This window comes from Drosophila elegans, unplaced genomic scaffold, assembly GCF_018152505.1.
Source record: "Drosophila elegans isolate 14027-0461.03 unplaced genomic scaffold, ASM1815250v1 contig_299, whole genome shotgun sequence".
Lineage (NCBI taxonomy): Eukaryota > Metazoa > Arthropoda > Insecta > Diptera > Drosophilidae > Drosophila > Drosophila elegans.
In genome coordinates, this window is record NW_024545676.1 from 100,825 (window position 1) to 172,913 (window position 72,089).

General features: G+C 37.4%; 2 protein-coding genes and 2 long non-coding RNA genes across 6 annotated transcripts; 2 read left to right on the forward strand and 2 right to left on the reverse strand.

Moving 5' to 3' along the window:
* The first annotated feature begins 22,203 nt into the window (after window positions 1–22,203).
* Window positions 22,204–22,694, forward strand: LOC121467275. The gene is made up of 3 exons (XR_005977394.1): window positions 22,204–22,317; window positions 22,371–22,455; window positions 22,581–22,694. It is a non-coding gene; the product is annotated as an uncharacterized LOC121467275 (long non-coding RNA).
* LOC108135010 (thyrostimulin alpha-2 subunit-like) lies at window positions 22,312–23,149 on the reverse strand. 2 transcript variants are annotated; one of them, XM_041708588.1, is made up of 2 exons: window positions 22,552–23,149; window positions 22,312–22,447 (listed from the first exon to the last, which is right to left on the reverse strand). In XM_041708588.1, exons 1-2 carry the CDS (start codon window positions 22,810–22,812, stop codon window positions 22,355–22,357), a joined length of 354 nt encoding a protein of 117 aa, XP_041564522.1. In that variant the 5' UTR covers window positions 22,813–23,149; the 3' UTR covers window positions 22,312–22,354. The 2 variants fall into 2 exon arrangements, with proteins under 2 accessions (XP_041564522.1, XP_017111033.2); XM_017255544.2 differs by having other exon boundaries at window positions 22,510–23,146.
* A 4,532-nt stretch (window positions 23,150–27,681) lies between these two features.
* On the forward strand, window positions 27,682–28,172 carry LOC121467274. Its single transcript, XR_005977393.1, has 3 exons — window positions 27,682–27,795; window positions 27,849–27,933; window positions 28,059–28,172. It is a non-coding gene; the product is annotated as an uncharacterized LOC121467274 (long non-coding RNA).
* On the reverse strand, window positions 27,789–28,567 carry LOC108135009 (thyrostimulin alpha-2 subunit-like). Of its 2 annotated transcripts, none has more exons than XM_041708586.1 (2): window positions 27,988–28,562; window positions 27,789–27,925 (listed from the first exon to the last, which is right to left on the reverse strand). In XM_041708586.1, exons 1-2 carry the CDS (start codon window positions 28,288–28,290, stop codon window positions 27,833–27,835), a joined length of 396 nt encoding a protein of 131 aa, XP_041564520.1. In that variant the 5' UTR covers window positions 28,291–28,562; the 3' UTR covers window positions 27,789–27,832. The 2 variants fall into 2 exon arrangements, with proteins under 2 accessions (XP_041564520.1, XP_041564521.1); XM_041708587.1 differs by having other exon boundaries at window positions 27,790–27,925; window positions 28,030–28,567.
* Between the last annotated feature and the right edge of the window lie 43,522 nt (window positions 28,568–72,089).

The following is a 72,089-nucleotide window of genomic DNA, read 5'->3' on the forward strand; positions in this document are numbered from 1 at the left end:
TCGTAGTATTTGTGACCTGTACGTGGACACCCGTCCCGTCTGGTCTAGTATCTTAGTTTTTCTCCTCGTAGCGCATGTGACCGGTACGCGGACACCCGTCTGGTCTAGTACTCTAGCTTTCCTCCCCGTAGTGCATGTGACCTGAGCGCGGACATCATTCCCGACTGGTCAATCACACCGCCATCCTTTTCCTTTAATCTCCCCCACGTCCGACAAATTCTACCCGGCTTGGCCTCGCCCGAAGGTCCAGCCCGGTGGATTTTTGGCCTCCGATACGTGGAAAACGACTTACGCGTGACGTCACCCACCGGTCCCACTCTCGCGAAATAGTGTCCCGGCTTGGCCTCGCCCGAAGATCCAGCTCGGTGGATTTTTGGCCTCCGACACGCGGAAAACGACTTATGCGCCCTAATCGCGGAAGTGACCAGTAAGATCACCCGGCGTTCCCACCCTCGAGAAATCGTTCAAGATACGACGCGATCAACTCCGACATCACTCTCTCTTCCGGCGTCCAAACTCTCTAGTCCGGTGTTTCGGTGATTTACAAATTTCTTGAACGGACTCCTGGATCTGACTGAGATCTGTACTCCGGCCAGAGAGCATCCTTACACCACAAAAGCAGGCTCATCGCAGGGTGCGATAGGCCCTGGGCTAGAACTCCACGCGATGTGGAGCTTTCCAACGTGAAGCCGGGACAGACGCAGTCAGACGTAGACAGACTGCTGGACGAAATGGATGAGGAATATCACTGGTCCGAAAAAAGGATATGTAGGAAGCTGAGTTTGCGTGCAGAGCGTTTCCATTCGACTCGTATGGTCGCCTGACGGGATACTAGGTTCCAATTATAAGAAGCAACCCGCGCTCACTTACAGAGGCTCTCGATGTGGCTACCCGGAATGAAGACCAAGGCCGACCACGTCCAGCATACACAGTGATGACCGTCAGCACTGGATCCACGGATAACCCTGTAAACGCAAACAGAAAAGGGAGCCGAGGTTCGCGCAGAAGCGAAACGACCTCTCCGGAAACCAATTACGCGAAGCATACGGAAAACTAACCTCTTCAGCCTTTCGGGGTGGAGGTTAACAACGAACTCTGCTCACCCCCTTACTTCCCCAACAGCGTTACGAATCCGACGCAAGTTTCATTTTGACGCGAGATCGCCGCCTTTTGAGCAACACAGAGTTTTCAGACGTTTTCCGCCCGTCCACTAGACCGTGGGCATTGCCGGTCTTCCTAGTTCGGTTCTGCGAAGACTTGAAGGCGTCTCGGCCCCAAATGCTACTTGTTGCCTACGCAAACAATAGTGCGAAAAGTGAAACCGGTGAAGCTTCTCGAAGCCGACTCGAACCTGGACACGGAAGAGAACGCGACAACCAGTGCGTCATATATCGCTAGCCAGGAGTTCCGAGATGGAACAGTAGGATGCCAATATAGATCTCAAAGGCGTTATTCGCCCGTCCACTAGACCGTGGGCATTGCCGGTCTTCCTAGTTCGGTTCTGCGAAGACTATCACCGTCAATGATTCATATCCCCTCCCATGGATGGACGATGCACTCTGCTCTTTGGTTCTCCTACCTTGAATTTTCAGAGCAGCTATTGGCAAGTGTAAATGGACTAGAAATCCAGCCCCAAGACTGCTTTTAATCTTCGAATTTAACGTGATACCGTTTCGCCTAAAAAATGACCTCGCCACCTTTGAGCGGTGGATGGGCGGCTTGTTCTCCGGCCCTACTTGGGAATCCACGCTGGCTTACCAGTGACATCATCGTGCACCATCGTACCCCGAAGTCTTATTTGGTCCACTTGCAGAGCGTATTTGAGGCATTGCCAGACGCGCTTAAGTGTCATTTCATCCGGACCAAAGTAAATTACCTCGGTTATATCGTGAGCCACAAAGGACTAATGCCCGAAAAGATGCGGAAAGTCATTGAATGTCGGACGCCTAACAGCAAAAACACAGCGATCGTTTATTGGACTTTGTTCTTACTATCGCAAGTTCGTTCCGGAGTGGGCTCGGCTGCTGCATGGGCTAACGGCTCAGGATGCCTTCAATGAGATAAAACTCACAACGCCGCGTGTTCCAACGTTCCCCGATCCCAAGGGTTTGTTTGTCCTGGATACAGACGCTTCGAACCATGTCGCTCGTGCGGTACTAAGTCAACCGAAAGATGGACAGGACCGTTCGTGTAAACCGCCTAGCCCAGAAGTACTTGGCCAACAGACTCGAGACTAAGAAAGAGGTAATGTAATGAAAGTTATCAGATCTACGGAAACCTTTTGTTGTAATGTAATTTTTCTTAATTCGCTTTCTTCGGTGGGCAGACGTCGACTTCCCGACCGCGTGCTGACCTTCAAAGTTTATAGCTACTGGTGTTTGCATATTGGAGTTGACGCGGGAGATTGGCGGTAGCAAGGGCTATCATACCTAATAAAAAAAGTATCCGCTTGGCTCTTCCGTAACGATAGCAGCCACGCGCGGCAGAAATTCGTTACAATATTTAAAATGTGTACATCTTTCCAAGGCCAGAATCCAGAGTGTCAAGATCTCATCGCCGAACAATCATGCATGATCCCATTTTTAATTATGTTTATATGTTTAGTGTGTGAACAGAAGTAAAACCCCGGAAGCCTAGCCAAAGTAAAAATAGAAGACTTTTTTTTATTTTTTTATTAAATAGTTTTTAATAATGCATTATATATTATCCTTTTCGTTATAACTATATCTAGTTTCATTTTACTTTTTCAAAATAACTTACCTTTTTTTCAGCGGTCGGTATCAGTTAACCTTTTTGTATGTTCACATACGATAGGCCTCAGAGCGACTTTTGTTGTCGGGAATAAGTCAGCCTAGTTTTTGCTGATGGTCACACCTTTCAGGTGATTTATTCGATACCTTCCGCTTCTATACGGTTGTAAAAAATTTTTAAATATTTTATAATTACAATATATATTTTGACGAATGTTATTTCTAATTCAAATATTAGCCCTTATTTAATATTAACTATTTTTGAATGTAATACCTTACATATGTTATAACTTTTAAGTAAAAATGTATAATGTAACCCAAATTTAAACATGTCTTGGTAGAAACCAATTCAAACCAAATCAGCGGTGCTGACGCAACAGTGTAGCAGTTCAAGAAAATTACATAACTACCGAAGACAGCCTGGACAATAGCGGATCGTATTGCGCGGCCCGCTACGATCCATTGGCACACCAGCAATGTGACGGGAAGAGTATGTGGCCGAAACACAGCCCGATCGTATTACGATCGTGCGACAGCTAAGCTTGCTGACCGACTAACTTTTACATTCATTAAGTCTTAGCAGGCACGTTCAATATTTGTTCTTTTTATGTTGGAGATGGACGAAGTTACCAAGAACCACTACCAAATCCGGGGGATTCACGCGGGGCAAACAGGTGCCTGACCATCGGACGCTATTACCTCGGCCATAGTCCTTTCAGAACTAGGGCACTAATATGCGCATGAACCATCTTGATTAGAATCAATAGCCGACTCAATCTAGCCATGTCCCTCGGTATGAACATCGAGATCTTGAAAACTATAAAAGCTAGCGATTTGCCATTTGGCATTCTTTAATAAATAGATAAATAAATAAGCTGAGATCATCATATTTATTTAATGTTTTAAAACATATACGTATAAAAATCGAATTTTATATGTTTTAAAGAGTATTTAATTTTTGCAATATCTCTAAGGGTATATCTTGTTTTGAGAATGATTATCCCGTTAGTTCCGGCAACCTTTATTTCTGGCTTTTTCAGACAGCATACCAATAGGAAGTATTAATATCTTATGGAGAGAAGATGGCATGTAATAACAAGGATATAAGTCGGCAAATATTTTACCTGTTTTTATGGTATATGAACTGAATGCATCAATGTCAATATCAATATCAATATCAATATTGATTTCATGTTCACAAGTTAATGTACGTAAAATGACACTAAACTCGTAAATAAGTGCCTCGCTAACTCCCAGTGCGAACTACCAAATCAGGTCTGGCAGTTTTACCATTGTTGGTATTTCCACTACCAGCCATTGGTATGTCCACTAATATACCTATTTCCTTCCTAAGCTGGTTTTTCTAGCTTTCACCTCTGGTTTATCTACACCACGAACTTGACATTTCTTAATTGAAAGTCAGTAGTATGTAAAACACGCTCAAACAATCGTTTTTACGCATGAATATTAGATAAGCCGTATTTCAAAAGATCTATCAGTAAACCGGGTAACGTTTTACCAGATCCAAATTGTTCATATCTTTTGGTAGTGCTCTACAAACACTAACGCCAATTGATATTCCATCCAGCAACGTCATTTGCAATTTATGGAGCATGGTAAATGAACTAGTAATTGTTGGCTTGATGGACAATATTTGTCTCTTTACGTAGTCAGTTTGCAATATTTTTTAATTCACTTGATCTTTTTGTCAAATCAGTTTTATAGACCGACAAAAGCGGACTGATGAAGGTTGCATGTTTTTCCACAAAATTGTAGAACCAAGCTGAACTTGTAAGGGAAAGAGACAAACAGTAAATAAATGTTGGTCGACCTTACTTGTCTCCCCATCTTGAAACTTTTGCGATAAATTGCGTGGCCACGGCTAAAATCACAGCCCCATTTATATATTGCAGTCAAAGTTCTCTTATTTTTGTACCCAAACGCGACAAAAACCGGCGTCTCGCACTTGCTCTTTGCAGCTTTAGATAGTTTGTGTATATATCTACTTTCTTCTCCTTGGCACTTATCCTCGTTAGCTTGTATGAATGTTTTGTGTGTCCAACATCTGCAAGTGCAAGCACTAATTTCACTGGTGTGTCCAACGACCTTTTAATTTTTTGCCAGCAGTCACGTGTGTATGCATTGTAGAAACAATTTTCGAAGCGATTCGCATTCTAGATTCATACAAGTTGGAGCTAGTTGTCACCAGTAGCTGCGCCGTTGGAAACAAATGAGAACAATCCTTCTTAGGTAGACCAATATTTGGCGTTGACGTGCAATTATCACTATGGGCGACAGTAAATGCAGTGACGATGCGCACCAAGGGCGTGTGCATAGGAGACAACTATTATAAAGCCGTATAATTGAAAATCTGCTGTGATGGTCCGATTAATACTCCAATCGAAAGGTATCGCTAAATGAATAAGGATTGTGTAAAAACTCAATATATCGGGTTAAATCGTATTTTATAAATGTCCTTTATTTACACTCTCCTCTCGCGGCGAGTGTCAAAGTCAAAGTCAAACTAAAACTCATTCTATTGAGAACGGTGATCCAATGTGTAGGAAAGGGGGCGAGCATCGATCTCCTGCAGCCATTTTCGTTCACCTAGCTCCTTGGTGCCGGTTCCCACATCCCTTCCTTCCTCACCAGCATCAGCTGCAATCCATCCTGGTTATGTTGGTCCTTCTCTTCAGGGTCTTGCTACTCGGATTGGGTTGCTGAATCCGAAACTTGACCTAAGCCAGGATCTTGAAGGGACTCCATTTTGGTATCATCAGGCGACAATTCTCATAAGCATTCTGTCTACCCCTTCTACTTGAACTGTATCACCTGTCCTTTCTACAACTTCATATTCAGTGGTGTCAAAGTTCGTTGTTAGTTTGTGGGGAAAAACTATATTTTTAAGGACAACCTTATTTCCTACGCTAATTTTAGCTTCTTTTGCTCCTCTTCTTTTGTCAGCAATTTCCTTTCCTTTTTGCTTATTTATACAGTCTCTATCCTTTTCTACTGAATCTGTAAACTCTCCCACCAAATCTTGTATCCCCGGAATCTTATCTCGAATAACTCTATTAAACATTAGTTCTGTTGGAGCCGTGCCTGTAGTGCCATGAGGGGTAACATTGTACATGAGTGTAAAAGTTCTGATTTCATCTTTAAAATTTTTCTTGTGTAGATGGGCTATCTTTAGACGCTTTAGTAAAGCTCTTTTCATGTTTTCCACCTCGCCATTGGCCTGTGGCCAATAAGGTGGTGTCGTTATTTGCTCAATTCCGCACGATTTGCAAAAGTTTCGAAACTCAACTCTAACATACTGACGACCATTATCAGTCCGCAACTGCCTTGGGTATCCTAACCTGCTAAAAATTTCCTCACACGCTTCAATTAACGATTCAGATGTGATTGAGCGCAAAAACTTAAACTCCATATACCTCGAGTAATAATCGGGAGTGGCCCTAGAAGGTCTGTAGCAACTTAAAGCCACGGCCCGTTCGGAAACTCGATTCCCTTCATTGGAGGTGGATGTGCCGTCTGGGATACCAAAATACAATCTCGACAGTCCTTGACCAATTTTTCGGTATCTCTGTCGATTTGGGGCCGCCATACCTTAGAGCGCAGTCGCCGCTTCATTGCCGATTCGCCACGGTGGCCTTCGTTTGTCAGTACCAACACCGGTCGTTTTAGGCTTGACGGAATGACTTTGCGAACTCCTCTACTGCCCAGAGTAAAGCCAACTATACTGCGCCTAGTATCTGATATCAATCTATTTTTCTTTTTGGGGTCAAAGTATCAGAGACTCGGGATTTTATATAATGCTGACCTTAGCTTTCGGAATCCATTTTCTTTAATTTGTCCCCAGTTGAATTTCTGGTCCTTCTTAAACAACTCACGTAACGGTTCAGTTAAGTCAGCAAGGTCTGGAATGAATTCTTCTACTTCAACTCCTTTATCAGTCAACACAGAAACTTTATTCTGTTAGTTTCCAAATGCACTTTTTATGGATTAAGAGAACATTATTTTTTTAGAAAACATCACGAACCTTATTAATAGCTTCATCATGCTCTTTCTCGTTACATCCAAAAATTATAATGTCGTCGATATAATTCATCACATTGTTGCACGAAGCAAGAAGTTCTTCAAGTCGTCGCTGAAAGATTTCAGGAGCCGCATTTATGCGAAACATCAGCCCTTTATATCTGAACAACCCTCGGGGCGTAATGAAAGTTGTGATCTGTCGACTTGATTCCTCTAACTCCAATTGATGGTACGCGTCCTTGAGATGCAAACGTAAAAATAATTTAGCGTTTCTCAACCTAGTCATAAAAGACTCAAACGTAGGCAAAGGGTAATTTTCTCTAAGACTCGCTCGGTTGGCTTGCCTTATATCCAAACACAGTCGAATGTCCCCGTTTTCTTTAAAAGCAACACTTATCGGTGAGATCCAAGAAGTGGGACCAGTTATATCCAGCTTGTGCGCTTCTTCCAACTTAGCATGGACCTTACCTTCCAACACGACAGGAATACGTCTCATGGGCTGTTTCACCGGGTCAACATAAGGACCTATTGACAGTTTCACGCTAACATATTTCCACTTAGGGAACGGTGTTACAATGTGATTTACTGGTAAGCCCATCCGCAGAACATTCAATTTAGTTGCTGTTTCCTGTCCAAGTAGCGATTGTCGTCCTTTCTCAATTACGAAAAAGGATGCAATCAACTCCGAGCTTGGCTTGACCGCTATTGGTGCCTTAAAAACACAAATGACATTTGAAATTGTGACAGAATCGTATTCTTTAAATTGGTTGTGTGCATCTGTACGCACATTGAAAACTGTCGCCTTTCTCGCCTGGTTTCAATTGTGCTGAGAAATAAGATTTAAACGGGATCCGGAATCGATTATCAAGGCAACATCTTCACCACGAACTACATTTAATCCATTCTTCTAAATCCTCGTCACTGTTTATTTTAAAACAGTTTTCTCGATTAATTTCTTTTCCCTCGTGATTACCGTCTTTAACCCTCTGTACGTTCTTCTTTTGAAACTTTCCACGTTCTTTCCATCATACGACTGTAGCTATGCACATTTTAAAAGAGTTCGGCATTTCCGGCAAAATGGCCCTGTCGGGAACATCGATTACATTTAGCCTTCCGCGCTGGGCATTTAGGACTATCCTCCTTATGACCTGACAGCCCTCATCTTCTACAATCAATTTAACTGGTTGGCAGCGATTTCCAATTAGAAACTTTATAAATTGTGTCAGAAAACGGCTTCGATATCATAAACTTTGATTGCTTATTAATTTCTTCGTCGACCTGGCACGCTTCAATGATTTCGCCTAAGGTGTGTTCCTTCTCAAGAAGTTTCTTTTTTAGTTCCGGCCTAGCCCACGTATCAATAATTTTGTCCTTTAAACATATTTCTTCCACCTCAGTTTTCGAAGAACCAAAACTACTTTTTTCGATCTGCTGTCGAAGTCGTAAAATGAATTTCCCAAAAGCTTCGAGCTCTTCAGGAGATATTTTCCTGAAAAGGTGTCCTTCAAATGTCAAATTTTGTTATATTAACAATGCTTCTGTCGAGCAATTTCCCTTCCAAACTTGGTCAACCTCTTTGATTGATGCTACAATTTAGCTTTTTTTTACATACATTTATTCGGCATTCCGCCCCTGACCACTGTCTCATTTATTATCTAAATTTCAAATTTTCATCGGCACTCTGCCTCTGTTTCATTTATTATTTAAATTAAAATTTTTTTTATCGGCCCTCAGCCTCTGACCTTTCTCAGAATTTGTTTTTTTTTTTTTAATTACAAGTTTACTTCAGCCTTTTTGTTTGTTTTCTTTTTTTTTTTGAGTAGCTCTTTGTTATCTGATCACAACATCTCGTACTCTAAAATGCAATTAATCTTAAAGTTTCCTCTCTTCTTCTTTTTCGGCTTCCTTCTATATCCTGAACATACCGTTTACTCGCACTCGAACGAATGACAACGACAAACGAGTTGAATGAAAGAGAAATACAAAAATAACTAAACTGCGATATAAATGGTTCACTTTTTACAAATACGACTTTTTGCAATTTACTTTACCTTAATGATTTTAGCTTTGCTTTCCATCAGTTTTACCTAGACGCCAATGTAGCTCCTCAATATATCGGGTTAAATCGTATTTTATAAATGCCCTTTATTTTCACTAATTATATTGAGAATAGTGATCCAAGGTGTAGGAAAGGAGCGAGCCTCGCTCTTTTGCAGCCGTCATCGCTCGCCTAGCTCCTTGGTGCCGGTTCCCTCAGATTGCATACCAAGACTTTGGGAAAATTAATTGGTTTAGGAGAAAGGGCGGTGAAAGTGACATACTAAAAATTTTTTTAAGTGGAGTTCTTGAGTTTTGGGTTGGTAAAAGATTCCACTAATTTTAAAAACATTTTAAATTTTATTCCTATGACACAAAATTTGCTTTCTCCGTTTAAAAGTTGTTCCAAAAAAATGCTTTTTTTTGGTACATTTAAAAAATACAAATACTCTCGTCGCGCGCGGACGTCTCTTATCTCCAAACAGCGGTTCCCGTACGGTCACTGTTTTTATTGGACCCACGTGGTTCTTATCTTTCACACCTTTTCATCGCGTATTTCGCAATAATCTTCTAACCACCGTTTATAAAAAATCAATTAACGTATAAAGTCAAGAAGCCCCAGCATGGGCCCAGGGCCTCCAAACCTGGGCGACAATCGGTTTGCGCCGCTTGCCATCAGCCCACCATCAAAAAAAGAAGACGACCCCAAAAACTAGACATAGCATTCCCCGAACTTCCACCTACCTCAGTTGTCAATCCAAGATATATTACATCAATACCGAAAAGACAATTTCTCAATTCTCATGCTTCGCCGTCCACCGTGCCTTAAAAATGATCTCCAAAAACATTGTGACGATTTCGAACCGCAGAGACAGCAATTTACTCATGCTTATAAATTCTCAGGCCGATGCTGAAAAGTTTCTAAACACTACCGAGCTAACCGGTATAAGCAAAGTACAGTGTAAGCACCACGAGGCCCTCAATTTTGTGAAAGGGACAGTTTATGCCCCGTACCTATGTGACATTCCCGAGAAAGAAATCGTCGATGATCTTAAATCACAAAAAGTTACGGAAGTTCACAAATTTATGAAATCATACGATGGAGTGTCTAAACCCAGCGGAGTCATCCTAATAACTTTCGAACTCTATAACCTCCCATCTAAAATCGAAATTTCCTGGCACTCGGTAAAACTTCGCGAGTACATACCAAACCCCATGAGATGTAAGTCTTGCCAACTCCTCGGTCACACAACCAAAAAATGCGGAAACACCCCGCTCTGCTCCGAATGTGCCCAGCCCTCCCATTCCCCAAACAAATGCACAAAAATCTGCTGTGCCAATTGCGCTGGTGAGCATTCGGCCTCTTCTCGACAATGCCCCAAGTACCAAGAACAAAGTGAAATACTCAGAATAAAAACAGTCAGAAAATGCACTATGCGTGAAGCCAAAACAATATACAAAACAACGTCACATAATACGGTTAACACCGCCTCTTACTCTTCAGTAGCCAAAACAAACGAATACGCAAACCAAAACAAAAATGACAAAATTAAAATCGCTTCCACCGAAGAAGCCCCGAAAAAAACCCATTCCCCTTCCCCCTTTCTCCATTCTCCACCCCCCATTCCCCAGCCCTCTTCCCCCATTCAACAGTCCCCTCTCCCCGTAACTCCTAATCAGCCAAAGCGATCCGCTCTACTTGCTCATAACAAGTATAACCTATCTCCTGCATCATACGAATATTTACAAGAGATCCATGCTGAACACGAAAGTAGCAACCAAGCAAACTCTTAAAATCATAAAAAATCAACTTCCCACAACAATAATCTTAATACCCATGATTCTGACGATACTATGAGTGATTCATAGTTTCGTCAATCCAAAACCACCTTAAGTTCCAAACCAAATACCATCAATCCTCTCTTCCACTTATGTCTGTTACAATAGTACAATGGAACATGAATGGTTACTTTAACAATTATGATGAACTACAACTATTGATAAACGATACAAACCCTGATGTTATTTGCCTTCAGGAAACCCATATAAATGTCAACTTAACGAATATTGCTTATCCCAAGCAATTTACTGGATATTTCTATAATATTAGCTCTAATACCTATGCCAAACAAGGTGTTGGCATACTTGTTCGTAAATGTATTCCCCACAAGCCCATACCAATCAACAGCAATACATGCTCTTTAGGTATTGAAATCCTAGCCCACCCCAATATCTGTATTTTTAATACATATATACCTCCTTCTCAGTTAGTAGTAGCCAACGAAATTCTTAAAATAGTAGATCTTACTACCAGACTAATCCTATATGTGGGAGATTTTAATGTTTGGAGTCCATTGTGGGGGTCATCCTCGCAAAACTCTAGAGGTCTCCAAATAGAAGAAGTCATTTACAAATCAACTTTAACTATCCGCAATGACGGCTCCGCTACCCATCATTCCACTCACAACTCTTTCACGGCTATTGATCTAACTTTAGCATTCGCATTACTGTTCCCCTTTTGTATGTGGTCTTTAAAAGACTCTCTATACGGAAGCGATCATTATCCTGTAAAGACACATATTCAGTTTCAAACTAATCCCAAAAACTTACCACCATCTCCAAAATATAAAATAGATAAAGCCAATTGGGATCTGTATCGCAGCAAATGCAAAGTTCACTTTGATTTCCCTGCCACAAACGACTTAAACCTGTTTGCCGCCAAAATAATTAAAGGAATCAAAGCCTCAGCTAATGTAGCAATACCACAAACCAAACCCTCTCTACATCCGCGAAATGTTTCTTGGTGGAGCAAAACTCTGCAAGATCTAAGGCAACACAAGCAATCCCTCTGGCATGCCTACAAACAAACTCAGAGCACCGCTGCCTTGATTTCCTAATGCTCTATTCAAATACAATTCCAAAAAAGCAAAGCGGGAATCCTTCGAAAGATTTACATCTAATATAAGTCCTCAATCATCTACCAACAAAACTTGGTCTGACCTAAATCGTTTAATAGGAAATTTCCCAAATAACCTCAGAGCAATAAAATATAACAACGTAGTTCTCCAGCACTCTGGAGATATAAGCGATGCCTTTGCGAACTTTTGGCCGGACTACTCCAAGGACGACAGCTTCTCACACCAATACAAGGCTCGTAAAGAAGAAATTCTTTCTCAGGAATACACACCCACCAAACTGTCCACCGCCCCCACAGACCTTGACTCCAATTTCACTCTTAGTGAGCTCGAATATGCACTTAAGTATGCGAAAGGAAAAACACCCGGTATAGACCGAATTTCATATCCAATGCGTAAACAGTTACCCTCCGAAGCTAAATACCGACTATTAAAAATGTTTAAAGCAATGCTAGCTAAAGGTACCTACCCCCATGTGTGGAAATCTGCCATCATTATCCCTATCTTAAATCCTAACAAACCAACACACGAATTAACATCCTTTAGACCCATTTCTTTACTCCCTTGCTTAAGCAAAACGCTAGAAAAAATGTTAGCCAAAAGGTTAATGTGGTTCATTACGAAACAGAAACTTATCAGCCCCCACCAAACAGCTTTTAAATAACAAAAATCTACCAAAAATCATGTTACCATTTTGGCAACTGATTTTGAAAGGGCCTTCGATCGCGTAGGGGTGCATACAGTATTGGATCAACTTTCCCGGTGGGGGGTAAGTCAAAAGACCTTTAACTTAGCGAAGGCTTTCATGATCAACCGTACTATCCGAGTAAGAGCTAACAACACTCTATCAAAATTCTATACTCTCAACAATGGCATCCCACAAGGATCGCCACTCTCTGTGGTATTGTTCATGATCGCCTTCCAATCCTTGATTAACATAATATTAAGACATAATTAAACTGTCAATTTATGCAGACGATGCCATAATTTTTAGCAAATGTAAGAATACCACTACACTAAATAATAAGTTTAAAGAAATCCTTGAAGAAATCCAAATCTGGGGAAACACCTCCGGTGCGACCCTTGCTGTAAATAAATGTAAACTTTTTCATATTTGTAAAAAACAACGCTGTACATACCCACCATTATCGTAAAAATAACTTAGTTATAGAGCAAGTTCCTTTTCTTAAAATTCTTGGCCTGACAATTGATAAACGACTCACGTTTAAACAACACTGTAACGAACTTAGGATCAATCTTATCAATAGACTAAACATTATTAAATTCCTAACATCTAAGCGTTCTTTCATTCATCGGACAACACTTATACAAGCGCCTAGAGCTTTGTTGCTGTCCAAAATTGATTATGGCCTCGCCATTTATGGGTGGTGCGCGCCATCGAACTTAAAAAAGTGTTTACCTCCTTATCATGCTGCCGTCAGACCTAGCATTGGCGCATTTCCAACGACCCCAACCAAATGCATCCTAGCCGAAGCAGGATTACCGGACATTAAAACCAAAGTCGCGCAAACTACTTTCAAATTAATACCAAAACTCCTTGGTCCTCAAGAACTAGTGGGATGGTTCGAAGGGAGGCTTAGCTGAGGCCACCAGGCGGGTCGCAGGTTGTGGATAGCGAACGACCTTGTGGGAAGGTTAGTTGCGAATAAGCGTAAGCAAATAAGCAACCCCGGACAAACAGCGGGTATACCGATGGAGGTATACCGACAAGACGCTTGTTTGGCCGTCTTAACACTGTAGCCTTACACAATCCCTCCCTCCCAACTACCTACCTCCATCCTATCCCCCACATCTCACCTCGGTGCCGGACTAAGGTGTCATTCGACCCGTGCCGATAGTCAGCCTGGCTGGGGGCCCGAGTTAACAAATAGCCCAGTCGCAAACGGAGGGTTCAGGCAAGTGGCGACCGTCTGTCCTAAGTACGCCTTACCCGGGTACGGCGGATCTCTGCCCGGGCGGACCACATACTTCTCCGCAACTCGTGGGACCCCATGAAGAAAAATAAAACAATAAAAACCCCGCAGGATATCCCTGCAACCGGTGTCGCAAGACACTTCGAGAAAAGATCTCTCGAAGGCGACAGACCCCAGGCGGCAGCGCACCCGCTTAGGACTACACCAGCAGCCCAGACATTCCCAGCCAGGGAGCGTGGGGTGCCGGCAGGAGCTACCCTGCCAGCACGCCCACCTCTCGCATCTGATAGGCCAACCTCTATCAGACAGCTGAAGAAGCAGGACGCCCTTCCAGCCCTGGGACAGCCCGGAGGACTGGACGACCCCAACAGGCGTGGCCTGCCAGGGTCAAAGGTAAAGTGGTACCTGAGGTACCTCATGCAGGGCATGACACCGGAGGAGGCCTTGAAGAAGGCAAAGGAGCCGAGGAAGCAGCCGGCATTGGGGACAGCACCGGCTGGCAAACGGCTGAACACCAGCCGCACACCACCAACGGACACCCCCAAAAGGTCTAGGCACGGCCCAGGGGCTAGTGAGACGTCCTCACGGGTCCCTGAGCAAGAGGGGCCTAGCAAATCAGCAGCAGCGGCAGAAAAGGCAAAAGTGCAGGCCAGGAAGATACCTTCCCAGCCCCACCAAAACCAGAAGCCGACAACCGCTGGAGGAAGACCCTCTAGCTCGGCACCGCCGGTCATCGGACCCCGTCCGACTTACGCGGAGGCTGCCAAGAAAGCCACCCTCATCAGGGTGGCTATACTCCCGGAGGGTTTCCCGGCGGCCAGCCTGACCGCAGAGGAACTATCCGGGCTCCAGGAGTCGGTCATGGACGAGATGCTCACGTCAGCGTGGAGCGGTCCCGTCGTGTTCAGGGGAATCCACTTCAGGGTGGGTTACCTGATTATCGACTGCCTGGATGAAGGCTCAGCTGAGTGGCTCAAGATTGCCGTACCTCAGCTGCGGACGTGGCAGGGAGTACCCCTAGAAACCCGCACGGGAGCAGACATCCCGGCAGCATACAACGCCACGTTGTTCTGCCCGAGGAGCTCCGACCGGACCAATGAGGAAATATTGGCCTTCATTGGTTTCCAAAACCGGGTCGAGACGGGCGCCTGGAAGGTCATCTCCAGGAAGAACGACGGAGCTGGTGCACTCCTGGTCGTAGGGATGGACCAGACCGGAAGGGATGAGATAGTGGAGCGTGACCACAAACTCAACTTTCGGTTTGGCCACGTCACCGTGAGCGGTCTGAAAAAGACCAAGAGAGCTCCGGAAGAGACGCCCAATGACGGCACATGCAAGGCTGTCGAGGATACCCTCGAACCACCGAATGTGGAGCCGAAGTCACAGAGTGGTGAACAGGATGAACAATCCATCACCAGCATGGACATTGGGGACGACCAAGGGGATGGACACCCTATGTCATCCCAAGAGCTGGCCCAGGAGCTCCTCCTGGACGAAAGCTGCGAAGAAGCCGAGGTTACCGTGATAGACGGTGGTGGAGAGACTTGCTCTCTCTCTTCACCAGACCTCACGGAGCATCAAACCTCGGAGTGATGGCTGCAACAAGCAGCACTCGGCTAGCCCAGGTAAACATCCATCGGGCCAAAGCAGCATCTGCTGTCTTGGCGAGGATGTTCACCTCCCAACACCTCGGGCTAGCCCTTGTACAGGAGCCATGGTGGCACCATGGCATAAAAGGCCTGTACACGAAGGACACTAAGGTAATATGCGATCCAGGAGGATCACCTCCCAGATCATGCATCGTTATAAGGAAAGATATCAATTATAGTATCTTTTCAGAGTTCATGAGCAGAGACTGCGTCGCCGTAACCATCAACGGCACAGACGCTGCACCGAAGCTAGCAGTGGCCTCCGCCTACTTTGCCGGGGAGGAGGCCTGTCCACCGCCAGGAATACCCGGGCTAGTAGACCACCGCCGGACGACCAAGATCCCCCTCATCATAGGATGTGATGCCAACGCACATCACGTGATCTGGGGTAGCACGGATGTCAACAACAGAGGTGAGCAATTACTAGAATTTATTTTAAACAATAACCTAGAGATCTGTAATGTCGGCGCCAGGCCGACATTTGTTACTAGGGTACGAGAAGAGGTGCCACATTAAGAACTGGCATGTGTCACCAGAAGAATCAATGTCAGACCACAGGACAATTTTGTTTGAAGTAGCCCTCAAAACAAAAAGATGTAACCCTAAAAGAAACCCCAGAAAAACAAACTGGGACAAATTCAGGTCAACTCTAGAGCTCAATCTTTCCAACGAACCGTCAGGATACCCTAGACATCCCTTGGAATTAGACAGAGCGGTAGACAACCTGGGCCACAAGATAGTAAATGCCTTTGAAGACAGTTGTCCTCTAGGTAGACAGAGGCGGGAAACAGACGCACCATGGTGGAATGCTAGTCTTGAACGACTACGAGTAACCACTCGGAAGCTTTTCAACAAACCAAAAACTGATAGAAACTGGGAACTATACAGGCAAAGCCTGACGCTCTACAACAAAGAGATCAGGAAGGCCAAACGGAAAAACTATAGGAACTTCTGTGAGGCAATAAGTAACGTCAACGATGGCGCAAGACTGCAAAAAGCAATGGCTAAAAGTGCAGCGGATAGTAATTTAGCCCTGAGGAAAGGGAATAACACCTTCACCTCCACGGATCGGGAGAAATTAGAGTTGCTATTTGACACGCATTTCCCGGGGAATACTCCCACTATGGGAAACGCAAGGCGTGATCAATATAGAACCCCTAGGACAGTAGCCAGTGACTGGGCAGCAGCCAAATCTATAGTTACGCCCGAGAAACTCAAATGGGCTATTGGAACCTTCCAACCATTTAAATCACCGGGATTAGACATGATCTCTCCAGCTTTCTTACAGCAGGGGCAGGAACTACTCCTAACCCGCCTAAGAAGACTAATGGTGAGCAGCCTAGCCCTTGGGTATATCCCAAGTGCATGGTGCAGCGGTAGGGTGGTCTTCATCCCCAAGATCGGGAAGAAAGACATCAACAGCCCAAAGTCCTTCAGACCTATCAGCATAACTTCGTTTTGTCTTAAAACGCTGGAAAAACTGGTAGACCACAACATCAGAAGAACAGCTTTCAGAGACTGTCCGCTGCAAAACACACAGCATGCATATAGAGCAGGCCGTTCAACAGACACTGCACTTTATCAACTATGTCGCACCCTAGAAGGGGCAATTGACAACAAAGACATAGCTATCTGTGCCTTTCTAGACATAGAGGGAGCCTTCGACAACACATCACATGATGCAGTTCGAGCTGCCCTGTCCAGAAGGAACATAGACACTACTACGAGCAAATGGATTGGCAACCTACTTGAATCCAGGCAAGCAACATGTACACTGGGTTCGGAAAGAGTGACAATTGCTACCAGCAAAGGCTGCCGGCAAGGAGGAGTACTGTCCCCTCTGCTATGGAGTCTGCTAGTGGATGACCTTCTCAGCAAACTTGCTGGAAAAGGAATTCAATGTCAGGGATACGCCGATGACATCGTGATAATCGCCAGAGGCAAATTTGAAGCGACACTCTGCGACATCGTCCAACTCGGACTAAGGACAACGCTGGACTGGTGCAGGGAGGTTGGACTCAACTTAAATCCTGCTAAGACAGTCATCGTTCCTTTCACAAGGAAACAAACTACAGAGAATGAGACAAATCTCACTGCTAGGAACTCCTATAGAAACTAGCCGAGAGGTTAAATATCTGGGAATCACTTTAGATAGTAAACTGACTTTCGCTTCCCATGTCCAAAAGATATTGGAAAAGTGTTACAGAGCCCTCTATACCTGTCGGAAAATTGCTGGGAAATCCTGGGGAACCAGGCCTCAGATAATACGATGGCTATACTTAATGATCGTGAGACCAATCCTCACTTACGGATCACTTGCATGGGGCAAACGAGCTAAGCTCATCAGCATGCAAAACCAGCTAGGAAAACTACAAAGACTTGCCTGCGTATGCATGACAGGGGCAATGAGGACCTGTCCTATAACTGCCTTAGAAGTTTTGATGGAGCTAACACCACTCCACTATGTGATTGATATCCAACGCAAAGCTACACTCCTGAGAATAAGCACTGAGGGCACAGGTAGTGGTTGCATTCTAAATAACAGGGATGCGACTAATCTGTTAGGTGAGGTGCCCCTAATACTCCACCCTAGGGATGAAATGACAGCCGAACTAATCTTCGAGCAGAACTTCGCAGCACACCTAGGCAATAAGAATGATTGGACCACACTGTCTGAAGTGCACCCGATGGCTAAACACACCATTGCATGGTACACAGATGGATCCCTGACACAACAAGGCACGGGCCTTGGAGTGGTAGGGCCTCGCATAAAATACCACGAATCCCTTGGCCAATACACCAGCATATTCCAGGCTGAGGTATGTGCCATTGGACGTTGTGCAAAGCTCAACATACAGCGTGGATACAAGGAAAAGGACATATCGATCCTTTCGGACAGCCGAGCAGCAATTACTGCTTTACATAGCAACAAAATCACCTCGAAGCTAGTCCTAGAGGTGAAGAGTAAGCTAAATATACTGGGCAGCCGAAACAGGCTGGCCCTCAGATGGATTCCGGTCCATAAGGATATATCCGGAAATGAACTTGCCGATAAAATGGCAAAACTAGGAGCCGAACAGCCCCTGGTAGGCCCAGAGCCCTACTGTGGCATAGGGAGGCACACTATAAAAGAATACCTTAGGAAAGTGGAAGGCGCCATGAGACAAGAACACTGGAGAAATACCCCAGGCCTAAGGCAAGCCAAAACTCAAATAAATAACTATAACAAGAAGAGGTTCAAGGAACTTATTCAACTGGGGAAAAATTCACTTAGGATCGTTACCGGATTACTAACCGGACACTGTAGACTGAAAAGTCACCTAGGTAAGATGGGAATAACCAGCAGTAGAACTTGCAGATTCTGCGACATAGAGGACGAAACCTCTAGACACATCATTAGCAAGTATAAGATGTAAAATCTTAGGAACCAGAACTCTTACACCTGAGCTCCTAGGAAGAATCAACCCACTAAAACTCCTCGACTTTATGAATGGGGGTACAATAGATCTTACAGGTCGCGGTACACTGGACACCCCGATATTAATAATAATAATAATACCAAAACTCATGTGCTCATCCAACTCTATTCTGCTGAAGGACTTTGAAGTAGCCTTGAAGCATCAAAGGAAAGTTAAAATCCAATCCACGATACGAAGATGTATATCCTTTATCAAGAGACACAAAATAGAAACGCCTTATCGCTGGAATAAAGTCATTCCGTCCCCTCCGTGGAAATTACGCGCCACCGCCACAGACACTACACTGCCCGATTTCCAAAAATCAAGGACATCAATCACAACGTCTAAGCAGCTGTTTAAAGAAGTTACCCACAAATACTCCGATAGGAAATGGCTTTACACCGATGGTTCAAGGTCCAACGCCACAACCAGTTTTGCAGTGGTAGACCAACACGGATTAATTGTTTCATGGGGTCAGCTACCTCACCACTTCTCCGTTTTTACTGCGGAAGCACTAGCTATTATTCAGGCAATTAAACTTGCTCTCGAACTTAAGGGAAGATATGTCATCTGCAGTGATAGTCTGTCCACCCTACAAGGAGTCCAAAACTTTTGCAATAACAACAACCTGTTATCAGAAATTCGTCACCTCTGTATCAAAAACAACAGCAAAATAAAACTATTATGGGTCCCGGCTCATATAGGAATAGATGGGAAAGAGTTAGCTGACAAAGCTGCAAAACTAGCTGGACGAGCTCCGTGCCACACAATCATCCCTGGAGTACAACAGGACATCTGGAAAAACATCAAAAACATATTGCTGAACATCGAACTGGAGGACTGGTCGTAGTTTAACCACTGGTATAAACAGTTTAATCCTGGCAAAAAGGACATCAAATTTCCTACTTCGATCAACAGAAGGGAATGCGCCATTCTCAGTCAGTTAAGAACTGGACACACAAATCTCACGCATAAACACATCCTCAACGGCGAAAGGCAGCTAAACTGCCCTAACTACGGAGCTGAACTATCAGTCAAACATCTACTTGATACCTGTGGACACTACCAAAACATCAGAATAAACCTTACAGCTTCTAACTCCAACCGAGTATTATCTTTCCTACGCATATGTAAAATTATACACCAGCTTTAAATATTAATTCTCAAATACAAACAAAAGTTTTATCAATTGTCGAGTCGATGGCCACAGTAGCTAGTTACTCCTTTCCCTAAATTAGTTATTATATTTTAAATTTAATTTTATGTATAATAGCTAATACTAAATAAAACAAAAAAACAAAAAAAAAAAAAAAAATACAACATTTTTCCGTGTCGTTGTCAGTTTCAAAAAATTTTAAGGACTTGTTTTAAATTCTGGGAAAAAAAATTTTTGTGTTGGACGGGCAGGTCTTTACAAAAAAGGTTTCTTTCCGACTTTTTTAAAAACAAGTTTACTTAGCGGAAATCGCGTTTACTTCTAAATTGGTAAAGTTTCAGACTTTACTTTTATTTGCTCTTAATAAAATAGTTTAAAAATTATTTAATTGTTATTTGTTTATTTCCTTTTTTGAGAAGTTTAAAAAATTAATAGATCCGATTTCCGTTTAGCTTTTTACGTTTATAGCCCTTGAGCTTCCTCAACTTTTGGTATAAAACAAATATCAGGAATGGTTTTGAAAATTATAAAGCAACGAAAATGGATAATTTTCTCAGTTTGGAGAAGTTCAGAAGAATTTCCTACTGAAAGTATCCACCACCGATCTGGTGAGGAAAAATAATGGTTTCAGGTTTAAAGAAAAAAACATTTTGATTAAATTGTTGTAAACTATTAATTATTGTTTTAAATTTAAATTTGAAATTAATTTTAATTTAAGCAAACTTATACTTTGCAAAAAAATGAGCAAGATGTAAGCAAATATCTTAAAAACAACGAAGTTATTCAAATTTTAATGTTCTAAAGGGCCAGATAACATTCTCGGTTTTTTTTATATCCCTACAAATATTAATTGTGAGCCGGCTCGAGGTCAGGATGTTGAAAAAATATCACAATATTTTTAATTTTGGTTATTTGTCAATATATTTCGGATGCTATTCGGCAACCGTCTTCAGGACAACTATAAAATAATAACAACGATTTTAATATTCTTAACAATCAGAAAAAAATTTACATTTGACATACATTTAATTTACACGTCTGCGTCCGATGACGTGGAGTTGGTAACTAATTTTTCTTTCCCTAGTAAGTTTCTATATAAATGAGCGCAGTTGTCAGTGTCCGTTTTGTAGTTCATCCGTATGTCTGTAGGTGTTTTTATGATATGTAGCATTTCTATGGTGAATAGTTTGGCATAGTGTTGTTCTTGTGATAAAATACTCGCCTCTTCGAAGTTCGGTGAGTGATTACTCTTGGCACAGTGGGACATGAGTGCTGTTTTTTGTGCGTTCGTATGATGTCTAGCTTTGAAGTCCGATTTATGTTGTGCTAGTCTAGTTTTAAGTTTAGATTTTGTTGTTCCTATATATCATGTTGCATGTTTCGTTGTTGTTGCCGTTGCACGGTATTTTATATATTACGTCTTTTTTGTCAATTTCATTTATCTTTGATTTTGTTCTGTTGTATATAGATTTTAATGTGTGATCCGGTTTATGTGCGATACTTATGTTTTCTTTGTCGTAGCATTCCGATTTCGCTACACGTTCGGATAATGCCGGGACGTATGTAATTGACATATATTTTTTGTTTTTATTGTTTTTAACGCTGTTTTGTTTTCTTGTTTTGTGTTCCGATAATAATGTTTTTATTATGTGTTTTGGGAAATCGTTGTCTGTCAACATTGATTTTATCTCCTGGGTCGTCTCATCGTAGTAATCCGTATCTGAAATTTTGAGCATTCTATGTATACAGCTCCTAGCTGTATTTATTATTATTTGTTTTGGGTGTTTGGAGTTGAAATTGATGATTCGTCCGGACGCAATTGGTTTCTTGTACCATTTTAATTTTAATCGATTTCCACGTCTAATTATCACTGAGTCCAAATAAGGTAATTGGTCCTTTTCTTCTAGTGCCATTGTAAATTTTATATTCTTGGTGAAAGAGTTGAGCTGCAATAAAAAATGCCTGTGTAGGCATTTAACATTTAAATTGTAATTTTTCTTCAAAAAATGTTATATTAGATATGTTGAAGGTGCGATCGTCACGACATTTTTAGCTCGTTTAGAGATGTTTTGTTTGAGATCAAAAGTTTTTTTTTGAAATAGTTTTTTAGTTTTTTTGTAACATCCACAACGTTTGGATACTCAATTTTGGTGAGTTCTCCAGTTCCAGCTTCGGTCACCAGAACAGTTTCATGATATTTTTTTTTAGCAACACCAATCTAGAAGCCATTGAACAGTAAGACATAGAGGCTAGAATTTATGTCAATGTAGACTAAAAATAAGTATGTTAAATTACAACATACACTTTTGTTATTCGGGTGTGCGTTTTATGTATTTTTATAATAAGCATTTATAAGCATTATTCTAAATTTAATAAGAAGGTGGCTCAAGCATAAAATTTTTAAGTTTTGCTCTCATCTAATCCTTTTTGCAGTGATAACAGCTGCAGGACACAGCACTCTTAAAGGTGAAGTTTCGAATACCTTCTATACATAGGACGCGACGTTGTATCTAAAACGGTTGGTACAAAATAATTTTTTAAGAATTTGAAAAGATCTAAAAGCCAAACCTACCTCTTCGGACTTCATCATGTTGCAACATTGACCAACACTTACCACTGGCTTCGGTGGCTTGAATAAAACAGCTAGCGATGAACCCGTCCAGGGAACCGAGGGCACTGAGTATGACTCGCAGAATCCGCGGCACGCATTGGTCGTTATGGTGAATTCTACGCAATCAGGAATGGAAATTTTTCGCGTGTTTCCAACTTTGTGGCAGCCAGGACGCAGCCAGGCGTCCTTGCCCACCGAGCTAGTTTCGCCGAGCACAATCAAGTAAGAACAACAGAAAATCACCAATATTTGGACCGAACGCATCTTGACAACTGCTAAGATTTGTCAAGTGTCCTTCTGACTTTTATAAGGGCAGATAATTACGACGTCTGTGCAGGCCTGGGTAACTGGCAAACAAAGAAATGGTTATAGCATTGAAGGAAATATTTTAAATATTCCTGATGAAAATTAATGATTCCTAAAAGCAGGAAAACAAATATAAGGCAGCTGAAATGAGCATACAAAGCGAAACATTCAATTTTTTTTGTTTGTACGCACTTGAACAAAAATCCAACAAAAACCAAACAGAACTATCAGTAAGCCTTATAGGAAATGATGAGAGAATAAACACCTTACCAAACTTATAATTGCCTCCGTTGGAATAAAAAGAAGAATGATTAATTAATTGGTTTAGGAGAAAGGGCGGTGAAAGTGACATACTAAAAATTTTGTGTTGGGAGGGCAGGTCTTTACAAAAAAGGTTTGTCTCCGACTTTTTGAAAAACAAGCTTACTTAGCGGAAAATCGCGTTTACTTCTAAACTAGTAAAGTTTCAGACAAGTGATATATGTCATTAAAATGGTATTTTCAAATGCTAATCACGAAGTCTTAACATATTTGCTCTTAATAAAATAGTTTAAAAATTATTTAATTTTTATTTGTTTATTTTCCTTTTTTTGAAAAGTTTAAAAAATTAATATATCCGATTTTGTTTAGCTTTTTACGTTTATAGCCCTAGAGCTTCCTCAACTTTTGGTATAAAACAAATACCGTGAATGGTTTTGAAAATTATAAAGCAACGAAAATGGATAACTTTCTCAGTTTGGAGAAGTTAAGTAGAATTTCCTCCTGAAAGTATCCACCACCGATCTGGTGAGGAAAATGCTATTAAAAAAAATGGTTTCAGGTTTAATGAAAAACATTTTGATTAAATAGTTGTAAACTATTAATTATTGTTTTAAATTTAAATTTGTAATGGTTGCCTTGACCAAATTAAATGTCTAGCTTAAAAATTTGAAGTTTTGTTTACGCGCCTTACGATACTTACACAACTTCTCTGCAGCCCGGTTCGATAATCTCGAGTATTTTGAGTATATCGAGTATCGTGAAAACAAAAAGAGATCAGCTGTTGGTGCAGTATCGAATTGCATCCACGTTTCCCAGAAAAACAAAACTTCGGCCACAACCTTTCCTTTTCCGTTTGCAACGTAAAGATAACCAGACGTACCAATTGGCCAGATCCTCAATTAAGCCCACATGATTAGTTAAACCTATAAAAATCAAGAGCATCCTATACCTCTGCATTCCAGTTAATTAATTAACTGTTGCAATTATTTCAATTGGAATCGCATTGGTAAATATTAACGGCAGACGCCGCATAAAAAGAAAAAAATAAGGAGCCACCAGCTTTAATTCCGTTCCGTCTAGGTTGCACTGGCTCCCAACTAATCGTGCCTTTTCAAACGGCCAGGTTACGTTGAAATACCAAACAAAGTCTTGGGGAACGGCCCCAAAAAGTGCATCAGTTCGCCCTAACCTCAAACTGGCATAAGCGTTCCGTTTCCCATCAGCCAGAGTGAGACCATCAAATCCGGTCCTCTGCCACTTCAGTGCCGATCAGCCGCGAGTTATAGTATGTTGTAACGGTAGTAGTTAACGGTGATTCTTACTCATCCAATATTCAGTTAACGTTTATATATAAACAGTTGATGTGTTCGCTTTGGTTGTTCCAAACGGAATAATTTTTATTGTGGCTTGAGATTCAAATCAAACCTCCGCCAAAGAATTTTATGTGTTTACAATTATGTATGTGTGGGTGAGTAAATGCTAACAAAGTATTTTCTGGAGCTCTGCTGAGTGGGTGTCGTTTAGCAACATCCTGCCTTGTGCTGATGTTGCATTTCTTATGTGCATCTTATGTGGGACAACGAACGGCTAGCTGTCGGTCACTGTCCACTTGGAAGAGGGTAACACGGGGAGGTTTAGGCGGTGGCATAGTCGATTTTACCGGTACGGTAACTCGCGCGCCACCGCTTTTCTATTACCACACGAGCACTCCCCCGGTGTCTTCCTCTACTCTAGGATCGTGCAAGCCAAGAAACAGAATCACTAGTAGCTCCGGCGAGGGACGAAACATTTACGGGCGGATTTGGAAAACTAGCGCCGCCATGTAGAGACCGACAAATTACCAGCCCCAACCAGCTAATGCGCTCGGGTTATACCCTTCACCCTTCATGGCCAGACCCGACTGTGCCATAGTCAGGACAACAACCAATACCTTTCCAGCTTTGGGAATTCACTCGCAGATTAGGTACGGAAACACACAACACTGGCTGGAAGTGCGCCAGCGATGACATAAATCTTTCAGTGTAAATCGAATCAAAACAAAGGAAACAATGCGTACTCAAATTTCTGGAACTAATTATTGGCACTAAGTTAAATAAAACTTCCTACCCGTACACTAAAGCGCGGGACTAATCAACTCGTCATCCATGTATTCTTGAAGGCCTTCAACGAGAATTGGACGCGGGTAAGTGTACCAAATGAATGTATGTAGCTTAATCCAAATATTAATTCTGTCCGTGTTATGCTTATTCACCATCGATGATGCCGTTATCGCGCAGTCAGTTACGTTCATAGCGGTTCTTTCTTTTGTTTTGATTATACATCCGTTATTCGTCTAACACGTCTGCATAAATCTGCATTGTGTTTGCATTATTTTAAAAAGAAAAATGTTTTGTTGTAATAATTAATCTCATACATTTTTTTTTGCATATATATATATATAATTTCTACGCCTTTTCAGCTAGTGTGTGTGCTTACGTAATGATCCAATATTGTGCGTAAAGTCAATTAACGAAAACAAAAATCAAAAAAATGTAATATTATTAAATTTATATTTCATAAGTAAATAGATAAATAGTTAGAGACACAACAAAAATTAATTTAATTGAGCAAGAAAACTATAATGAAGCAGAACATTAACTGCACCGCAATTAATTTTTTGGTTTAGTTGCCAACTAAATAAATCATTTGTAGTAACAATGCCTAAATCGAACGTTATGAGTGAGTTACTGATTTATTTTCGCGACCTGGGAATGTAAATTACAATTTGGGTTCTTTAATAATTCTTTTAAGGTTAAAGACATGGTAGGGTGGGTAGCGAATTCGTGTGAGTCAATCAACAGCTAATTATTAGCTGGTTTCTGAAAAGTTCTACTTTCATGCAATGATTTGAGTCAATTCGCCTAGTGTTGCTTTGTTTGGTTTACCTATGCAGGTAACCGCTTGAGTATTTCAACCATGATCGTGTGGTTATTTAGTTTCAGAAAGGGACTCTAAAAATTATTCTTAAGGTAATGTTAGGCAGAAGGGTCAGCAACAACCCCCCCAATTCCCGGAAGAGCTAGAGATCACATGGGTCCCGCTCCGCTGTACACTCAGCTGTGTAATTTAGTTTCTATGGACTAAAAATAAACTTTTATTTTCAGTGTATATAAACCATTACAAATTTGAAATTAATTTTAATTTAAGCAAACTTATACTTTGCAAAAAAATTAGCAAGATGTAAAGATCTTAAAAACAACGAAGTTATTTAAATTTTAATGTTCTAAAGGGCCAGATAACTTTCTCGTTTTTTTTTATATCCCTACAAATATTAATTGGTCAGGTCAGGATGTTGAAAAAATAACACAATATTTTTAATTTTGGTTATTTGTCAATATATTTCGGATGCTATTCGGCAACGGTCTTTAGGACAACTATGAATTAATAACGATTTTAATATTCTTAACAATCAGAAAAAAATTTACATTTGACATACATTTAATTTACACGTCTGCGTCCGATGACGTGGAGTTGGTAACTAATTTTTCTTTCCCTAGTAAGTGTCTATATAAATGAGCGCAGTTGTCAGTGTCCGTTTTGTAGTTCATCCGTATGTCTGTAGGTGTTTTTATGATATGCAGCATTTCTATGGTGAATCGTAGTGTTGTTCTTGTGTTAAGATACTCGCCTCTTTTTCCCTACAAATGGTATTTTAATTTCAGTCGGAATGACACACTCCCGACCCTAACAGCATCATTAGGAGAATCGGTATAGCCATGTCCGATTGTTTGTCCACTCGTTTCTACGCAAACTAGCCCATGAGTTTTAAAACTATTAGTTGAAGTTGAAACGAGCCGGATCGGACGAGTATACCATACAGCTCCCATGAGAACAATCAAAAAAAAATATGAAAAAATTATAATTTGGCTGTTTTTCAATTGATTTGAATATATGTAGTACGAAACAGTGTAATGGTTTATTGTTTCAGAATTACGGTTCTAATTTTATTAAAATCAGACCACGACATCAAAGAGCTGCTTGTAAAATATAAAAGCATAACAATCGAAAATGTGTTGTTTTACAAATTTTTTAACTTTTGAATAGTTCATAGTTTATATGGGCTTGCCGAAGTTTGCCTCCATTCTTGTTGTGTAAGCATTAACTTTAAAAAATATCTGATATCAAATTTTGTGACGAAAAATGAATAAACTTTCGACTAAATAAATACACTTTTAAATGATCCCATTCGTCGAGCTGCAATAAAAATGCCTGTGTAGGCATTTAACATTTAAATTTTAATTTTTCTTCAAAAAATGTTATATTAGATATGTTGAAGGTGCGATCGTCACGACATTTTTAGCTCGTTAAGAGCTGTTTTGTTTGAGATCAGAAGTTTTTTTTTGAAATAGTTTTTTGTTTCAGACGACTTACCCGTGTTGTTACATCCACAACGTTTGGATACTCAATTTTGGTGAGTTCTCCAGTTCCAGTTTCGGTCACCAGAACAGTTTCATGATATTTTTTTTTAGCAACACCAATCTAGAAGCCATTGAACAGTAAGACATAGAGGCTAGAATTTATGTCAATGTAGACTAAAAATAAGTATGTTAAATTACAACATACACTTTTGTTATTCGGGTGTGCGTTTTATGTATTTTTATAATAAGCATTTATAAGCATTATTCTAAATTTAATAAGAAGGTGGCTCAAGCATAAAATTTTTAAGTTTTGCTCTCATCTAATCCTTTTTGCAGTGATAACAGCTGCAGGACACAGCACTCTTAAAGGTGAAGTTTCGAATACCTTCTATACATAGGACGCGACGTTGTATCTAAAACGGTTGGTACAAAATAATTTTTTAAGAATTTGAAAAGATCTAAAAGCCAAACCTACCTCTTCGGACTTCATCATGTTGCAACATTGACCAACACTTACCACTGGCTTCGGTGGCTTGAATAAAACAGCTAGCGATGAACCCGTCCAGGGAACCGAGGGCACTGAGTATGACTCGCAGAATCCGCGGCACGCATTGGTCGTTATGGTGAATTCTACGCAATCAGGAATGGAAATTTTTCGCGTGTTTCCAACTTTGTGGCAGCCAGGACGCAGCCAGGCGTCCTTGCCCCCCGAACTAGTTTCGCCGAGCACAAACAAGTAGGAACAACAGAAAATCACCAATATTTGGACCGAACGCATCTTGACAACTGCTAAGATTGGTCAAGTGTCCTTCTGACTTTTATAAGGGCAGATAATCACGACGCCTGCGCAGGCCTGGGTAACTGGCAAACGGAGCAATGGTTATAGCATTGACGGAAATATTTTAAATATTCATGATGAAAATTAATGATTCCTAAAAGCAGGAAAACAAATATAAGGTTGCTGATATGAACATACAAAGCGAAACATTCAATTTTTTTATTTCTATGCATTTGAACTAAAAACCAATAAAAACCAAACAGCACTATCAGTAAGCCTTATAGGAAATGATGAGAGAATAAACAAAAACCTTGCCAAACTTGTAATTGCCACCGTTGGAATAAAAAGAAGAATGATCGCTATATTCGATTATTTAAAAAATTGCAACCCATAAATTTTCCCACAAAACAATTGGGGCTTATTCGGCGCCATTGGTCGACCTGCATTGCTTTTATACTGCGCAAAATATTTAATTTATTTATTTCTTAATTATTTCTTGGTGCTACAAGGATTTTCATATAAATTAATGCACTAGTCACAATTAAAAAATTTAAAACAAGCAAAATGTGTAAATACCTACTTAACATAACAGATTATGAAGTTATATAGTCAATTGAGTTATTCGTTTATATCTAACATTTAAAACAAAATTTTGGTTTTATTTTTTAAATTTGAATGAATTAAATTTAAGAGAATAGTTTGCGTAGAAATGGACAGACAGACGGACATGGCTAGATCGACTCTCCTAGTGATGCTGATCAATAATATATATACTTTACAGGGTCGGAAATGTCTCCTTCACTGCGTTGCAAACTTCTGACTGATATTATAATACCTTCTGCAAGGGTATCAAAAATACGAGGTTTTTAATTAATGCAAAGAACAGTATAGAAAAGATGCACTCCCTTTTAAAAAGATTTCTAAAACCCAAAATATTCGTGCTAAAAATATGTTATTGACTATTATTTTATTGACCAACGTAAATTTTTGACATGTATTGACATTCATTCAATATTCATTTATATTATAAAAACAAAAACCACAGACTGGATTGAAAGTAAACAAGAAAAGAAGCAAACTTCGGCAAGCCGAAGTTTATATATCCTTGCAGCTCTTTCAAAATCTAAATACTTTTGAAAACGTTAAAATTTTGATTTACTTGCGTGTAAGTTTAAAAACATGAAGTAATGATGATTTGCAGCTTAATTATTCGATAGTTCCTATGGCAGCTATACGATTGTTCCTATGGGAGCTATATGCTATAGTCGTCCGATTTTGATGAAAATTAAACCATAATTCTAAAATATTTAACCATTACTATATCTCGAAGAACCAAAAAAAAAATTAAAAAACACCAAAATTATAATTTTTTTTCATTTATTTTTCCGATTGTTCCTATGGGAGCTATATGCTATAGTCGTCCGATCCGGCTCGTTCCGACTTATATACTACCTGAAATAGAAAGACAACTTTTGGGAAAGTTTCATGCATATAGCTTTAAAACTGAGAGACTAGTTTGCGTAGAAACGGACGGACAGGCGGACAGACGGACAGACGGACGGACAGACGGACGGACAGACGGACGGACAGACTGACGGACAGACGGACGGACAGACGGACGGACAGACGGACGGACAGACGGACGGACAGACGGACAGATGGACGGACAGACGGACATGGCTAGATCGACTCGCCTAGTGATGCTGATCAAGAATATATATACTTTATAGGGTCGGAGATGTCTCCTTCACTGCGTTGCAAACTTCTGACTGAAATTATAATACCCTCTGCAAGGGCATAAAAACAAATTAATGAAAATTCATTTGTTCATTATTATTTTCGATTAGAAAAAATCTGTGAATGTATGTTTAATGACGTTTACATGTCTTTTATACATTTAAATTGGAACGAAACCTTTTTGAAATATCCAACTAAAAATATTTTGACAAAAGTCCAAACGATAGGAGAATCTGTAACTTTAGAAAAATATATCGAATTTAGCATGCCAGAATTGTTTTCATCCAAGCAAACATTTTTTTTTTTTAATTTTTCAAATCATGATATTCTTATAGGAAGAAAAATTGTAAAAGAAACCTCAGCCAAAATTGATTTCATGAGAAACACTATTATTCTAAATAGTTACGAATTCCCAATAATAAATATAACAGAGGAACGTAATCAAACCTTTTCCAGTATAACAAACGATGACGAATATATTTATGCCATGCAAACAGACTAAACAAATAATTATTTAGTGATCGTGTCACTTAAATAAGGGAGAAAAAACTGAACTTCATTATTTAATGTCCAAAAATTTTGATATTCAGTATCGCGAAGGTGACAATTTGACTTTCACGAACGACATCAAACACATAATAAAAACAAAACATGAAGAACCGATTTATAGGAGACCATACAGTTATCCGTACATTTATGACACAGAAGTAGAAAAACAAATTGAGGAAATGATAAATCAAGGTATTATCAGAAAATCAAAATCTCCTTATTGTAGTCCTATTGTAATGGTACCAAAGAAAAAGGATGCATCGGGCATTCCCAAATTTCGTATGGCCATTGATTACAGAGGACTCAATGAAATAACCATAATTGACAAATTTCCTATTCCAAACATGGATGAAATATTAGATAAATTAGGTAAATGTCAATACTTTACAACATTAGACCTAGCTAAAAGATTCCATCAAATTGAAATGGACCCAGGATCTATACAAAAAACTGCATTGTCCACCAAGAAAGGTCACTATGATTATACTAGGATGCCATTTGGTCTAAAAAATGCCCCCGCGACATTTTAGCGTTGCATGAATAATATTTTATACGACATAATAGGTACCCATTGTCTTGTGTATTTGGACGATATTGTCATATTTTCAATCTCTTTGCAAGAGCATATCCAATCTCTTAGAAAAGTATTCGAACGTCTTCGCAGATCAAATCTTAAACTGCAATGAGATAAATGTGAGTTTATGAAACGAGAAACTGAATTTTTAGGACATATAATTACAACTGAAGGAATCAAAGCTAATCCAAATAAGATTCAAGCTATTCAAGATTTAAAAATTCCAACTCTCCGAAACAAATAAAATCGTTTTTAGGCCTTTGCGGATTTTATCGCAAATTCATAAAAGACTTCGCAAAAATCGCAAAACCAATGACTCTGTGTTTAAAGAAAGGAGCCAAAATAAATGTTAAAGATCCCACTTATAACGAAGCATTTGAAAAATTAAAAACTCTAATAAGTAACGACCCAATTCTCACATATCCGGATTTCGAAAAAAAGTTTGATTTAACTACAGATGCAAGCAATTATGCATTAGGTGCTGTTTTATCACAAGAAGGTAAGCGTATTTGTTTCACCAGTAGAACTTTAAATGAACATGAGTTAAATTTCGCAGCTATCGAAAAAGAATTACTAGCTATAGTATGGGCAACCAAATATTTCCGCCCATATCTTTTTGGAAGAACTTTTAAAATATGCTCAGACCATAAACCGCTTGTTTGGTTACATAATATAAAAGAACCTAATATGAAGTTACAACGTTGGAAAATTAAACTTAGAGAGTTTGATTATGAAACAAAATACATTAAAGGAAAAGAGAATCACGTAGCAGATGCTTTATCATGAATTACAAAAAAGGAAACTAAAGATAAAAAATTTGAAGAAGTTTTTCAAAATGATAATGAATTAGAAACTACTGCAGCAACAGTGCATAGTGGACAAGAAGATAATGGCAATTGCATACAGATCACTGAACGACCTATTAACGTTTTTAATCACCAACTAATATTTGAAAAAGGAAATAAAGACACTAACGAGTAAGTTCGTAACTACTTTAACAAAACTATTAACAAAATAATTTACAGTGACATGACTGACCGTTTAGCAAATAATATAATTATAAAATTCATATGTGGACACAATTTTGTTATGTTCATTAATAATGACGAAGACTTTGCTTTCTTTCAACGAGCCTATATGGATTTAATTAAACCAAACACTGGTACAAAATTAATGAAAACTTCAGTAATACTTCCCAACTTGTCCACATATGCAAACTTCCACGAAAAAATATTAGAAATACACGAAAAGACGATACACCAAGGCATTAAAAAGACGTATGACGATTTTAAAACTAAATACTATTTCCCAGACGCACAAAAACTTATTCAAAACATTATAAATAAATGCGAGGCCTGTAATTTATGCAAATCAGAGCACAGAAAAGTTGCACTCCCTTTTGAAAAGACTCCTGAAACTCAAAATATTCGTGACAAATATGTTATTGACTATTATTTTATTGACCAACGTAAATTTTTGACATGTATTGACATTCATTCAAAATTCATTTCTCTTAAATATTCGTGATAAATATGTTATTGACTATTATTTTATTGACCAACGTAAATTTTTGACATGTATTCCCATTCATTCAAAATTCATTTCTCTTATAGAAACAAAATCAACAGACTGAATTGAAAGTAAAAAATCATTACTCAAAATTTTTAGTATGATAGGTAAATCCTGGCCTAGTATCCAAATCATTGCAAAACTGGTTACAGAAAGAAAATATTAATATTGAAATCACTGGAACTAACAATGGTATAGTTGATATAAAAAGGGTTCATAAAACGATTAACGAAAAACTTAGAATCATAAAAACACTCTCAGATGCTGAAGACAAATTAATGAATACTGCCCAAAATAGCTTTCGTCAATAATACCTCTTATGCAACTGACCTCTTTATTTATATAGTTTTTAAGAGTAATTCAAATTTTCAACAAAAATTGCAACATCGAGCAGTCTGCTGAGAATTCTCTGTAAACAGAAAGTGGATCTGAAGATTGTCCACATAAATGCTCAAAGCTTGGTCTGAAAAATGGATGAGCTTAGGGAACTATTTATAGGATCAAATGTTGAAGTAGTAAGTGTTTCAGAAACATGGTTTGTAAGTGGCTACAATGACGTCCCTTTTGAATGTGATGGTTACGTGTTGCATAGGTCCGACAGATTAAAACACGCAGGTGGTGTAGCGATTTTTGTAAGCAACAAATACACTTCGGAGCTTTTTAAATTAAACCCGATCGAATGTAGAGTTTAATATTTGTTTGTAGAATGACCGAATATACTAATCTCTTATAGTCCGTATCAGACATATCTGTGGCGTACGAAAACGTAATCCTGACTAGAGATCTTAACAGCAACATGATCAGAGAACAAAGTGTGCAAAATAACTTTAACTCTCTTGGCCTAAATTAGGTAATCTGCCAACTACCTAAGCATTTCGCAAGTACCTGTAGATCTTTGTTAGATGTTTTCCTTGTTAGTGAACCGGCAAAAGTAGTGTGTGCCAGCGTTCTCTAAACATGACTTGATATTTATGACATATGATTTTATATTTGACAATTCAACACGATTTTTTAGCTATAGGGACTTAAAGTCAATTAATTTCAACAACCTACTCACTGAATTTGACAATTATGACTGGACAAACATTTATGACTTGACTTCGCCACAGGAACAACTTCTATTATTAAACTTCAACATTCGACGGTTATTTGAACACTGTGTTTCATTAAGAACAAAGACACAAGAAACCTGCCGTACAGCCATGGTTTAATTTTGGAAATTAAAAAAGCAAATTCGCCTGCGGGATAATACCTACAAACGCTGGAAAAGGTATGAAACTGAAAAACTGCAGGCGCACATCATTTTTAAACAACTGAGAAACTTAGTCACAAACTGGATCTCTTCTTCCAAATGTAGATTTTATACAAACAAATTCGCCAATGCAGAGTTTCCTAGTGAAGTTTGGAAGGATTTGAGAAGCCTGGTCATAGGAAAACAAAATGCAGTGGCTAAATCGGACCTTGATGTAGACGCCCTTAATAAAAAATTTTCAGAGGTTCCTTCCGTTATTCCTACACATAATTTGTACCTGAACTCAACAACATACCGTGATATTATTTTTAGCTTTATGTGTGTACGTCCATGTGATGTCCTTGAATGTATACTTAAAGGAAAATCATATACCGAAGGGCTAGATATTGTTAGCCCAAAATGTATAGTAATGTTGCTCCCAAAACTAATTTGTTTTATTATACCCTTGCAGAGGGTATTACAATTTCAGTCAGAAGTTTGCAACGCAGTGAAGGAGACATATTCTACCCTATATAGTATTTATATTCTTGATCAGCATCACTAGGAGAGTTGATCTAGCCATGTCCGTCTGTCCGTCTTTCCGTCCGTCTGTCCGTCCGTCTGTCCGTCCGCCTGTCCGTCCGTTTCTACGCAAACTAGTCCCTCAGTTTTAAAGCTATCTGGATGAAACTTTCCCAACAGTTGTCTTTCTATTGCAGGCAGTATGTAAGTCGAAACGAGCCGGATCGGACGACTATAGCATATAGCTCCCATAGGAAAAATCGGAAAAATAAATAAAAAACAAATTATAATTTTGCTGTTTTTTAATTTTTTTTTTAGTTCTTCGACATCAAGTAATTGAAGAATATTTAGTTTATGCAATAGCTGTAAGGGTATATAAACTTCGGCTTGCTGAAGTTTGCTTTCTTTCTTGTAACCCATATTTTAAATACAGTTTTTACCACGTCAATGTTTCCTGAGTGCTGGAAAATTGTTAAAATTTGCAATTAGTTGCCCTGCAGACGCAAACTCACCTTCTAAGTTGTAAGCAATCAGGTTTCAAAAAGCACAGAAGTTGTACAACTGTCATTTAAAAGATATCCGAAGACATTCGCCAAAAAGTCGATGACAGCAATTTTGCTGTTACTTAACCCTCCTAGCACTTCTTGACTTTAGCAAAGATTCGCGCACTGTACAATTTCTCTTCAAGAGCAATAAACCTCATCCGAACATATCTCACAAACAGGATGCAGGCCGTCGATTTCGGGTCGCTAAAATCATCATTTCTGCCTCTCACACAAGGAGTCCCACAAGGTTCAGTTTTAGGTCCACCGCTTTTCTCGTTATACACTAGTCGGCATAATTATTTTGACGAAAAACTAATGGTTTAAATTTGTATGTAACTTTTTAATGGTTCAATATAACTCAATAATTTAGTAAAATATATAATTTCCTTTGGTTTCAACAACTTTTTGCAAGCGTCGCGGTACTGAATCGACCAAATTTTAGATAATCTCTAGAGATATCTCTTCCCAAAGGGAAGTGACCTCAGAAATTGTCTCCTCTCTGGTTTTATTCAACGATACTGTTCTTTTACGTTTTATGAGAGACCAGACGTTTTCAATTATATTTAAATCTGGACTTTGAGGTGGCCAGTCCAAAGTCGTAATACCAACATCCTTCAAAAATAATCATTGTAATCATTTTGGCTTTGTGGCATGGGGCGTTATCCTGTTGCAAAATGAAGGTGTGTCCAATAAGCCTGTCTCCGGAACTAAACGCATTATCATTTAGAACCCGCAAATACTGGCCTTGGTTCATCGAGCCAGTGACAGGAACGAGGTCACCCAGTCCATTATAAGCCACACATCCCCAGAACATCACAAAGCCTCCACCATGGCTTACTTTTTGGTAAACGGGCCGTCGTTTCTGCCTTTGTACCATTGGTAATCTTACGAAAAATTTATTTTTTGATGAATTATACTCAAAGGAGCTTTCATCTGTCCATAGAACGCTTCTCCAAAACTCCTTTGGCTTATGAAGATGTTCCTTTGCGAAAGACAGTCTTTTCAGCTTGTTTTTTTCTGTTATATATGGTACGTCCTTGGCTTTATAAGTCTTAAAACCGCATTCTTTTAATCGCCGACGGACTGTGCGCTCACTAATCGGTGTCTTAGCTGTCAAATTAAATTGATCTGCTGCGGATTGGGGCTTTAAAAAAATATTCTTTTTAAATTCCCGTACAAGGACTCGGTCTTCACTGAGATCTGTTTTGCGCTTAGCACCCGATCTTTTTAAATTACGCATGTCATTATGCTTTTTAAACTTTTTAATTTGGTAGTGCACAGTTTGACGCGACACATAAAACTCATTGGCAATGTCTTTGACTGCTATTCCAGCGTTAAACTTTGCTACTATTGAAGATCTGGTAACCAAACTTAGCCGTTTTACCCATGTTATTGACTGATTTTTAATAAATTTCTGTTTTAATAACAACGTTTAATATTTCTCAAAGTTAAACACAGAAGTTCATTGGTTCTCGCGTGCTTAAAAGTGTGAAAATATTTCCATAAAGATGCTGTCAAAATACTTGTGCCACGCAAAAAACCGTTGTCTGCATGCATTCTTATCAGTAGAAAGTGAATGCAAAAGGTAAAGGAAATAAAATTTGGCTTGCACATAGGTAAAAATATATTCTTTGTTTTGCGCCTCATTTTCGCACCGTTATTTGACGATTTCAAGCAACGCTAAGTTCAATAGTCAAAAAAGAGTTCCGTCAAAATAATTATGCCCACTAGTGTATGTAATTGATCTCCCTAAATGTATTTCTGTATGTGATGTGCACCTTTATGCAGATGATGTCCAGTTATATGTTAGCCGTCCCCTAAGTCGAATTAGTGAGTGTATTAGAATTAGCAACAATGAAATTTAACGAATAAATGATTCGGCTGATGCGAACGGGTTAAGACCCAATCCATACAAATCAAAGTGCATTCTAATTCATAAAAAATCAATTGACTTTAGCTGTCTTCCAAAGATTGAGGTAAAAAATGTTGAAATAGAATTTGTTAAACGAGCCACAAATCTGGGAATAGAATTTAATTCCACCTTAACGTGGGATGACCATGTGAACAAAGCCACAGGTAAAGCATATGACATGCTCAGGCAGCTTTCCTTATCCAGAAACCTAATACCACAGAATATCAGGATGCTTGTAGCGAAAACCTGCATAATTCCAACGTTGTTTTACGGAATTGAAGTATTTGGTTCCTGTGACGCCATAAGCATGAGAAAACTGAAAGTTCGCTATTGGAATAACCTCCCAAACAATATTAAAACTATACGAAATGAAATGCACTTTAAAAACGTACTTAAAAACTATTTAAAGGGCACAAGCTAGTTCTTATTCTTATTTTAATCTTAATTTATAATTTTGAATGTCAATCTCATTTTGTTTTAAATTCAATTCATGTTTTTATGTTACTCATGTCACTATAACTTGTTAATATGTTAAATTGTTATTGTAACGTAATGTAATGTAATTGTACTTCTAGTATTTAAGTTTTATTGTACGAATCCCAAAGTATTTAAGTTTAAATGTAACAATCATTAAGTGACCGATGAATCTGAAAAGACTTAGTCTTATATCGTCGGGATACTAAAACAAATAAAATTAAATTAAAATTAAATTAAAAAGCAACATATGTTTACAATCATGAAATAACCCATGATGCCACTGGAAAGAAACATCTGCTCATTTCTTTCTTTATGGTATGGAACCAACCAAAAATATGCAAAAACAAAAAAGAAATTTAAATAGATAAAATTAATAAAACCTGCGAAGAACATGAAGTAGATCTTAAATATACCAAAGTTGAAAAAGAAATGAAACGTAAAGCGAAATTAGTAAACCCATTCAAAAAGACAGGAGCATTAGAACAGAAAGACGAAAAGCATTGGCAAGAATCTAACAGATATCATAAAGTAATAAAACACATAAGTAAATTTAAAGAAGCTAAAGCGCTAAATCTATCTAGTCATTCCAGGGAACCTGACAGTACTAAATCTGATTTTGAAAATGATAATGATAATTACGTGGACGAAAGTAACATCGACAACAGCTCAACAAATGAGTATTTGTTTATTTATTCGCCAATTGATTAATTCTTATCTGACTTATCAGCTAAATTAACTCTTAAACTAAATATTAATTAAAAAACATTCCCTACGCAATTGCCTAAGCACATCTTTTTTGGATCTCCAACCCAATCGAATACTCGCTGTTAAAGAGTTAAACAGTCTTAAAGCTCATAAAATTGGCTCCTCGCAGCACTTTCGTTTAATGGGAGAACGGTACAGAGACTCCTGGCTGGAACGTTGAATTTAATTGAGTTAAATAGGAAGGGACTATCAATACAACCAATTATTACATCGTTGAGAAAGATCATGCTCGCTATCGAACTCCGATCTACAAGACTGCAGGTATGCAGTAGGCAACATTGGCTAGAGTAAGCTGGCAAAGTATTACACCTATCACTTCAAATGACGGTTATTTACTTCTGAACACAGGGATTGTAATTTATTTCACAAAAACAAAACGAGGATTAATGAATATTGTAGAAACTGCTTATAAATACTTATTTGCAGCATTAACAGAAGACGACAAAAAAGAGTTAGAAGATAAATTAGAAAATTTACAAGATCAAGTAATTGAAAGTAAAGATTTTAATGAAATAGTTACAATAATAAATAGACAATCTGAAGACATAAAAAGGCTTATAAAAGATGAAGAAGAAATGGATGCATTACACATTTTTAGATATTAAACTTTTAATTAATATCTTAATTAAACATTAAAATTAACAAGAATAGGAATATTCAATCCTAAAATTTTAAGACATGAAGAGTTGGATGACATAGACGAAGAAAAACTCTTATCAATCAAAACTTCAGCTTGGATAAGTATCCAGACTAAAGACACTTTTATTTTAGTTCATATAACAACTTCATTTCAATAAATCCAAAAGTATGGAATTATAAAATACCCAGATAATATTAGCCGATAAATTGACATAAATTATAACTTTTTAACTGATAAAAACAATCTTTTTTAATTGGAAAATACAGCAAGTTTAATTGCAAATATATTAGACCGAAAATGTATAATCACTGATCAATGTATCCCTCAAATTCTTACGAATCAATTAGCGAATTGCCAACACACATATGTATCAGAGAGTGAATCTATAAAATATATGAACCTAACATCATTGTAGCATATAATTTAAGCAAAACACAAATTAAACAACATTGCGAAATATTCAACAAAAAGATACAGGAAACAAGATAATACAACTAAGATAATGCAATTTAGAAATAGGAAACATAAAATTTACTACTTCAAAGATTATAAACGAATATAAAATTATATTATCTAGCACGAATGTAATATTATTTAAACCATATCCATTGTTAAAGATTAAGATTTCAATTAGTTATCAAGAAAAACAAGAAACAGTGTACAAATGGATTGTGTTCATAATATTAATAACTATAGTTTTAACCATCAATACTTAAATCATAAAAAAGGATGTGGAATTTTTTAAGGGAGGGGCGAATGACGTATTGCCAAAAACCTAGACATCAAGCCGGTATATTCCGAGATACCCATTACTTCATTTGTCAAACATTGACATGACATTACATTAGACATAAACATTTCTAACGCCTGTTATGGGCTTATGACACTACATTGTTGGCCTCATTCATTGCTAATTTTTTGTTTTAAATATACGATCTTACGTAAGTTCGAGCAAGACAATCTTTGACGATTCCAATGAGCAACGAATGAGGAAAATTGTCAGAACCGATACAATTGCAATTACAATACAACATTGTATTTAGAAAGTACAATTTATTGGAGTTGACGACAAAACAAAATGAAAAAGCGAGGCTTAAATGTATACGAAATATTTTTTACCACTAAAACGTAACAACTGAAAACCTTTAAAAATTAAAATTAGAGGGATAAACACAATATAATAAACAAAACCATAAAGTATGAATTTTACGTTAAAAAGGCAGCGTGAACGTGATTTTATAAGAACAGAAATCTAAAGCAGTATCCATATAGTTGTCTATGTCTCTGAACAATGTAATGTCATACCCGTATTGTCAACAGTCCCCTTATTATAAACATTTCACACGTTGTTATACGGGTATGACACTACATTGTTCGCCTCATTCATTGTCGGATTCATTAGAGCTCAGAGACAGAGACAACTATATGGATAATGCTGTTGAGAGTATTTGAGAAGTACGTAGGTATGGTAGAATTTGCAGGAATCAATCCTAGGCTTTCCATCTCTATCATTAGATGCCTCTCAATAACCAAATTACTATTAAAGTCCTCGGTTATTACAACTTTATTATATTTAAAACACATTGAGGATACTTCTTAAATAAAATTATAATAATCAATCGTACGGTGTGGTCGGTAATCACACCCCAAGAGCATGTTAGAAGCGCTACCACTTCCACTCCCTTGTAGAAATATATTTATTTATTTATTCGCCAATGGATGGATAAATCCTTATCTGGCTATTAGCTAACTTTACTTTAAAACTTAATATTAATTAAAAAATATTCCCTAAGTAATTACCTAAGCACATACTTCTTGGATCCCCAATCCAATCGAATACTTAGTGGCAAAGAGTTAAAAAGTCTTAAAGTTCTTAATATTGGCTCTTTCCGCGCATAGTTAGTCCTCGCAGAACTTTCAAAAAATAGCATGACGATACGGAGACTCCTGGCTGGGATATTGAATTTAATTGAGCTTAATATGAATGGACTATCGATATAACCAATTATAACATCGTTGATAAAGAGAAAGCTCGCTATCGAACGCCGATCTACTAGACTGCAGGTATGCAGTAGGCAAAATTGGCTAGAGTAAGCTGGCAAAGGTTCCGAAAAGTTTAACGGCTGAAGTGCAAATTTGAGGTATTTTTTCTGCAGTCTTTCAATTCTATTGATATGAGCAACACCTGAAGGGTTTCAAATAAAGGGAGCATATTCCACTCTTGAACGCACAAATGCTGAGAACACTGTTAGTCGTGAGTATGTGTCCTTGAAAAGTATAATGTTTCTTTTGACAAATCCGAACAATGCATATGCCTTCGGCATAATAAAAAATAATAAAAAGCAAAGGACCAAGAGAACTGCCTTGGGGAAGACAAAGGTTGCTTCATAGAAGTAAGAAACAAACCCGCTGACTTCAACATGATAGGATCTGTTTGCCAAATAAGAAGATATCCAATTTAGAAAAGAACCATGAATACCAAGCTAAAAAAGTTTTGCTTGCAAGGCAGAGTGAGAAACCTTGTCAAAAGCCTTGGCGAAATCAGTATAAACTGTGTCTACTTACGAATGTATCTCAAAGGCTTGTATGCAATGTTTCGCGAAAATAGCTGAAATCGAGGTCGTAGAACGGCCGGGCATAAACCCGTGCTGATTAGTGTCAATATAAGTACGTATCAGGAAGGATAATTTTATAACTACAATTCTCTCAAATAGCTTAGCAATATTGCTTATTTTAGCAATAGGCCTGTGATTAGAAAACTCAGACTTGCTTCCGCCTTTATGAACCGGTAGAATTTTGGCAATTTTCAATCTAGAAATAAATTTACCCTGAGAAAGCGAAGACGAGAAGATAATCTTAAGGGGTTGAAGAAGACTATGATAAAATTAATTAAGAAAAAATTAAGAAACTCCATCAATGTCCGGCTTAATGGAGTCGTCAAATTGCGAAATAGCTTCGCAAATGTCCTCATCATTTATTTCAAGGGAACCAATATTACAAATTTCTGGAATATTATTTAGAATTTGCTGGTCATTCCAGTCACAAGCAGGCTCAAAATTGGCCGAAAAAAAGGAAGCAAATAAGTTTGCAATATTTGTACCAGAATTAACAGTAGTATTGTTATATGACACAGTAGACGGTATGGAAGAATAAGATTTCTTTAAATTAATAAAACACCAGAACACATTTGGATTTAACTTTAATGTCGGAAATGTATTGATTATATAGAAATTTATTAAGAAACTTAAATTCCAGCTTATGTTGTCTATATCTATCACGATCCTCTGGATTACCCCATCTGATGAACCGTTTGTAGAACTTGTTTCTTAGATTTTTATATTTCTGGAGACCTTTAGTATACCAAGGAAGCCTATAGGAACCCCGTACCCGTTGAACAAGTGGTGTCAAGAATATTTTTTAAAGCGACAAGAAAGTTATTGTAGTTGGTCTCAATGCAAGCATTTGATAACAAGGAAACCCAATCCATAGACGTGAGACAATCACTTACGGCAACCAAACTGACATGATCAAAATTATACATAGGAATAAAGTTAACAACTGGTAAGAAATTATAAAATTCAATATTAATGCTTAAGGACTTATGATGAACATCAAAACTAGAAATACTAAATTCACCAAGGCTTACCGAGGAATGAACAATAGAATTGATGAATATTAAATCTAGTAGCCTATGCAAATCATAAAAAATATAATTTTTTTGGGTGAGGCCCATACTATAACAACCATCGATGACAATAATTTCATGTGTTTGGTGTACATTGCCAGGCACCACAGCATGGGATTGCGGATCTCATGACCATACAACAGATCCCAAATTAAAATTTCCTGTCACAACGAGACCAACAGAGTAATCTATGCTGGCATGTTAGCTGGCAATGACATTCATATGCGTAAAGTCACTTCCAGGGGGAATATAAGAAGCAACTATTACAGTCTTCCCAGACAATCCAGATACCTCAATAGCCAACTGGTCAAGAAGAGAGTCCTCCTTTGAAAGTACAGCTGTGCAGTAGGAGAAGGTACGGCGGACAGCAACGATGACGCCTCCACCTCTCTCGCACTTCATTCTGCTGAAGCCTTTATCCTTGCGATAGACATGGAATAAGTTAGTATCAAAGAACTCATTGGAGTTGGAGTTGGGGTTGAGCCAGGTTTCAACCAATAATTTTATGTCATAATCGCTGTTTGAAGTGCTCATAAAGACGGACTGAGTTTTGGTTCTCATTCCAGATATGTTTTGCAAATAAATTTTAAGGCAATTACTTCCAATTCTTTTGTCTGATGAATTCTCTGAAACCGTTGCCATAGCTTCATAACGGAAGTCATGAAGTGGTATCGTGAAATCCACAGGCAGCCTTTGTCTCGCAAGTCCAAAAAAGCCATTCAGAGCCGTACGCAATATTCCAGTCCGGATACGTATTGGTAGTGGGAGATTATCATTACGAAGGTTATAGTTGCAATCCATTCGCACAATCGTAGAATACCTACTTGCAGATACTTCCAGAGTCGGTAAGTGCCCTTGGGAGCGCAATGCAGAAAGCTCATCATCAAAGAGAGGCAATAGAAGAGAAACATGTGGAGAGAGCAAGCGTCCGTAAAAAAGTGAGATTTTACTCGGAAGAGAGAGCTGTATAGAAGCGGACCCTTTTCAAGTAGGGAGCTGCTTAAAGAACAGGGCAAAGTCATCCGATTTCGTTGTTGTTGCAAATTTAGGTGCGAAGAGAGTGATAATTCAACGCAATCGCTCAGCCATCCATGAGTAAAGCGAAGCGGCGAGGCAACAGGAGATGGATAGAGCGCCAATATGAAGAGCGCGCTACTATCATATGCACTGGGTACATCAGAAAAAACAGCCGTCAAGAGCGACTTAGAGTATGAAGCTGCATGATGATGAGAGACGAAACTCCGAAGAGAGTGCCGTATTGTTGTTGTTGCTAAAACAGCTGCGGCAGCGCGCCTTGATTCGAAAGAACGATGTAGAGAGCGAGCGACCTAACACCAGCTTATGCATTTGTTGTTGGTGATGAAGTTGAGAACTGCAGTTATAAATGATGCACGAAAGTGAACCGGTAATGACGTCAGAGCCAGTGACGTCGATTACTGGGGGTTTTTTGATGGAAGCTTGGCAGGGGTAGATGTACGCAATGGTTCCCCAACCAATGTGTCCACCACGGTAGACTCCAAGTGCTCTCTATCCCTGTGAATGAATCGGCTCACCTTAACTGATTGTGGCCAGAAATCACCGCTGAAGACAGTCTGATAATACTGCTCCGGGACTCCAAGCTTAAAGTTAATGAACTTCAGGGTGCTAAGGCCTACCTCTTTTTTTGTTAATGAATAGCATGATATGCATTTAGAATTTACTTTTAGCTTGTCAGAAACAATCTTGCACAGCGCCTCTGGCTTTGTGTTTACAGTGAATTTGCCTATATGCAAAAATCTTTTACTGGGCAATACTGTAAGTTGATCCCAAGCGAACGTCGAACCAATATTATGCTTCTTGTTGTTACGATTCTTCTTATTTTTCTTGGGGACAACCATAAAGCCCTCTGTGGGAGGGTTATGGTCTGACACAACGTGATTGGTATGATGGGAAGTAGATGAAGCCGGAGGTTTGTTGGCAGCTTTTTCCTTCTTCCGCTTATTGGTGTTAACATTAGCCGGGCCTCCATAGATTCGGGAAACCCGATTTGAAACTTTGTATTTAAGTGCAAGAATAGACTTTTAAGTTCACGAAGTTCCTCAATGATTTCGTCTGTTTTTGAGTGCGCAGCTATCACATTGCCATAACAGTTTCGGCATAATGGTTAGCAATTTTATTGCTTCTTCAGGCAAATTAACACAAGAAGTGTGGAAAGTGCGATGACAAAGCGATGAACATTGAACCGCCTCAAAGCCGCGAAGTTGCGCATGCGTAACGTCAACATTGCACTCAGAGCACGTAAATGGGGTCATAACGAAATAAAACACGCGTCTGCTCGCAACGAAAGCTGATCAGAGACTGATATACTCTACTGCATTTCCTGATGGCTGCTTATATATAAGTTATGTTTTAAATTTTGAATTAATACAAATCGTAACCTTCGCATGCAACTATTAAATCATTACGTTGGCTTAACCTACGTTTCAGATATACAAAATAAATCTATGTTGAACTTTTCCAACTTGAACTCTATAATCTTCTTGCACAGACTTTGCACATTTATATGACAAATATGTAACCCTTTATTTTGTTTGGCAAGAACTTTTAATACTGCACGACTATTCGATTGGCTTGCCTCTACATCAATAAATTTAATAATTTTTAAAAAACAACGCAATTTAAAAAAAAGAAAGGAAGCAAACTTCGGCAAGCCGAAGTTCATATACCCTTGCAGATGTTCAAAAGCATTGAATCTATGATAATTCGCAGATCAATTATTTAATAGTTCTTATCACAGCTATATGATATTGTTTCCGATTTTAATAAAATTAAAAACGTATTTCAAATTAATAATTAGTTAAAAAGAATTTCTAAAAAAAAATTACGAAATAAAAAAGTTATATTTAAAAAAAGAATTTTTTTAATATTTTTATTGTTTTTTTGTGTTATGGTCGTCCGATTTAGATGAAATTTATACCGTAATTCTGAAATAGTAGCTATATCTATATGTCGAAGATCTTAAAAAAACAAAATTAAGAAACAGCAATGTTATACATTTTTTTTTATTTATTTTCGATGGTTCCTATGGGAGCTATATTATATAGTCGTCCGATCCGGCTCGTTCCGACTTATATACTTCCTGCAATAGAAAGACAACTTTTGGGAAAGTTTCAAGCAGATAGCTTTAAAACGAGAGACTAGTTTGCGTAGAAACGGACGGACAGACGGACGGACACACGGACAGACGGACGGACGGACATGGCTAGATCGACTCTCCTAGTGATGCTGATCAAGAATATATATCCTGTATAGGGTCGGAAACGTCCTCTTCACTGCGTTGCAAACTTCCGACTTAAATTATAATATCTCTGCAAATTATAATACCCTCTGGTATAACAATCAATTTGTACCAGTTAATATAAATAACTATTACTACAGAAGTAAAACTAACCCTAATACATTTCATATTTAAGAGATATCATCTAACGAAAAACATTTTGATTATCTGGAGCTCCACTTAGTTCGCCTTCCTTATCAGCACAAAATTTCTTATCAAAAAGCTTTTGCATACTCTCAACGCACAATACCTCATCTCCGACGCATTGGATCGCGCATCGCCTCTTTGAAGATCTCATAATTTACTCTTGAGATCTGCTCATTAAGGTAAACAGCAGCCAGCGAATTCATACCCAGCGGCTCAAGGATTAATGGCTGCTTAAATTCTCGCGGTAAGCACCAGCCGCCAGTAGCCTAATCGCGCACGTGCTCGAATTTTATTATAATGACCGGGTCCACGGTCGGATTGGGCCATCTTGGTGATATACAAAATGCTTCGCGAATTCTCGGTGGCGGCGTAAGTTTCACATTGAAACACAGTGAGTGAAACAGTGACTTTAGATTTTCACCTTCTTGGTAAGGACACCATGGACTCGCAGGACAGCTGATATGCTCTTGTTCGCTTGTGTTGCCACCAGCGCCTCAATCTCAGTGGCGTCCACTTTTTTGGAACAATTCCAAACTTGCTGCTCCAAGGGGAGTAGCTTGAGCGGATAATACCCTGTTTTAAGAGGAAATCTACTTGTTTTCGGACTTCTTCTCTGTGAGTATACGGGTACATAAGATTTCGTATATAGTGGAGAGTCATCTGTTGTTAAGGATAGTAAATAAATACAAACTTTTTGTTTGAGTTCTGTATTGAAACTGTTTCATTTTATTTAAAACTTCTTGACAAGAAACTTATGTGAAAATCTTATTCTAATCTTAGCTATGGTCTACGCAGAGACCTTATCTTTTTAGTCTGGGCGGGGGAGTTATCTATTTTGCCCCCCCCCGCACAAGATAATATTAGATAATATTAGATAATCCGACGATAATATTAGATAGCTCAAGTGGCCTGCTGTTTACATATTACAAGTGTATTTGAAAAACTGAACCCTTGTCGGGTCCCAGATTGTAAACTATGGCTCTTGATCGAATTACACAGTTCTACATGACATGTGCAGAGCTCATTAAATCTTAGACATAATATTTATCAGTGTTCGTCTGAACATTCTGGAAAGGGCCGGCAAACTGTGGTGTATGTGTTGTAATTACACAATTGATTCAATTGCAATATAAAATTAGTGGACTGTATTTACTCGATATATTTTATTTTGCATTATAAATTTATAACCTTGCACTGCTTGAAATGACTTATGTTTTAGGATTACAAAATTTGAATCTTTAATTTATTTATTTTTAATCAAAACATTCTTTAACATAATTTATTTATAACATAAATTGATTAAATATTAATTATACCGTTTGGTATGGCAATGGCTTGTAATTGCCTTCGTACATTTATTTTTCTTATAAAATATACAGTTAATACAAGTATAATAATTGGCAAAATAAAAGAAGCATGTTCAGTTACATGATGGAAGTCTAATTCCTTTAATTCTAACTTGTGAGTCCTTAAATATTGTATTTCTTGTGTTAATCGATTGATTTAATCAGTATGATTTATTAAGGGCAAATCGAGCTGGTTCCAAACTATATTCGGTACATCATTAACCTCTCCAATATAAGACACAGAAAATGTTCCCTGATCTTCTAGCTGAATACTGTGTTGGGCAACTAATATTTTGTCATCAGTTCGAGCAGTACAATCTGACCTTAGCGTTAATATTCCTTGCTCAGGTAAATCCACTATTTCTATTTTCGAGTTCCTGCACTGAATTCTAGCCTTAGAATGGTTCTGAACCTTAAAAAGCCAACTGCTCTTCCTTTCTAACTCGACCCAATATGATTTACTCTCAATCACTGATTTATATTTGCAATCTGATTGCTTATTTGGTTTGAGAGGCTTAAGCTCACAACTATTATCGTTAGCACTACTCCAAGGCCAACTTCCTTCACAAACCCTTTTATTAGATTGCCATCTTTGACACTTATTAATGGTTGGTTCTGTCATGAGGTGATAAGCATCTATTTCAAAATTGTAAACTAAGTACTGAGAATCGACATGTACTGTAATCATACGTTCATCTAGCCTAACTGGTACTGGGATAATTTTATAAAGCACCGAAGCATGTCTTCCAACCAAAGACATTGGCATTGATAATTAACTTTTTATCTACAAATCACCCCCTAGCCGTGAGTAAAGTATGAACCTCTTTTAATTCTGTGTACCTGTTCTTTTTCCTGGCAGAACTAAATTCTCTGACAAACTGTCTTTTATTTGGGAAATCTCACTTTTCAACTGACTAGGTTTCAATATATTGGTATTAAGTCGACCATGATTGAAGTCAATTAACAGACTTATGACTCCGGATTGAATCTTTTCGCATTCATCTATAATGTTACTTAATTGTTTTGTTATCATGAAGAAGTTGATGGACTCCTTGTACACATAATAAGATTCCTGCAATACCGCCGTCATGTTCTCAATTCTTTTATTCATTCCTTTAATGTTTAAATTAACTTCTTCAGTCGTTCTTTTCAAAATATTAGTCGTAGAATCAACTAAGGAAGTTTGTTTCCTACTTAACTCATTAAGACTATGTTGATTGCTTAATAAGTTTTTCATATTGTCCTCCATTTGTATCCTGTCGTCTTCATCCATTATCCCAAATAAAATGTGATAAAGCGATCCCATAAATCCAAACGGAGCTCGTTTATTTCTTGATTTCCTCTGAGCCATAAAAAGTTTATTATTATCTTCTAAGTCTGAGATCTTCCTTTCTGAGTTATTGAGAACTAAAAGACACTGATCCTCAAAACTAAGGAGCCTTTCCCAAATTACTCTCATTTTTGGGATTAAATCTTTACATTTTTTAATATAATATATATATTAAATTCCAAGAGGAGGCTACAATCTCTAAGTCACCCATTGGATCTAGATATATAGCCGAAGTTTTGTTTATTTTCTCAATTGCATATTTTGGCTGATCAATTTTAGCTGAAGCGTAAGTGAATTGACACAATATACATAATAACAAAGCCATTATAAAAGAAAGTTTCGATATTGTCGATGTACCTCTTGTTCGTCTTTCAGGTTTTGTTTCTTCAGGGTCAGATTCAACTTTGTCCACAGACTTAATTCCTCTAAAGGACAAATTTTAGTGATTGGTCTAGTTACAAATCCATCTTTTATTTTTATTTCTACCACTCTGACCTTTTCATCTTTGCCCTTGTGGATCCTTTCTACTTTGCCTATTGGCCATCTGGCTGGATGAGTATTTTCATCTTTTAATAACACAATTTGTCCCTCTTCTATATTAGGACTGTCTCTCTTTCACTTGTGCCTCTGTTGCAGAGTATGTAAATACTCCTCTTTCCACTTTACCCAGAAATCTCTTTTAATTTTCTGGATTAGTTTCCACCTGTCTAAATTCCCAATTCTCTCATTTTCAATTGGTTCAACTATTTCTAGCGGTGGTCTACCAATCAAGAAATGTCCTGGTGGTAGGACTTCATCTTGATCAATTTCATTTTCATAGGTATACAATGGTCTTGAATTTAAGCAAGACCTCTTCTAGCAATAAATCTTCTTAGTGCTGCTAGAAATGCTTCCGAGGTTAAATCACTTACCATTTCTAGATGTATGGCTTTGGTGGCCATACAAACAAATACGGCAATGTATCCCTTATACGTCTTTAGTCCACGATTCTTGGAACATTTAACGAAATAAGGACCTGCATAATCTATTCCAGTATTAAAAAATGGGTACGACATCGTAACTCTGTATCTAGGCAGGTTGCCCATTATTTGTTGAGCTGTATTTTGTTTGTATCTCGCACACTTGACACATTCTTTTAAATACTTTTTTAATGAATTTTTTAACCCAAAAATTCAATACTTTCTTTGGATATAATTTCGCATTAGGTTTATTCCTCCATGCAAAGTTTCATTATGAGCATTTTTTATCAACAAGTTAGTTAAATGGCATTTGTCCAAGATTATTGGGGGCTTAACTTTAAATTCTGCACCGGAGTTTTCTAGTCTTCCTCCCACTCGCAGAATACCATCATTATCTAAAAACGGATTTAACGACAATATCCTATTATTTGTCTTAATTTCCTTATTTGTTTTTAGGCACTTTATTTCTTGGCTGAATTGATATTCTTGTTGCTTTCTTATAACAATCTTTTCAGCTAGTTTTAACTCTTTTACAGATAGGAAGGAAGGATAGGATTCCTTTTTTATCTTGATTTGAATGAATCTATTTATGTATACTATTACTCGTATAATCTTTTCAATACTGGAAAACCTCTCCAGTAAATTATAAATAGGATTATCGGTTTTATTGTTTAAAATTGAATTTATCAAGACAATTTCTCCTGTGGATTCCTGGTGAGGCCATTGCTCCTTTGGCTCAGATAACCACTTCGGACCTTTCCACCAAAGATCACAGTTAACCAATTGGCTAGAACTAATTCCCCTTGATTCTAAATCTGCCGGATTTTCTTCAGACTTCACATGATTCCATTCGGTATTCTTTAGTTTACGAATGTCATCTGTTCTTCGTCTAATAAACTTGACCTTGCTATCTTCATTGTTTATCCATGCTAAAGTGATAGTGGAATCACTCCAAGCGTAGATTTCCACTGTATTATCAATGGATTCATTAATTCTTTTGATCAATCCACTAAGTAAATGAGCTGCACATAACTCTAGTTTGGGAATAGTTTTTCTATTTTTAATTGGATTGACCTTACTTTTGCTGGCTATTATATTCACAGAATTTCCTACCTTAGCATATACTACGGCTGCATATGCCTTTTTGTATTTGTATTTGTTATAAAATTTCATCCTAACGCTACAAGTTTGAAACTTATAAGTTAATGCGCTAGTCACTACGAGCTTGCAAATATTTAATTGTTACATTATACTTATAACTAATTTTCATAAAAAATTAGTCGCCTTCTATTTTTACTTTAATTTACGTAATAGTATTTTTAAGGTGTGTGAATAATTTTATCTTGAATTGCGTGGCACTGCTAATATTTTTAAGATGGTTTGGGAGCTGATTCCATGATCGAATAGCATTAATTAAAAATTGTCTTTCGGATGTCAATGATCTAGGTCTTATGCAAGTAAGATTGTTTGCTCTTCTAGAGGATGTAAATTGAAGTTTTTCGAAAAGATACGAAGGTTCTTTTTGTAAAATAATTTTTTGCAGAAAAATTAAGTTCCGCATCTTTATCCATTCATTTAGCGAGATATCGAATATTTTCAGCGAAAATTCGGATACGTGATCTGTATGTGGTTGGTTGAATATATACCTGGCTATGCAATTAAATTGAACTTTAATTTTGTTCTTACTGGTAGTGTCACAGTTTGAAAAAACTTCTACTCCATAAAATAGCGCTGGAACAATGCAGGTTTTAGCTATTAGTAAACGTATATGGGTGGGCAGGCAATTTTTAATTACGGATAATGTCCTTATTATGCCATATGTTTTCCCTATAGACTTTTTAATATGATCATTCCAGGTAAGAGTTCTGTTGAATGTAAAACCTAAGTTTACAGCTGTATCAACGTACTCAAGTGGCGTGCTGTTCATACTCAATGGCTGCAAATTGTTAAAAATTATCTTTCTTTTACTTATGACAAGACATTTTGATTTTGATGGGTTGATCCCAAGTCCATTGTTGCCGGCCCACTCATTTACACGTTCAAGTTCTCTGTTACAAACATCTATACATTCATTTATTCTGTTTAAAGGACGACTCACATACATTTGGACATCATCAGCATACAAGTGTACATTACATTCAGATAACGCATTGGGAAGGTCATTAACATATAAGGTAAACAATAAGGGACCAAGCACAGATCCTTGGGATACACCACGATTAACGTTTTCATATGAAGACGAAACGCTAGACAGTACAACAGATTGACGACGATTTTGTAGGTACGAAGACACAAGTTTGACAGAAGTTCTAGAAAACATAAACATATTACGTAGTTTTACACAAAGGACATTATGGCTTACTGTATCGAAGGCTTTACTACAGTCCTGTAAAACTAAGAGTGTAACATTGTTTTCGTTGTTTCATTGTTTTTCCTAAAACCAGACTGATTATTAGTAAGCATTGCATTGTCGGACATAAATTTATTAATTTGATCAGCCATGAGATTCTCAAATACCTTTGATAGGTATGGTAAAATGGAGATGAGTCTGTACTCATTATTTGATTTAGGAATCGGAATTATTTTTGCCGCTTTCCAACAGTCCGGATAAGTAGATTTTGTCAGTACAGTATTAAAGGTATAGTTTATGTATTGCAGGATTTTTGGCAGCAGAATTTTTATGAATTTAGGGTTTATGTTGTCAGACCCAGTGGCGTCACTCTCAATTCTTAGTATACTTTGAAGGACATCACACTGATTAACACACATAAATCTAATATCACAGACAGTTTCAGATACAAATCGTGGGTTCAGATATTTATTTTCAGTGATTTCAGGTACTGTGCAGCTTAAAAACTTTTTATTAAGTTCATTTACATTTATGTCTTCAAGTCTTGGTTTAACTTTGCATATTCCCAGGTTTTTAATTATTTTCCATGTCTGAGCAGTGGAAGATGCGTTGTTGAATTTATGGGAATAGAAATTTGCTTTGGCGGTGTCAGTAAGTTTGGTCATTTTTTTTTCTCAATGACTTGAACACTGCGTAAGCTTGAGGAGTCCTGTACCTTCTCCACTTATTGTACGCCCCGTCACGCTGTAATAATGCGTCTTTGATGTTTCTTTGGAACCATGGTTTTTCAGAAAAACGAATAACTTTGCTACGAACAGGTACGACACAGTTATATAAATAACAAATATTGTTTTGTAAAAGGTTAACTTGTTCGTCTACTTCGGAAAGGAAATATATGTCATTCCAATTTCACAAATTAAAGGTGGAGTCCAAAAGGTCATAGTTGATATTTCTAAAGTCCCTAAAAACTATTGGATGGTCAAGGTATTGAAGGTCAAGTGCGTAAGTCAAGTATATGAGGTCATGTTTTGAGAACGATGGGACAATAAGTTGGTCATATGTAGCTACTTTGTCTGTATTAGACACAAAAAATAAGTCTAAAAGCGAGTTGCGGGTTTTGGTAAAATGCGTAGGGGACACAAAGTTAACCAACTTCATCCCCAGCGATTTCATGTCCTCTGCAAGGTGGGAATCCCTTAAAATATCGCTATTAAAATCGCCTGTTATAATGACGTCTGAATAATTAATTGACACGTCAGGAATGATGTTTAAAAATTGTTCATAGTCATAATGATCCTACCCTTATTATCAGAAACTGAAGGGAAGTTTTGGACATCACTCTATCCTCTAAATCTCTGATTGACCGAATCAGACTCTGGAGGGTCGGGGATGACCACTGCTTCGCTGACCATCGGTACATCGATCTTACCATAAACACTCTATTCCCTCACCTTCAAGAAATCACGAACTAACTAACTAAATCTTACTGTGGGTACTATACCAAACTTCTAGTCACTATCCTAGAAGCCCTTCTTTTCTTTAATCCGTACAGTCAGGAAAAACTCTAAGAAATAGATAAAAATTTGAAAGACACCTGAAGGGAATCTTTAAAGAGGCCATGTCTTAGTAGGAAAGTAAAATTGAACCATAAACCTCCATGGTGATCTACCATCCTATTACGCCTGAAAAAGAATTGTAGACAAAAATATAACATGGCCAAACATATCAACACTGACAATAGCTGTATTGAATACTACACGAAACTTAGCGTGTACAAAAAATAAATAAGACATTCCAATAGCAAAGAGTGGGTCCGGCTTTACAGCAGCATAGAGTCTATCACCGAGGCGGCTCTACTTAAAAATATTCTTACTAAAGCTCAACCACCATATGATACCTCGAACACACTTCAGACAGATGGATAGAGACCAGCCAAGAAACACTAGAGCTGATCCTAGATACTCACTTTCCTCCAACCTTAGGGAGGCTACTCTTTAAAAGCTCCGACCCCCTTGACGAGTACGCTATTTCAGAAATATCTAGTGCGCATCAAATGGGCTATAAACACATCAAAGCCCTTAAAATCCCCAGGGCTACAAAGTCTCTTCCCAGCACAATTTTAAAAGACGCTCCACATCATCCTACCATGGTGAAACACATCATTTTTTACTACTTCAATACATACCTAAAAGGTGGGTAGAAGTAAAAGTAATCTTCCTTCCCAAGGCTTGGAAACCTTTACTAACATCTCAAAAAGCCTTTAAACCGATATGTCTCTCCTCGTTATACTAAAAATCCTAGAATGGCTAATAGATAACCATATCAGAATAACAGTAAACCCTAATCTCTGCTCAAACGCTCAGCATGCCTACCGAAAGGGCAAATGGACGGAGACTGCACTACATACACTAGTATCCCAGACAGAAAAAGCTTTCCACCACAAGGAATACTCCTTGGCGGATTCCCTAGACATAGGAGTCTTCAATAGTAACACTACAGAAGCAATCCCACAAGCACTAACAAGCCTAGAAATTGAACCATCTTTGGTATACAATTTTTCGGCAAGAAGAAAATTGTTCGCAACTGGATTGATATTTATGGGTTAAAGACAAGTGTCATTAGTGGTATCGGGCTACCTAAACCAACACAGGATAAACCTTGTAACTGATAATTGTAGTCTAGAATATACCTATTTAAACTATAAAATATATATTTCAGCATTCTGAATTCACTTGAGTTTGTACATTTGGTGACCCACGACTTTTGAAAAATTTGTTTAAGTTGATCCTTAATTTTAACTCGCATTCTCGATCATTGTTTGATCGCACCATAAGCCAGTTCCTCTATGACCGCAGCATTACCTCTGCCAAAGCTATCAATTTATGAAAACAAACCTTACGGGAGAGGCCGAACGCTTAATTCGGCACTTGTCTGTAACAGAAAAAAATTATGTGACTGCATACAATATGTTACAAGAGCGTTTTAGTAACAAAAGAGTGTTATGTAACACGTTACTAAAAAATTGCTCGATAGGCATAAAGGCATAAAAGCATTGCATGATTATGTAAAGGAAACATTATCGCCATTAAAAAATATAGATATAAAAGCGGACAGCTGGGATCCGATCTTACTTATTTATTGACAAAGAAGTTGGATAGGCAAACTCACTTACTGTATGAGCAATCACTTTGAATTCAAGAGAATTGCAAACCGTTAAAGAATTTCTGGAATTCGTTTTCTCGCACTACAGGCCATTTCTTCTGAGAAACGCAAAAAACCTATTACATGTGGGAAAGGGGCAGAGACGCAATTCAGTTGTTTATTCTGTATGAAACCAAATTGTAGCATTTTTAAATGTAATGATTTTTTAAAGAAAACTGCAGCTGAACACCTTAACTGGACTCAAAAAATAAGTTATGCGTAAAATGTCTAAGTCCAAATCACGCATCAAAACTATGCACAAAAAGATATTGTTTGAGTTCTGTATTGAAACTGTTTCTTTTTATTTAAAACTTCTTGACAAGAAACTAAAGTGAAAATCTTATTCTAATCTTAGCTATGGTCTACGCAGAGACCTAATCATTTTAGTCTGGGCGGGGGAGTTATTTATTTTGCCCCCCGCACAAGAACTCTCGGTGAAGGCACATCTGAGAGCGATAATATTAGATAGCTCAGGTGGCCTGCTGTTACAGATTACAAGTGTATTTGAAAAACTGAACCCTTGTCGGGTCCCAGATCGAAAATTATGGCTCTTGATCGAATTACACAGTTCTACGTGACATGTGCAGAGCTTATTAAATCTTTGACATAATATTTATCAGTGTTCGTCTGAACATTCTGGCAAGGGCCGGCAAACTGTGGTGTATGTGTTGTAATTACATAATTGATTCAATTGCAATATAACATTAGTGGACTGTATTTATTCGATATATTTTATTTTGCATTATAAATTTAACACCTTGCACTGCTTGAAATGACTTATGTTTTAGGATTACAAAATTTGAATCTTTAATTTATTTATTTTTAATCAAAACATTCTTTAACATAATTTATTTATAACATAAATTGATTAAATATTAATTATACCGTTTGGTATTGCAATGGCTTGTAATTGCCTTCGTACATTTATTTTTCTTATAAAATATACAGTTAATACAAGTATTATAATAATTGCCAAAATTAAACAAGCATGTCCAGTTACATGATGGAAGTCTAATTCTTTTAATTCTAACTTGTGAGTCTTTAAATATTGTATTTCTTGTGTTAATCGATTGATTTCATCAGTATGATTTATTAAGGGCAAATCGAGCTGGTTCCAAACTATCTTCGGCACATCATTAACCTCTCCAATATAAGACACAGAAAATGTTCCCTGATCTTCTAGCTGAATACTGTGTTGGGCAACTAATATTTTGTCATCAGTTCGAGCAGTACAATCTGACCTTAGCGTTAATATTCCTTGCTCAGGTAAATCCACTATTTCTATTTTCGAGTTGCTGCACTGAATTCTAGCCTTAGAATTGTTCTGAACCTTAAAAAGCCAACTGCTCTTCCTTTCTAACTCGACCCAATATGATTTACTCTCAATCACTGATTTATATTTGCAATCTGATTGCTTATTTGGTTTGAGAGGCTTAAGCTCACAACTATTATCGTTAGCACTACTCCAAGGCCAACTTCCTTCACAAACCCTTTTATTAGATTGCCATCTTTGACACTTATTAATGGTTGGTTCTGTCATGAGGTGATAAGCATCTATTTCAAAATTGTAAACTAAGTACTGAGAATCGACATGTACTGTAATCATACGTTCATCTAGCCTAACTGGTACTGGGATAATTTTATAAAGCACCGAAGCATGTCTTCCAACCAAAGGTATTTTTGCATTGATAATTAACTTTTTATCTACAAATCACCCCCTAGCGGTGAGTAAAGTATGAACCTCTTTTAATTCTGTACCTGTTCTTTTTCCTGGCAGAACTAAATTCTCTGACAAACTGTCTTTTATTTGGGAAATCTCACTTTTTAACTGACTAGGTTTCAATATATTGGTATTAAGTCGACCATGATTGATGTCAATTAACAGACTTATGACTCCGGATTGAATCTTTTCGCATTCATCTATAATGTTACTTAATTGTTTTGTTATCATGAAGAAGTTGATGGACTCCTTGTACACATAATAAGATTCCTGCAATACCGCCGTCATGTTCTCAATTCTTTTATTCATTCCTTTAAAGTTTAAATTAACTTCTTCAGTCGTTCTTTTCAAAATATTAGTCGTAGAATCAACTAAGGAAGTTTGTTTCCTACTTAACTCATTAATATTATGTTGATTGCTTAATAAGTTTTTCATATTGTCCTCCATTTGTATCCTGTCGTCTTCATCCATCATCCCAAATAAAATGTGATAAAGCGATCCCATAAATCCAAACGGAGCTCGTTTATTTCTTGATTTCCCCTGAGCCATAAAAAGTTTATTATTATCTTCTAAGTCTGAGATCTGCCTTTCTGTGTTATTGAGAACTAAAACACACTGATCCTCAAAACTAAGAAGCCTTTCGCAAATTACTCTCATTTTTGGGATTAAATCTTTACCTTTTTTAAGCATCTCGAAATAAGCGTCCATATTATAAAATATAATTAAATTCCAAGAGGAGGCTACAATCTCTACGTCACCCATTGGATCTAGATATATAGCCGAAGTTTTGTTTATTTTCTCAATTGCATATTTTGGCTGATCAACTTTAGCTGAAGCGTAAGAGAATTGACACAATATACATAATAACAAAGCCATTAAAAAAGAAAGTTTCAACATATTTTCGATGTACCTCTTGTTCGTCTTTCAGGTTTTGTTTCTTCAGGGTCAGATTCAACTTTGTCCACAGACTTAATTCCTTCTAAAGGATAAATTTTAGTGATTGGTCTAGTTACAAATCCATCTTTTATTTTTATTTCTACCACTCTGACCTTTTCATCTTTGCCCTTGTGGATCCTTTCTACTTTGCCTGTTGGCCATCTGGCTGGATGAGTATTCTCATCTTTTAATAACACAATTTGTCCCTCTTCTATATTAGGACTGTCTCTCTTCCACTTGTGCCTCTGTTGCAGAGTATGTAAATACTCCTCTTTCCACTTAACCCAGAAATCTCTTTTAATTTTCTGGATTAGTTTCCACCTGTCTAAATTAACAATTCTCTCATTTTCAATTGGTTCAACTATTTCTAGCGGTGGTCTACCAATCAAGAAATGTCCTGGTGTTAGGACTTCATCTTGATCAATTTCATTTTCATGGGTATACAATGGTCTTGAATTTAAGCATGCTTCTATCTGACATAAAAGTGTTGACATTTCTTCGTATGTCAGACTATTTTCCCCGATTACCCGTTTCAGATGGTATTTCATGGATTTAACTCCAGCTTCCCAAATACCTCCGAAGTGAGGTCCTGCCGGCGGGATAAAATGCCAATCAATTCTATCTTTTTCGAGCTGCGCGGCAATCATTGTATTTTCCTTGATTGCTTTAACTAAATCTTGATCTAATTTTCTTGAGGCTCCTACGAAATTAGTTCCGTTATCCGAATAAATATTAGCACATTTACCTCTTCTAGCAATAAATCTTCTTAGTGCTGCTAGAAATGCTTTCGAGGTTAAATCACTTACCATTTCTAGATGTATGGCTTTGGTGGCCATACAAACAAATACGGCAATGTATCCCTTATACGTCTTTAGTCCACGATTCTTGGAACATTTAACGAAATAAGGACCTGCGTAATCTATTCCAGTATTAAAAAATGGGTACGACATCGTAACTCTGTATCTAGGCAGGTTGCCCATTATTTGTTGAGCTGTATTTTGTTTGTATCTCGCACACTTGACACATTCTTTTAAATATTTTTTTAATGAATTTTTTAACCCAAAAATTCAATACTTTCTTTGGATATAATTTCGCATTAGGTTTATTCCTCCATGCAAAGTTTCATTATGAGCATATTTTATCAACAAGTTAGTTAAATGGCATTGGTCCAAGATTATTGGGTGTTTAACTTTAAATTCTGCACCGGAGTTTTCTAGTCTTCCTCCCACTCGCAGAATACCATCATTATCTAAAAACGGATTTAACGACAATATCCTATTATTTGTCTTAATTTCCTTATTTGTTTTTAAGCACTTTATTTCTTGGCTGAATTGATATTCTTGTTGCTTTCTTATAACAATCTTTTCAGCTAGTTTTAACTCTTTTACAGATAGGAAGGAAGGATAGGAGTCCTTTTTTATCTTGATTTGAATGAATCTATTTATGTATACTATTACTCGTATAATCTTTTCAATACTGGAAAACCTCTCCAGTAAATTATAAATAGGATTATCGGTTTTATTGTTTAAAATTGAATTTTTCAAGACAATTTCTCCTGTGGATTCCTGGTGAGGCCATTGCTCCTTTGGCTCAGATAACCACTTCGGACCTTTCCACCAAAGATCACAGTTAACCAATTGGCTAGAACTAATTCCCCTTGATTCTAAATCTGCCGGATTTTCTTCAGACTTCACATGATTCCATTCGGTATTCTTTAGTTTACGAATGTCATCTGTTCTTCGTCTAATAAACTTGACCTTGCTATCTTCATTGTTTATCCATGCTAAAGTGATAGTGGAATCACTCTAAGCGTAGATTTCCACTGTATTATCAATGGATTCATTAATTCTTTTGATCAATCCACTAAGTAAATGAGCTGCACATAACTCTAGTTTGGGAATAGTTTTTCTATTTTTAATTGGATTGACCTTACTTTTGCTGGCTATTATATTCACAGAATTTCCTACCTTAGCATATACTACGGCTGCATATGCCTTTTCGGAAGCGTCCGCAAATCCATGAAGTTGTATCCCCAAACAATTCTTGGAACTAATCCATCTTGGGATTCGAATCTTTTCCAAAAGTTAACAAACTTTCTTTATAATTTTCCCAATAATCTTTGTCTTCCTTGGATAACTCCTGATCCCACTCACTTTTATTTATCCATAGTTTTTGAATAAAAAGCTTTCCTAAAACAGTGACAGGAGCCAGCCATCCTAGGGGATCATAAATTTTTGATAATGTCGATAACACTACCCTTTTGTTAGTCTTTTTGGATTCCCCGCAATTTACTTTAAATTTAGATAAATCTTTTTGGGATTCCCATTGAAGCCCAAGAGTTTTAACACTTTCATTTCCCGTAATAGCAAGCACTTTGTTATCTCCTGTGTTCTCAACAGTTTGAGTTACTTTAAAATTGTTGGAAATCCATTTCCATAAATTAAACCCTACCTTTTGTAGTTCCTGTGAGATAAGTTTAATTAAATTGTTGGCATCTTCCACAGAATCAGCCCCAGTCATTAGGTCATCCATATAGAAATCATTCCTAATTATTTCACTCAAATATTTATTTTTACATTTATCAGCAATATCTACCAGAACTCTGGTAGCTAAATATGGTGCGGATGCAGTACCATATGTGACTGTTGTCAATTTATAATTTTTTATTTTTTCATCTGGAGAGTTTCTCCATAAAATGTACTGGTATTGCTGATCCTCATCATCAATCTTTATTTGACGATACATTTTTTCAACATCCGCGGATACCACATATTCCCATTTTCTCAATTTAACGATAATGTCAAAAATATCCTTTTGAACTCGTGGACCAACCCACATTATATCGTTCAAACTTTTGTTATTAGTAGTTTTTGCTGAAGCGTCAAAAACTACTCTTAATTTGGTCGTCAAGCTCGAATCTCACATCACGGCTTGGTGCGGTAAGAAATACTTACCTTCATTCTGCACTTCGACCATATGTCCTAAATTCATATATTCTTTAATGAAATTAGTGTAGTCTGCCCTTAGTTTCTCGTTTCTTTTTAATTTTTTCTCCAGATTCATAAAACGAGCGATCGCGTGTTTCTTTGAATCCCCTAAGGTGACATCATCTTTAAATGGAATTGACACAATGTAACGCCCATCTAAATCTATCTTTGTAGTTTTTGTGAAATTATTTTCACATATTTCAGATTCGATATCATTTTTATCTTCATCCTCTACTTCCCAATACCGATCCATATCTTTTAATTCTATGGTGGTTGCTACAATTGTCTTCTGTCCCTTTGATTTTTTACATCCAGAGATAATCCACCCGAAATCGGTTTTTTGGCCGAGGAGGCCATTTATTTTGACCACTCCACTCCGTAGAATGTCAGTATATAGATCTGCTCCAATAATTAGATCTACACGCCCCGGCTTATTAAAGTCGGGGTCGGCCAAATTATATTTTTCCCATTTCGTTTTGTCAACATTAACTTTCTGGGCTGGGAGAGCCCTCATTAGTTTTGGGAGTACTAATGCTTCAACTTTTAAAATTTTTTTGGAAGCATTACATTTAATTGAAAGATGAATTTTGTGCTTCGAGATGCACTTTCTTGAGGATACTCCACTGATCTCTGTTTGAGATCGAATTTTTTGTAATTTTAGAATCTGCACAGATTCTTCAGAAATTATGGTGCTTTGAGAACCACTGTCAATCAAAGCTCTGAAATTTTCAAACCCTCCATTCGAGGATTTTATTTGAACACGTGCTGTAGCAAGCAACGCCTGTTCGGATGTCCTGCAAGTGTTAACCTTTTCTAATTTTTGGTTAACGTTATAATTTATATGTAGCATGCTGTGGTGATTTTTCTTGCAAATAGAACATGAAATGTCGCTTTGACATTTTTTATTAAATGAGTGTTTCAGACATTTGAAACACAAATGGACATTTTTTACTTTTTCCATGCTTTCTGATGGATTTAAAACCTTAAATTTCTGACACTGGAATATAAAATGTCCCGAAATTTTACATATGGGACAATTATTAGTAGCTAATTCTTTTATATTGCCACTATACATTTTTTTTACAGGCTTTTCATCCTGAACTGAGCTTATCGAACTTAGCCGTTGCTCTAAAAATTCAATGACGTCCGATAACGCTTGAATCTCTTTAGTTTTTTAACATGGCTCTCATATAGTTGAAGAGCTTCTTTGTTAAACTTCCTAATTATTATGTGCGCAAACATAATATCCACTTCATCAGAAAGTTGTTCCTTCAATTTTATCATATGTATTGACTCGTTAAACGTGTCAATAAATATTTTTAGTTGCCTAACTGAATCAACATTTACGATTTGAAGATCCAGAAGGCGGTTTAATTGATCGGAAAAAATTTTCCTTTTATTTTCGTACCGCTTGGTTAGTAACGCCCAGGCGGCCTCATAATTCTCCCCAGATCCCAACATTAAGTGAGAAACCACATTTCTGGCTTCTCCCTTAAGTGAGATCTTAAGGTAACTGAACTTAAAAGAAGGACTTAGATCCTCTCTTAAATGAATGAGTTCATTAAACAACTCATAAAACAGGTCCCAGTCTTTGGAATCTCCATAGAACGTGGGTACCTGAATTTTAGGTAACGTTGGCAAATCATCAATTTTATGATTTCCAACGTTAACCTTTCCGGGCACAATTTGTTCGATTTTTTTTTTCATTGTGTTGGTTATTGACGAAATGTCGAACTCTAACTCATTCAACTCCTCGTCATAACCCCTATCAGTGACATCTACTTGGTCGACTTGTTTTAGACCTACTATTTTTGTCCAATAAAATTCTAATTTCTGGATTCTAATCTCAAAAGTTGAAACATTATCTAGCATAATGTCTTCAAAAGTTTCTTTTAAGTATTCCCGTGCCTGTACTATTGCCCTATTAATTTATTGACAACTTTAGAACTACTGGCCTCTAAGTCAACTTCGTCAGCTTTGTTTAAAACCCTATTTATCCTATCTTTTATATTTGAGAGATCTATCATCATTTTCTCATAATGGTTCTTCTTGAAGTAGTCATGATCGACTACTCCAATTTGAACCAAAACCGAATGATTTTGAACACATTCGGACCTTAATTCCTCATACTGTTTCAAATATTCGAATGATAGACTAGGTAGCTCTCTAAGGGTATGAATTAGTTTTGTAATTTCTACTTGCCTTTTTATTAAGACAGTAGTTTCAGCGGACAACATGGTTTTGGCTTTAGTTTTGTATATGTATATATATAAAAATAAATTGCTGTTCGTTAGTTTTGCTAAAACTAAAGAGCGTCTGAACGGATTTATCTTTTCTTAATATAAAAAGTGCTCGTAACTTATTAAATTGTAAGATTAACTTAGCTGGTGTCTTTGTTGTCGTCACTGCCGTTGTCGCCGTTGTAGTTGTTTTAGCTGATGTTGTTGTTGCTGATGCGCTTGTTGTTGCGGCTGTTGTTGCTGATGGTCGTTGTTGCTGCTGCTGCCGTTGTCCTTGTCTCTGTTGCCGCTCCTGTTGTTGATCCTGCTGGCCTTCCTTCAGTTGTCGTCTCTTTGAGGGTCTTCGTTGTTGTTTTTAAAGATGATTTAAGTTTTTTTTTTAATCTTTTTATTTATTTGAACAGTTAATATTGGAGTTTTTTTTTTAGCTTTAATATTTGTTTTTTGTCACTGATAGTTTAAATATATATATATATATATATATATATATATATATACTTTTTTTGCACTTTTTCGATGTGTGGCCTCGAATACGCCTGTTTTTAATTAATCACTTTTTTTTGTTATTGTAAGTCCACGAAAACGCCTCAAAATAAAATTGTTCGATGACAATTTACTATATATATATATTTTTTTTTTTAATTAACTTGTCGATTTCTCGACCACAATTTCAAAAAAAAAATTATTTTTTTATTATTTTTGAAAAATGCTTTAAACAATAAGGACTCTTATTTGTCCTTTTGCTTTTAAATTTATACTCTGTTTCTTACCATAAAGGGGAAACCAAGAGTCAATTAAGGTGCTGGCTCTAAGTCTCTTACTGTAGAGTTGCTCGTAGGACCAAAATGTTAAGGATAGTAAATAAATACAACCTTTTGAAACTGTTTCATTTTATTTAAAACTTCTTGACAAGAAACTTATGTGAAAATCTTATTCTAATCTTAGCTATGGTCTACGCAGAGACCTTATCTTTTTAGTCTGGGCGGGGGAGTTATCTATTTTGCCCCCCCGCACAAGATTCTCGGTGAAGGTACATCTGGAAGCGATAATATTAGATAGCTCAAGTGGCCTGCTGTTTACATATTACAAGTGTATTTGAAAAACTGAACCCTTGTCGGGTCCCAGATTTTAAATTATGGCTCTTGATCGAATTACACAGTTCTACATGACATGTGCAGAGCTCATTAAATCTTAGACATAATATTTATCAGTGTTCGTGTGAACATCTGTGGTTTTAATACTATGTTTAACCCTAATGGTAAATGATAAATCTTGTTCCCTATTGTATATTTTTTACAAATCTTTAGAAGGGCTTCTTTCCCCTCAGATGACAGATTACTTTATAATTAGTTGATTTATAGAGACCTTCAGAAATTTGTAGGTTTTCTGAAATTTTTATTGGGCACAAAGAAAGTTTCCATTTTCCACGTCTACCTGTTTTGTTATTATTTTCTTTGATAACCCTTCGTAGACGTTAACTAAGATGGTGTTATCTATTTTAGTAAGAATTGGGAGAGTTGCCGTTAAAGTAGTCAGAGTAAAATTTAAAAGGTTGATTTTGGCACCTAGCTGTTTAAGTAGGTCCATTCCGATAAGTTCATCGAATTAGTTATGGAATTCAAAAGCGAGAAATTCTCAATTACCTTTAACTTTAAATTCTGAACTATTTAACCATTACTATATCTCGAAGAACTAAGAAAAAAATTAAAATACAGCTAAGTTATAATTTTTTTTTCATTTCTTTTCCGATTGTTCCTATGGGAACTATATGATATAGTCGTCCGATTTTGATGAAATTTAAACCGTAAATCTGAAATATTTAACCATTAATATGTGTCGAAGAACTAAAAAAAACTATGAAAAACAGCAAAGTTATATTTTGTTTTTTATTTATTTTTCCGATTGTTCCTATGGGAGCTATATGATACCCTCTGCAAGGGAAAGTTGAAGTCTTTTGGGGAACTGTATGGGGTCACGAGGCGGGGAATTTGAATGAACGAACAACATGGGCGGGGAGATCACCACTTTCATAACATTTCCGAAGAAAGGGAGAAATGTGAGGAGTCTCACAACTCCCCACAAAGTCCGATGCAGGAGAGCTGCATAGCAACAGCGAAGGAGGCGAGAATGCCGGAGGAGTCAAGGGCAACAAGGTCAAACGGTAAACAACGGACCTCGGACCCGGGCAAAGCGGAGACACCGTGAATTAACGGTACCACGCTGGACATTGGACCCTCATACGGCAAGGGCAACAGGGTCGAACGGTAAATTGGCGGACTTCGGACCCGCACAAAGAGGACGCACCTTGAACTAACGGTGCGGCGTGGACCTTGGACCCGATCACGCGAGCTGGAAAAGGGATATAACGGGACCATCACAGGCTATAAAAGGCGGCGCAAGCGCAGCACACCAAGAAGTAATAGTGCGAGAATCAGAGCGAGTGCGTGTACGCGAGACCAGTAGCAAGTTAATCAAGTGCCGAGTACCAGGATCAAGATCGCAAAGTCAAGACGCCGAACGACTGAGAGTCTACAAGGCTGAGGCTTCAACGCTGAGCTCCAACGGGTGCTAGGTCGTGGTTAAATCGAGCTCAGGGAGTCCTTGCGTGGAGTCTGCGATAAAGGTGGCTGGGCGAAGATGTCGAACCTAGTTCTACCTGCTAGGCGATATACCTTGCCGACACAATCCGGACCAACTTAGGGAGCCTGCGATAAAGGTGGCTAGGCGAAAAGGCAGAACCTAGTTCTACCTGCTAGGCGAAACACGTTGCCGGTCCCGACAGTGAGGTTCGCATAATATCAAGAGTCTCGAAGGTGCCGTCACGAGTCAGATACCAGCAAGCAGTCGACGACGAGGAGCAGCAGCAGCTGAAGAGCCGCGAGGCTTTTATAAGGAGACGAATAAAAACCGTTACGATCCCAACAGAACTCTTGCGTTATTCATTGGTCAAAGGCAATCAGCCAATATAAATTTGGTGGAACGAACCCATAACCTCTCTGAGCTAGCCGCCCGTTAATGTAGCGATCGAGAATACATAAGAAATCAGGTCGGTACATCTGGCGCAAACAGCAACCAACTTCTACAGGGGTTAAATAAAGATGACATAATCCCTAATGTGCAATTGGAAGATACCACATATGAAGATTTCAGCATCAAAACTCTTGGAATCCTCTGGAATCCCAAGATAGACAAACTTTGTGGCAAAACACAAATTGCTACTTTAACCGAAATAACAATACAAAAATAAATAACATTGCGTTTGGCTCCATTAAATACCATTACGCCCCACACAATAAAGGATAAATTTGTGGCTTCTAGGATTACGACAATACAAGAAACGTCTCTGCAAAAGGAATGGCGCTATATTCCATCAGAACAGAATGCCGCGGATGTAGCTTCAAGAGGAATATGTGGTTCCGAATTCGCCAGTCACAGCCTTTGGTTTTTTGGCCCACTATTTTTATATGAACATAGAAACTCCATTTCTAAACTGCTTAGGATAGTAGCATATGTTATGCGTGTGAAAAAAAGGCCACGAGTCAAAGGTGCAACAATCCAGTTAGCAGAGATGGAACGAGCCAAAAAAGTAATAATACGCATTATCCAGGAAAGGCATTTCGGTACGGAATATATGAGCTCGAAGAACTGTCGTGAAGTCGAAAAAGAAGCAGTTTAAGCACGCTCACACCATTTCTAGACCAAGATAATCTCATCAGAGTTGGAGGTAGATTGGAAGCAGCTGAATTGTCATTTGATGCCAATCACCCAATATTACTTCCATATGGCGACCAAATCGTCAAATTAATTTTTGAAAAAATGCATAAGGACAATATGCATTGTGGTGTCGAGGCTCTGGTGGCTATTTCACGCCAGAGATATTGGGGTATAAGAGCAAAAACAGTCGCCCGAAGTGTTGTTCTCAAGCCAAGCCAAAATTATTGGAGCAAATAATGGGAGATTTACCACAATTAAGAGCAAGCACGACCATTTTTAAACTCTGGCGTTCAGTATTGTAGACCATTTAAGACTCATTATAAAATTCGTGGTAAGAAACCACACACTGCATATATTGCAATATTTTGCTGATTTGCGACTAAAGCAGTCCATCTGATATTACTACAGAGGCATTTTTGGCAGCGCTTCGTCGTTTTATAAGTCGACGAGGAAAATGTCAAATTTTTCATTGCGACAATGCGACTAATTTTGCTTTAGCAAGAAATAAGCTTCAAGAGCTGGAAGATGCAATATTTTCCGAAAAGGCAAAACAATACATTGTGGAAAGTTGTATTGACAAAGGAGTCAACTTTAAGTTTATTCCACCAAGAGCACCGCATTTTGGAGGATTGTGAGAAGCTGCTGTAAAATCGGCTAAGTATTTGCTGTTAGAAAAGGTCATCACAGCTAATCCAACTTATGAGGAGTTAGAAACTGTTATAGTCGAGATTGAAGCAATGGTCAACTGATTATCTACAGTGGAGACGATCATCAGCAAACATTAAGGAAGGAGAGCTGGTGTTAATAAAAGAAGATAACACACCAGTACTGTAATGGCCAATGCACTATGTTTTTTTTGGCATAAAGTCAATTTTTTTTTTTTTTGTATTTTAAATTTTAAATTTTTTAAAATTTTTTAAATATAATAAAATATCTAACTTTAACTTATGGAGTAACACTGTTCTGCTGGCGAGCTGTTAAACTAAGCTGATAATGTACCATCTGTTTTGAATGAAATTGGCACGAAAAATTGTGCGACTTAAATCGTTTGTTGTGGCAAAAGTTTACGAAAAAGTAAGATGAATAAATATGGAAAACGTTTATCCATGTAGGTTAAACTGAAGTTACCAATGCTTGTGTCGTTTTTATGTGTTTTTGTCCAATTGTACCGTATTTTGTTTATGTGTATTTTTAGAACGAGCTTAACAAGAGTAGTTGTGTTTCGTGGATCAGTACTTTTTCATGGTAAAGTGTTGCAAAAAGTTATAAAAGAGAAACTATTAACCAAAGTGTGCACATTAATAAGAAACTAACCGTTTTTGTATGAATCCACACGTTTTCGAAAAAATCCAAATCTTCTAGTACAATATGTGTTCAGTCGTGCTGAACTGGTTGACGTTTGGAGCAACAAATATCGCTCAGGAGCACCGTACAACAGCACATATTGAGAGTGATCGCACAAAAACATTTAGATAACGAGACCAAAAAGTCGATTAAGGAAAAAGTGACATCCTTTGTCAGTTATTTAAATAAACACTAGCCTAAATGTAATTCAACTCTAGAAAGATTTAAGGGAAAGCACGCAAAATGGCTTGGGAAAAGCTTGTTTATAGAAATCACAGGTCATTATGCATTGGCAAATAAAGTGGGTCGCCCAAAATGTGATTACGAAAGCACTGGTCCTCGTCTAAAACAAAAATTGGCCGCGGAACTTTCAGAGGAGAATAACAACTTATCTCCCTTACTCATACAAACTGAAAATTGAGTAACTTCTATAGTAAGTAACATAACCATACTTATTTAAAATTTTGTTAAATGTATCTTTACTTTCAGAATAAAGCACTAATAATGGAGATGAATACTAAAATGTGATCTTAGTTAATTGTTTTTTTTTTTCATTTAATATAAGGAAAATATGCAATAAAAATGTTTAATGGAGCTTTTTTGCATGTCGGCCAGATCGGTTATAAGGCAGCTATATGAAAAAGTGCACCAAATCTTTTGAAACTTGCTAGGCCATCTTGGGAGCTTAAAAAATTTATACAAACCAAATTTCAAAGCAATAGCTTGATAAACAAAAAAGTTGGGGCAAATCGGCCAGAACGCTTATATGGCAGCTATATAAAGTATATAGTGGCCCGAATCATTTGAAACTTGGTAGGCCATCTTGGAAGCTTAAAAAATGTATTCGAGCCAAATTTCAATTCAATAGGTTTAAAATTAGAGTTTATGCCAAAAAAAAACCGAAAGAAACCCATAGTGCAATGGAAGGATAAATTTTCCATTTGTTAGCGATGATTGGTTTAAAGAATTATCCTCATCGTAAAGTAATTTTTATTTTTTTCCGTTATATTTGATGGTACCTTTTTGAATATCAATTACCGCTCCTATTTTTTTTAAAGATTAAAACCTATAAGTAGGTCGGATTCTAACCCATTTATTTCATAAAATACTTGTCTTGTGTTAAATATCGTTATTAAATGATAATATTTTATTATTGTAAGCCCATTAATGGTTGAAACTCTCTTGTAAATTGGGAGTTCTTTTTTATTTTGATAAATTCCCATTTTTGTGTAACAGGATGTTGCTCGTGTGGCAATTAAAACTTTTAATTCTTTTTCGATTTTTTTGTCTGTTCTCATCATCTTAACTCCGGATTCTGATCTAAAAAATGATCCTCTGCTATATTATTTACTCTCATAATTGTTTGAGCAGACTATTAATTGAACCGCTTGGTTCCCGCTTTAACGGTGGATGTAGTTCAGATGGTTTGTTTTGAGTGGCGCTTATATTTGTTTTTTGCGCTTGGTTGTTATGGTAATTATTTCTTGGATAATAACTATTATAATTTTGTCTGTTATTATTAACCCTATTAAAATTTTTATTTGGACGATTTTGATACTGGATTGACTCATCTATCTCCATGGGTTCAGGAGTAGACTGTACCTGATTGTTATTAGACTTCCAATTATTATTTCGTCCCCACTGATAATTATTATTCTGACTCTGATTCCATTCATTATTTTTAACTTGTTGCGGAGATCCTTGATTATATCTCAAATAATTTGAATTATTGTAATTAGTGGTCTTTTGATTAAAAAAATTATTATTTTCTTCTGGGCCATTACTATAATTTGAGTTATAATTCCTATAACTCATTCCAACGAAATTGTGAGCGAATTTTGCTCTCTTATTATTACTTTCCATCTCTTGTACAAACGCCATTACATTAGGCAAGTCAGTTGGGTTCATGGAATACAGAGTCGATGATATTGGGCTATAAAGGCAAGTTACGAAAACTCTTAGTGCACTCTGTCTATGTCTATCATTAATTTCTGAAGTGATTGGCTTATTACGACCATATGTCATTATAGTTTTGTTAGTCAGTAATGTTAGTTTCCTGTACACTTGGTTAAAGTATACCATTACACTTAGTTTTCCTTTTGTAAGAATACTTAATTCTTGTTCGATAATGTGTAGCGGGCTTCTTCCACTGTTCCGTGGATGGTTAGAGCATCATTTGCATTTCCTGTTTTCCTGTTATCTTGTTCCTTAATATCGATAGTGCTGCGAAATATCGCTTACTTTTTCGAATATACTGACTCAGCGTTTTGTGCTGCTTTCCTTCAACTCACATATTTTTCAAGTTCCCCCTTAAATTCTGGAACTGATTTAATGATTTCATAGATTATTCACATTTTATCAAATTGTCAACTTCTTCAATTTTACAATCTTCTACTTTGTTGACATTCGTTTGAAGTTCTGTTTTTAGTGTTTCTATTTCGTTTTTTAAAGAATTTACCTCTGTTAAAACAATCTGTTTTATTAATTCCTTGGTCAAAAAGGCTTGCTTTTCTAATTCTTGATTCGCCATTTTACTTGTGTTTGGCGTATCGGTCATTTCTAATTTTGTTAAATAGATTCAACAAATCTTCTAGATCTTCCAGGATGTATTATATAATTTATCTTTCAAATTAAATTTTTACTTCAAATATAATTGTTCTTATGTCTTACGATCTTTTAATTTTTAAGCTTGTCTTCTTTGATGATGGCGAAGGAATGCCCTTCAGCTTCCTTTCTTCTTTTTTATTTTGGTTGCCCTTCCTTCCTTCCTTCTTTGTTTAAATGAAATATTTCCGTTTTTATTCTTCTTAGATTTCCAAGTTGATATGTTTATGTATTTATTTAACTTTTTTTTTTAATTGTGTTTTTGTTTAATATGCTTTAATTAATATTTTTGGTTTATTACTATATATTTATTTGTTTTTTGTAGTATGTTCTTGTACTGTGAATTAATTTATTCGGTCCACATTTATTATATATTACCAGCTACTTAAATGGATTATTTCATTAATTGATTTCTAATTAAATTTGCTGATCAAAATCACTTTCACAATGTTGGGTGTCGCTGATTTCTTGTGAATGTTTTAATTTTTCCTCTAAAAATGGTTGGGTTTTTGCGTCGCAAGTTCCGTTTTTAAATTAACTTGTTATAATTAATATTTTTAAGAACTTTTTTAATCACCGCCCCACTTTGGCCGCCAATTAAGTTTAACACTAGTAATTTTGTTGAAAAAATATATTTTTTATTTTATGTAACTTGGTGTTAAACCTTTTTGTTTAATTTCACAAGTACAATACACTTTATTTTTCACAATCGAATTTTTAACTTCCGATCTGTTTCTTGGTCCTAAATGGACTGACAACTTAATTCTAAAATCTTATCCAACGAACCTCGGCCAGAAGCTTTTCTTTGAGCTTCAAGAACTTTTCCTTTTGTTTAGAATATAAGCTTAGGATGAAATCATGGCATCCTATTGTGAAATTAAAATATGCTAACCGATGCAATATCAATACCGCAATCGATCGCAATAGTTTGAGCTTAGAACGCAATTGATTGGGCTTCGCGTGGAAACTTATGTTTACTTTAAGTTTTGTTTGTTTATCTTGGCAGGAAAACCAAGAGCAGACTCCAAAGCCAAGGGCATAGGCAAAGACAAAGGCAAATGCAAAAGCCTTGGCAAAGATTGCTTAAATTGAATTTTGAAAATTGTTTATTAATTCCATAAGCGGCCCGGTTTCACGGTTTGGTTAACTCTCCCCCTTCTAAAATGGATCGCTCCGATCCATTATGATTTTCTTTTAAGTGTTCTCTTAATTTTGAAAAAAACATTAATCTGGGTTTGTATCTTTTTCTTTAAAAGTTTCTTCGTGGTTTGTGTTTTCTTCTATTAAAATTTCTTCTTGGTTAGTATTTTCTTCTTTTAAAATTTGTTCTAGGTTTGTACTGATTTCTTTTATGAATAATCCTATCTCTATTGTTGATTATTATTTTCCTTTACAACTT

What these genes read in the sequence shown, in the direction of transcription:
- LOC108135010 (XM_017255544.2), bottom strand. Translation starts at nt 22,812, where the DNA reads ATGCGTTCGGTCCAAATATTGGTGATTTTCTGTTGTTCTTACTTGATT. An exon ending in ACATGATGAAGTCCGAAGAG is followed by an intron (nt 22,448 to 22,509) that starts GTAGGTTTGGCT and finishes CAACCGTTTTAG; the next exon opens with ATACAACGTCGCGTCCTATG.
- LOC108135009 (XM_041708586.1), bottom strand. Translation starts at nt 28,290, where the DNA reads ATGCGTTCGGTCCAAATATTGGTGATTTTCTGTTGTTCCTACTTGTTT. An exon ending in ACATGATGAAGTCCGAAGAG is followed by an intron (nt 27,926 to 27,987) that starts GTAGGTTTGGCT and finishes CAACCGTTTTAG; the next exon opens with ATACAACGTCGCGTCCTATG.